This window comes from Tamandua tetradactyla, chromosome 5 (assembly GCF_023851605.1).
Source record: "Tamandua tetradactyla isolate mTamTet1 chromosome 5, mTamTet1.pri, whole genome shotgun sequence".
In the NCBI taxonomy this organism is placed as follows: domain Eukaryota; kingdom Metazoa; phylum Chordata; class Mammalia; order Pilosa; family Myrmecophagidae; genus Tamandua; species Tamandua tetradactyla.
This window is the reverse complement of record NC_135331.1, coordinates 110978660-111050748: the sequence shown is the minus strand read 5'-3', so window position 1 is coordinate 111050748 and position 72089 is coordinate 110978660. Positions and strand designations below refer to the sequence as shown.

The window sequence follows — 72089 nt, the reverse complement described above, 5'->3', positions numbered from 1 at the left end:
GTAAATTTTCACTTGACGGATTCTATAATGTTCCTCAGTTGACATAGGGACATCTTCTTGGAAATAGGCATCAAATTTTAGCACCTATAACACATAAGGGAGGAAGAAATAGTATCGTATTAGTTCTTCATCAGAAAAAACATTAAGTACCCTCCTGTAAAGAGAAATACATAAGGAGATTCAAATATAATCATTCCTATCCTCTAAATCAGTGGAAGCATGGGTCCATGGGCCAAATCTACTTTGCCACCTGTTTTTTACAGAACTTGCGAACTAAGAATGGTTTAACATTTTTAAGTGGTTAGAAAAATTAAAAGAATAGTATCTCATGACGCAAAAATATATGAAATTCGAATTTCAGTACCCACAAATAAAGTTTTATTGAACACAATGATACTTATTTGTTAATGGCTACTTTTATATTACAACAGCAGAGTTGAGTAGTTGCAACAAAGCCTAAAATATTTGTTCGCTGGTGTTTTACTGAAAAAACTTTGCTTTCTTCTGCTCAAAATACTCAAACTGTATGTAGATCATTTACTGTATGTTCCTCCATTAACTCTATGACTTAAAGATCTTAAATCTACTAGTTTCACCTTCATGTCAAAAATCCCACCTAGAACTTCCAGCAAGAGTAATAAATTTGGACAAGACCATAATTTTTGGTTTCCAAATGAAAACCAAGGTTCAAGTCCATTTCTTTAGAAGTGGAATCCCTGGTAAATGCCTATTAATGACACATTCATTCTTATAAACTTTATATGAAAGACTTTCAAATCATCAAATCATTATAGAATGTTTAGAGGGCATGTAAGTACTCTTGTGCTGAAGAACATAGATGATAGATAGAGCAAACTGTCATCATGGGGAGCATCAACGCAGAGTCAAATTGGCTCATCCATTACACATTTTTAAAAATATTAAACAATATTATAAAAAGCACATGTTGACATGATTTGGAATTTTTAATTTTTAAATTTCTGTTATGGTGTTTATATGTTTAATATTTCCTTTCAGAAAGGGAAAGTGTCAGAATGCTGTTTTATGAAGGCAAGTGTTTACCCAAATCTCTACTAGAATAAGTGGAACAAACCAAGAAAGGCCCTTAAATTAAGACACAAATACAACTCAGTGGAAAGATGAAATAATTCTATATAATTCTATAATATAGCATATTATAATAATTATTATCATAATTATATAATTCTACTTATGAGAGTTGTTGCTAAAAAAGGCATGGTGTTTAATGTGGAAGAACAAGTTAAAGAACAGAAGAGAACTGGAAATTATATAGGAGAAATGAATATAATGGAGTGAAGGCCTTAAAACACAATAAAATGACAAAATGGATGAATGCAGTGGAATGTTTAGATAAGAAAATAACATGACAAAAGCAAAGAACAGAAAGACAATTCTTAATGTTTTAGATCAGCCACAAAGAATTGAAAGTAGGGACAGGATCATAGTAACTCATATAAGAAATTTCCTGGATTTGAGCCATAGATTTATAGACACACAATATATTAGAGCCAGAAGCCATCAGCTAATTCAAAACCCTCATTTTACAAATGAGGAAACTGAAGCAAAAGATGGTAAAATGGCATGCAGGTCGTTAGGGTCACAGATGGGACTGCAAGTCTGTCTATGGACTCACAGCCCAGTGTTCTCTCCACAAGCCTCATTTCTTAGGTAACAGGATTTTAATAGTAATTCAGAAAAGGGTCCTGTGTGGACTGAAGTTTTCAGAAAAAGTTTTAACTGAGAGAATACAGAAGATGTATTAGACTTGAAGAGTGGAAAGAATTTAGATAAGCAGATGGGAGCAGAGGGAGTTCTAGGCAATGATTACAAGGAAACAGAGGAAAGAAATCTAGCAGCCATATGCAGGGTCTGGTAGAAGAGGGAGTGCTAGGCATGACCATCAGAATGAAAGCCTCTACAATAACCCAGATCCTGCGTACTAAATTACCAGCAAAGAAAAACAAAAGAAGGCTAACTGTATTGATAGCAAGGAAGCAGGAGAATGGAAAACAGATGAGGCACTGCGAACAGTGCTGGAGTACAGTGGTGACTCATAGAAATGGAAACACAAGAGGGAGGAGATAATTTTAGTGGGGCAGTTGATGGGCTTGATTTTAGACTTGCTGAAATTAAGTGATAGGTCAAATTGATATTCCAGGGGGCAAATGTGAAATTCAGGGCTGGGTTTTGAGAAAGAAGTCAATATTGGAGAAGTGGTTTTGTGAACCACCTGCATAGGAGATGACTATTTCTTAAATAATTCATAGAGGAAACAAGAGGCAAGGATTTGAGGATGGTCTACATGTAGAAAAAGGTAGCCATCAAATATAACATTAGGAAGTACAGTAAAGAATGTGCCATGATTAGTCTTATGTTTTTAGAAGGGTTACTTTGGCTGCTGTGTCAAGAACAATTGCTAAGGTAGTGTCAAGGATGGAAGCAGGGAAACTAGTGCTTCCATCACTGCCTTTGTTCAGTAAAAGAAAGATGGAATTACTCTCAACTTGATTATGAGAAGACTGCAATAGAGATTTGGGGAGTCGGGGTGAGGCAGAATTAGGAGTTCAGTTTGGCACACATTTAACTTGAGACATTTTTCGACATTCAAGAGGAAATGTCAAATAGGCCAGTTGTATATATTAGTCTGGAATTCAAGGGAGAGCTAATAATATAGAAGACATTTCACGAGTCTACATAATGTTATCAAAGAAGTTGGTATAGATCAAGGAGAGAATTAAGGACTAGGTCTGAGGCACGCTGATTAAATTTTTGTAACAACATTTTTCATAAGAGGAGGAGATGAAAATGCCTATGGCAACAGAAACCTGGGGGTCAAGAGGCTCAAATAACCAGATATTTCTGCATTCTTTTTTTTAAAAATCCAAATGACAATGAGTTATTAATAGGAAACCTAGGCAGGAATGTTTTTACGATGTTTGGGTGTAAAGGGAAGGAAACAAAGGAGGGCAGTGAGAAACAGTGGTGAGAACAAGAGTTGGTCTGTTCTGGTCATTTACAGTAGTTCATGGGTTAGAAGACTAACCCATGTCATGGGGAAAGACATTAAGGATGCAAGAAAAATCAGTTATAATGAAAAGAGGATATTAGAGGGGAGGAGCATGCACTGAAGGGCATCAAAATATGTGTCTACCTAGAAAAGGAGGACAGCTGCTTCCTGTCATGGGTGGGGAGGAGGGGAATGGGTAAAGACAGAGAAATTTTTGTGAATTTAATTAAATTTTTTAATTATGAAAATATTTTCCATGGTTCCATTTGCATCCTACATTTTCTCATAGATGTATGCTCAACAGAAGATGTACAAATGTACATTAAAATACATGAATGAAATTGTTTAGAAACAGCATTAAAGCAGCATTATTTCTAATAGCTCGAAACTGGAAACTGCCTTAATCCATCATTAGGTGAATAGATAAATTGTGGTATATTCACCAAAGAATACTATTCAGCAACAGCTCTCAAAGTATGACCCACAGAACAAACTCTTTCAAGGGATCTGGAAGTTCAAAACTATTTTTATAATACTACTAAGAAGTTATTTGCTTTTTCCACTCTGATCTTCTCATGGGTTTACAGTGTTTTCCAGTGTAGTCACTTATAGAGACATTGTTCTCACATAATGGAATGTGTGGCTTGTGAAATCCTGGATTTTAAATATTTCCTAGTTTTAATTTCTAATACAGAAAGTATTGGTAGATACAATCTACATAAACAAAAGTTCTTTGGGGCCTTCAATAAATTTTAAGTGTTACAGAGTCCTGAGACTAAAGTGTTTGAGAACTACTCCTATATAGCAATAAAAATGAACTAACTGCAATACCTCTCACAACAGCATGAATGGATCTCACAACATAATGTGGAGTAAAGAAAGCTTTGTATACTGAAAGCATGTATACTATATAAGTCCATTTGTGTGAAGACCAAAACCAGGAAAAATTAATTTGTGCCACTAGACATCAGGACAGTGGTTATTCTTGGGGAAAGGGGATACTTGTCATGTTCTTTCACTTTGTGAAAACTCACCTAGCTGCACATATATGATCTGTGCACTCTTCTACAAGGTTGTTATATTGCAATAAAAACTTTAAAAAAAAACCTTCTAGACTTTTGATCAGTACAGATTAATTCTAACCTCTTATAGTTGTGTATCTACAGTACTGAATTGTAGTTATATGATTATTTTGTAAAATCTAAAACTTCCTTTGAAGCAAAGAAAGATTAAGTATAGCTCAGTTTTACATTCATTTTAATTGCATTTGGATTTTGTAGGAAAAGAAGTAACTGATTATGTATATAAACTGTATTGATACTTATTTAGGAAACTCATTATTCAATTAACTAGGGCACTAAATTTTCAAGTTCTTTGAATAAATGGGAACTGATCATCTGACATAAACTTCAAGTGGTAAAAATTTTACCTATTAAATCACCCCTTAAAGGTATTTTTTTTCTGTCTATACACTTATTTCTGATCATTTAACATGTATCATTTTGCCCAAGTACTTGGGTTTCCTCTGGCATGCAATCTACAGATAGCTAAAACTATGTATTTTCAACATGTAATTCATGTTACAGAGAGCCAAATCAATATACAAAGAACTCAGGTAAGGAATAATATAACCAAAAAAGTACTTATTTATTTGATTGTCAATTCAAAAGACACTTATCTATATACTGATGAAGAACAGGAGTGAATTCTATACTCCTACAAAGATATTACTGGTAAATAAGTTAATATAGGAAAGCTCATTAGCAGTTAAGATAGCATTAGCTTTCTCAGGTAGACTTTGACATATTAAGTAGAGAGGAAGGAAAAATATATTTAGACACTGTGTTTAAAAATGCATTTTCATGGAAATTTAGTGTTGGATGGGATCTTAGTTATTGTGTATTTTTAACCTTCTGATTTTATAGATGAGGAGACTATTATGACTGTTCAAGGTCACAAAACTCATTAGTTGAAGAACCAGAATTAGAACCCAGGTCTCCTAACTCCTAAGCAATGTTCAGAATGTCACAATAAACATGGAAATACTTGCATTTACTTCAAGATTGAGAAGGGGAAATGCCGAATAAATGTCTTAATGGCACACAATTATTAAAAGCCACATTTTTATTATTTTTAATTTTACTATTCTACATCTCTGCGTGTTTTGGATGTTTAGTATGTCAGTTTTCAGAAGTGACAGAAAACAATTTTATTTGTTAAATATATTTGTTTCATATTTTTCAACTAATATTTAATGAGCACTGATTATAGAATAAAACAGGCAAGTTCTTGCCTTCATTAAGTATACAATCATTTGAAGAGGATAAACATTAAACAAATCAATACAAATTTTTATATAGTACTATGAAGAAACCAAAGAAAGGGAAGTGATAGAGGAAAATGGGGAGGGACATTCTCAGTAGAGCTGTCAGGAAAGACCTCTGGGAGGTATCATTTAAGCCACATTGAAGGATGAGATAGAGACAACCATTTAAGGGTGGAAGAAAAGCTCTTCGAAGCAGGGCAAACAGCATGCGCAAAGCTCCCAAGGTGGAGGAAAGAAGTGTTGCAATTCCAATGAAATAAGTAAAATAAATCCGGTATAATTGAAGCATAGTAGGTGAAGAGGCACCCAAGATGAAGTTAGACAAACAGCAAGCAGGGCCAGCTCCAGGAGGGCTATGAGGATCCTGTTGAGTTGAATGTTGGTCTTAATACAATAGGTAAGTCAAGGAAGCATTTTAGGTCAGGATATAACATAATCCAAAATTTGCTTTTAAAAGATAAGTACGACTGTTCTGTGGGAAATAATTGGTTTAATAGTATTAGTGGAGACAGAAATAAGTTGACAAGTCAGGGATACATTTTACAGATAGAATTGACAGCACTTGTTAATAGATTAATAAGGGTTGTGAGGGGAGAGAAGAATCAAAGATGACTTGCAAGTTGGGAGTGAGAGCAGCTAGGTGAATAGTAGTAATATTCGTTGTGCTGAATAACACTAGAAGATAAAAAGGTTTGAGGAGGATGGTCTTAACTCTGATTTTTAATTATTTCAATCCCAGTGCTATGTTGTATTTTTAAGATGGGGGCTTAGAGGTGAGGTTTGAGCTAATGATAATATAGAGAAAGAAAAGACACAGACTCAGGAACAAACCTAGAGGAACTCCAAATTCTGGAGTCTAAAAGGAGGAGGAGAAACCTACAAAGAAAATGGAGAAGAGTGGCCAGAAATGTACGTAGAACGAAAAATCAAGAGTATGGTATAATATAAGCCAATAAAGTGTCAATTACAAAAATTGTGCTGAGAGAGACAGAGTAAGCATCCATTGGATTCATTAACAAATAAGTTACTGGTGAAAAGACCTGATAAAATGACAATGATAAAAGTCAGAGGGCAGTAACTTGAGAGATAAGAAATTTAAGGTGCTAGAAGGTATGAATTGTCCTGGACAGTAAAAAAAAAAAAAGCATATTAAAGAAATGTATGATTGTCAGACAATATTGAGAACCCCATTTGCGTTTTGAGACCTGGAATTAAATATAGAAATACCAGAATACTAAATGAAATGTTTCCAGTCCAATCTCAAAAAATAAGACATTTATTAACTCACTTATGAAACAAAGGTTTATTAAACACTGCTCCATCCAAGGCACTGTATATAAGGCCTGATGAAAGATTCAAAGATGTATGAGCATGATCTCAGACTTCAAGGAACTTACATTTTAGATACAAAATAAACATATAATAAAATGTGGTGGCTGACAAGAGATTAGTTAAAAGAAGGTGTGAGTTTTCAGAAGAAGGATCAGCTGAAGGGATCATGGAGATTCCCTTCTCCATGCACCATACAGGCATGAAAAAGGCAACATCTGAGCTGGGCTTTGATGGACAGTTAGAATACGAATGTTCAAAATAAATGGGGGTGGGGGTTTAGGGGACAGGGGAGGGGGCAGGGGAGGCGGGTGGGGACAATGGCCATACATTCCAGGAAGAGAAAGGGCAGTAAGCAGATGAACAGAGGAAGGTAAGTGTGGGACAAATTCTGAAAAATGATTAAGTAATCCCTTCCAGCTGGAATACGAGGTAATGTGAGCAAAATTGGTGGATTTTAAGTCTAGAAACATGAACACTGTGTAATAAGGACTAGGGACAAATAAAGCCTTTATGAGAACGCCAGCCTAAAGAGTCTAAACTGTTTTCAAAAGCCAGGTAGAGCCGCTGAAGGTATTTTCCCAGAGAAATGACATAATCAGAGCTATGCTTTGGGGAACAAGCCAGGTAGGAGCATGAAGACCAGGTATGAGACTGATACAGCAGTTCAAGTGAATCATATTACTTGTCTGAACTATGATAGTGGTAGAGGAAATGGAAGTGAGTGATATTTGACTCGACAACTCATTGACTGTGAAAAATGAAAGGGAGAAGAGGCCACAGATAGCTCAGGTGTCCGGGACGGGTTACCAAATAAACCCCTAGGAAGAGCAGATCTATGGAAAATGGTGATGGGCCCAGGTAGAGACATACACTACTAGATGTGAACAGCTCATCCAGATGAAGCTGTTTCATGGACAGTAGGATATAAGTCTGGAGTTTTAATAAGGTCAGAGTTGGAAACAAATATTTGACAGTTGTTTACACTGAGGTGATAGTTGAAGCCATAAATGTGGATGATATCTCCAAAGAAGGTGATATAAAGAATGAGAACAGAACCTTGAAAATGCTTAGGTTAAGAGTGAAAGGAGATAGCATATTGGCGGGATGCCAAGATGGTGGCTTAGCAAGGTGTGGGATTTAGTTTATCCTCCAGAACAGCTACTAAATAACCAGGAACAGTACAGAATAGCTCCTGGGGCCACGTCATTGACCAGACACACAGCGTACCACAGATTGGACCAGCTGGACCGGCTGTGAGCCCACCCAGAACTGTGAGTTTCCCAAGCCGTGGCAGCTGGCGTCCCTCCCCCACACACTGCTTCCCAGAGGGGAAAGGAAAGAAACTTTACCAGCAGCAGGGGCTGAGCGCAACTAAGCTTCAAGTGTGGAATTAATTCACAAATTCTGACTACTAAAAATAGGCCCCCAGCTCAGGTGAAACAGGTCAAAGTGGAGGTTGCTGATTTTTGCCCTGGCGCCAAGGGGGCAGGGCTGAGAAACAGAGGTTTTTGTGGCTGTGCTTCTACAAAGGCTTGACTGCCTGTGGATTCAGTGGCAGGGCTGCTCAGGTTGTAACTGCCCCAGGCATAGGCAGAAACAAGCTAGGTTGAGAGCTTGTCTGGAGCCTGAGCCTTCCCCAGGGGAGGAGTGTGGCCCAGCTCAGGCGGATTCCCTCCCTCAAGGAATTCAGACCCCAGGGCTTGATAATTTGAAGTCATTAAAACCAGCCTACAATCTCTCCTCTGTCTCCACCAGGCTCCCAGCAGGGAGAGTTTGCCAAAGTTAAAGGTACCACATCATTTTATGCTGGTGGGACTTGCAGGCAGACAAGCACCACATACTGGACAGGATGAAAAAAAAGAGTCCAGAGACTTCACAAGTCTTTCAACCTTCTGGGTCTGACCCTCAGGGAAAACTGATGCAGGTGACTCTTTCCTCCTGACAAGAGGCCAGTTTGGTCTAGGAAGATCCAGCTGGGATCTATAATACCTAAGTAGACCCTCCTAAGGGTGGGGGGAAACATGCAACATACAGGCAGGGCAAGAAACAAGAAAACAAGAACTGGAAAATTCTCCTCTGTTAAACAAAACCTAAGCTGGTGGTTCAGAAAAAGCTGAACTGAATGTCAAAAAACAGACAACAAATTCATCCAGCAAGAAAATCCTAGGTAAAAGAAGTGAAAACAATCTCCAGAATAAACTAATTAAGGTAATTAAATGTGTAGACACCAGTAAAAAATAACAAATCACCCCAGGAAAATTGAAGATATGGCCCAGTCAAAGAAACAAACCAACAATTCAAATGAGATACAGGAGTTGAAACAATTAATTCAGAATTTTCAAACAGACATGGAAAACCTCATTAAAAATCAAATCAGTGAATTCAGGGAAGATATAAAGAAGGCAAGGAATGAACAAAAAGAAGAAATCGAAAGTCTGAAAAAACAAATCACAGAACTTATGGGAATGAAAGGTACAGTAGAAGAGCTGAAAAAAAATGGAAACCTACAATGTTAGATTTTGAGAGGCAGAAGATAGGATTAGTAAACTAGAGGACGGAACATCTGAAATCTGACAAGCAAAAGAAAATATAGGCAAAAAATGGAAAAATATGAGCAGGGACTCAGGGAATAAAATGACAATATGAACCACAAGAATATACATATTGTGGGTGTCCCAGAAGGAGAAGAGAAGGAAAAAGGAGTAGAAAAACTAATGGAGGAAATTATCACTGAAAATTTCCCAACTCTTATGAAAGACTTAAAATTACAGATCCAAGAAGTGCAGCTTACCCCAAGGAGAACAGATCCAAATAGATGTATGCCATGACAGTTACTAATCAGAATGTCAAAGGTCAAAGAGAAAGAGAGAATCCTGAAAGCAGCAGGAGAAAAGCAATCTATCACATACAAGGGAAGCGCAATAAGACTATGCACAGATTTCTCAGCAGAAACCATGGAGGCGAGAAGACAGTGGGATGATATATTTAAATTACTAAAAGAGAAAAACTGCCAACCAAGAATTCTATATCCAGCAAAATTGTCCTTCAAAAATGAGGAGGAAATTAAAACATTTTCAGACAAAAAATCACTGAGAGAATTTGTGACCAAGAGACCGGCTCTGCAATAAATACTAAAGGGAGCACTAGAGGCAGATACACAAAGACAGGAGAGAGAGGTGTGGAGAAGAGTGTAGAAATGAAGACTATCAGCAAAAGTAAAAAGAAGAAAAATTAGATATGACATATAAAGTCCAAAAGGCAAAATGGTAGAAGAAAGTACTACCCATACACTAATAACACTAAATGTTAATGATTAAACTTCCCAATCAAAAGACAGAGACTGGCAGAATGGATTAAAACACAGGACCCATCTATATGCTGCCTACAGGAAACACATCTCAGACCCAAGGATAAACATAGGTCGAAAGTGAAAGGTTGGGAAAAGATATTTCATGCAAATAACAATCAGAAAAGAGCAGAAGCGGCTACACTAATATCCAACAAATTAGACTTCAAATGTAAAACAGTTAAAAGAGACAAAGAAGGACACTATATACTAATAAAAAGAACAATTCAACAATTTATGACTAACAATCAGAAGTATTTAAGCACTGAGCCAGAATGCTCGAAAATACATGAGGCAAACACTGAAAACACTGAAAGAAGAAATAGATATATCTACCATAATACTTGAAGACTTCAATTCCCTGCTCTCATCAATGGACAGAATGTCTAGACAGAGGATCAATAAAGAAACAGAGAATTTGAATAATACAATAAATGAGCTAGACTTAATAGACATTTATAGACCATTACACCCCGCAACAGCAGGATACACCTTTTCCTCAAGTGCTCATGGATCATTCTCAAGGTTAGACCATATGCTGGGTCACAAAGCAAGTCTCAATAAATTTAAGAAGATTGAAATTATACAAAACACTTTCTCAGATCATAAAGGAATGAAGCTGGAAATAATAATAGGCAGAGTGCCAGAAAATTCACAAATATGTGGCGGCTCAACAACACACTCTTAAACAACCAGTGGGTCAAGAAAGAAATTACAAAAGTAAGCAGTAAGTATCTTGAGGCAAATTAAAAGGAAAACACGGCATATCAAAACTTGTGGGATGCAGCAAAGGCAGTGCTAAGAAGGGAAATTTATTGCCCTAAATGCCTATATCAAAAAAAGAAGAAAGGGCAAAAATCAAGGAATTAACTGTCCACTTGGAAGAATTAGAGAAAGAACAGCAAACTAACCCCAAAGCAAGCAAAAAGAAGTAAATAATGAAGATTAGAGCAGACACAAATGAAATTGAGAACATGAAAACTATTGAACCAGAAGCTGGTTCTATGAGAAAATCAATAAGCTTGATGTACCCTTAGCAAGACTGACAAAAAGAAGAAGAGAGAGGATGCAGATAAATAAGATCAGAAATGAAGAGGAGACATAACCACTAACACCACAGAAATAAAGGAAATACTGACAGGATACTATGACCAACTTTATACTAATAAATACAACAATGTGGATGAAATGGACAACTTTCTAGAAAGGCATGAACAACCAACTTTGACTCGAGAAGAAACAGACAACCTCAACAAACCAATCTAAGTAAAGAAATTGAAACAGTCATTAAGAAGCTCCCCAAAAAGAAAAGTCCAGGACTAGATGGCTTCACATGTGAATTCTACCAAACATTCAAGAAAGAATTAGTACTAATCTTGCTCAAACACTTCAAAAAAACTGAAGAGGAGGGAAAGCTACCTAACTCATTCTACAAAGCCTATATCACCCTCATACCAAAGCCAGACAATCTCTCTAATGAATATTGATGCAAAAACCCTCAACAAAATTCTAGCAAATCGAATCCAGCAACACATTAAAAGAATTATACATCATGACAAAGTAGGATTCATCCCAGGTATGCAAGAATGGTTCAGCATAAGAAAATCAATTAATGTAATACACCATATCAACAAATAAAAGCATAAAAAACACATGATCATCTCGATTGATGCAGAAAAGGCATTTGACAAAATTAAACATCCTTTCCTGTTGAAAACACTTCAAAGGATAGGAACAGAAGGAAACTTCCTTAAAATGATAAAGGGAATATATGAAAAGCCCACAGTTAATATCATCCTCAATGGGGAAACACTAAAAACTTTCCCCCTAAGATCAGGAACAAGACAAGGATGTCCACTATTCACCACTGTTATTTAACATTGTGTTGGAAGTTCTAGCCAGAGCAATTAGACAAGAAAAAGAAATACAGGGCATCAAAATTGGAAAGGAAGAAATAAAACTCTCAGTGTTTGCAGATGACATGATACCATATGTAGAAAACCCCCAAAAATCCACAGCAAAACTACCAGAGCTAAAAATGAGTACAGTAAAGTGACAAGATCAACACTCAAAAATCTGTAGTGTTTCTATACACTAGTAATGAACAATCTGAGGGGGAAATCAAGAAAAGAATTCCACTTATAATTGCAACCAAACGAATAAAATATTTAGGAATAAATTTAACTAAAGAGACAAAAGATTTATACAAATAAAACAAGAAACTGTTAAAAGAAATCACAGAAGACCTAAATAGATGGAAGGGCATACCGTGCTCATGGACTGGAAGACTAAATATAGTTACGATGTCAATTCTACCTAAATTAATTCACAGATTCAATGTAATACCAATTAAATTTCCAAAAACTTACTTTGCAGAATTAGAAAAACCAATAACTAAATTTATCTGGAAGGGCAAGTTGCCCTGAATAGCTAAAAGTATCCTTTAGCTATTAGAAAAAAAAAGTGAAGTTGGAGGTCTCACGCTACCTGACTTTAAGGCTTATTATGAAGCTACAGTGGTCAAAACAACATGGTACTGGCATAAAGATAGATATACTGACCAATGGAATAGAATAGAATGGAGTGTTCAGATATAGACCCTCTCATCTATGGACAATTGATCTTTGTCCTGGAACAGAACAGTCTCTTCAATAAATGGTGCCTAGAGAACTGGATATCTACATGCAAAAGAATGAAAGAGGACCCATATCTCACACCCTATACAAAAATTTACTCAAAATGGATCAAAGACCTAAGCATTAGATCTAAGACCATAAAACTGTTAGAAGAAAATGTAGGGAAATATCTTATAAATCTTATATTAGGAGGTGGTTTCCTAGACCTTACACCCAAACCAAGAGCATTGAAAAAAGAAAGAAAGAAATGGGAACTCCTCAAAATGAAACACTTTCGTGCAACAAAGAACTTCATCAAGAAAGTAAAAAGACAGCCTACACAATGGGAGACAATACTTGGAAATGATATATCAGATAAAAGTCTAGTATCCAGAATTTATAAAGAGATTGTTCAACTCAACAACAAAAAGACAGCCAATCCAATTACAAAATGGGCAAAAGACTTGAAGAGACAATTCTCAGAAGAGGAAATACAAATGGCCAAAAGGCACATGAAGAGATGCTCAACTTCCCTGGCTATTAGAGAAATGTAAATCAAAATCACAATGAGATATCATCTCACACCCACCAGAATGGCCATTATCGATAAAACAGAAAATGACAAGTGCTGGAGAGGATGTAGAGAAAGAGGCACACTTATCCACTGTTGGTGGGAATGTCAAATGGTACAACCACTGTGGAGGGCTGTTTGACGGTTCCTCAAAAAGCTAAATATAGAATTGCCATAGGACCTGGCAATACCATTGCCAGGTATCTACACAGAGGACATGAGGACAAGGACACAAACATACATTTGCACATCAATGTTTATAGCAGCATTATTTACAATTGTGAAGAGAAGGAAACAGCCAAAATGTTCATCAGCAGATGAGTGGCTCAGCAAGCTGTGGTATATACATACGATGGAATATTATGCAGCTGTAAGACAGAATAAAGTTATGAAGTATGTAACAACATGGATGGATCTTAAGGACATTATGCTGAGTGAGATTAGCCAGAAACAAAAGGACAAATACTGTATGGTCTCACTGATATGAACTGACATTAGTGAATAAACTTGGAGAATTTCATTGGTAACAGAGACCATCAGGAGATAGAAATAGTGTAAGGTATTGGGTAATTGGAGCTGAAGGGATACAGATTGTGCAACAGGACTGAATGTAAAACTCAGAAATGGACAGCACAATACTACCTAACTGTAACACAATTATGTTAAAACACTGAATGAAGCTGAATGTGAGAAAGTTAGAGAGAGGAGGGCTGGGGGCACAAATGAAATCAGAAAGAAAGATAGACGATAAAGACTGAGATGGTATAATCTAGGAATGCCTAGAGTGTATAAGGTACAAATTTAAAAACGTTTTTGCATGAGGAAGACAAAAGGAATGTCATTACTGCAGGGTGCTAAAAATAGATGGTAATTAATATTTTAAAATTTTAACTTATGTGTGAGACCAAAGCAAAAAATGTTTATTTGGCACAAAATTTATATTTTGACTAGTGCATTTCCTGATATAACTTATGTAGACAGTTTAATTGAACACCATAAATACATGGAACCTTGAGTAAGACATGAGATTTTGTTGGTTTGTCCAGAGTGATGCCCCGATAAATCCCAGAGTGATTTGAACAGTGAATTAAAAAGTATTCGCAAAGTCCCCTTCGGAGAATAGTGAGAAAGGGGGAAAATTCAACTTCCCCAAGTGGAGAATTCTTGATATTCTCACAAGCAGTGCAGATAACCAAAGCTATGGCTGAGCCACCAGTCTTGGGGTTTGTTCATATGAAACTTCACCCCACAAAGAATAGGTCAAGCCTACTTAAAATTAGCCCTAAGAGTAACCCCCCCAGGAGAACTTCTTTTGTTGCTCAGATGTGCTCAGAGATGTTGAGAACTACAAAGAATAGGTCAAGCCTACTTAAAATTAGCCCTAAGAGTAACCCCCCCAGGAGAACTTCTTTTGTTGCTCAGAGATGTTGGCCTCTCTCTCCAGCCAACACAACAAGCAAACTCACCACCCTTCCCCTGTCTACATGGGACATGACTCCCAGGAATGTGGGCCTTCCTGGTAACGTGGGACAGAAATCCTAGAATGAGCTGAGACTCAGCATCAAGGGATTGAGAAAAACCCTAGAATGAGCTGAGACTCAGCATCAAGGGATTGAAAGAACCTTCTCGAACAAAAGGGGAGAGTGGACTGAGACAAAATAAAGTGTCAATGGCTGAGAGAGTCCAAACAGAGTCAAGAGGTTATCCTGGAGGTTATTCTTACGCATTAAAGAGATATCACCTTGTTATTCAAGATGTAATGGAGAGACTGGAGGGAACTGCCTGAAAATGTAGAGCTGTGTTCCAGTAGCCATGTTTCTTGAAGATGATTGTATAACGACACAGCTAGCTTTCACAATGTGACTATGTGACTGTGAAAACCTTGTGTCTGATGCTTCTTTTATCTACCTTATCAACAGATGAGTAAAACATTGGAATAAAAATAAATAATAGGGGGAACAAATGTTAAAATAAATTTAGATTGAAATGCTAGTGATCAATGAAAGGGAGGGGTAAGGGGTATGGTATGTATGCATTTTTTTCTGTTTTCTTTTTCTTTTTCTGAATAGATGCAAATGTTTCAAGAAATGATCATGATGAATATGCAACTACGTGATGATATTGTGAATTATTGATTATATATGCAGAATGGAATGATCAAATGTTAAGAATGTTTGCCTTTGTTTGGTGTTTTTTGGCATTTTTAAAAAAATTAAAAATTAATTAAAAAAAAAAGAGTGAAAGGAAGAAGGGAGGCTGATTAGTAGCAATCAGATAGAGAGAAGGAGGAAAACCAGATGAACGTAGAGTCATGGGAACAAAAGAACAGGGTTTCAAGAAGGAAGGGAAGGTCAACGGTGTCAGAAGTTATAAATGGGTCAAAGAGAATGCTGGCCAAGAATACCTCTGGAAGTTTGGAATTAAAAAACAAAGACAACACTGGTTACATAGGAAAAATGTTTTGGGGGCTTGGGGAGGGGCAGAAGTCAGATTGTAAGTGATCTGATAGTCAAGTGAGGAATAAAGTAGTGTCATTTAAAGGAGTCACAAGGTAGAGAGATTTTTTAGGACAGGGCAACATAACCCTAGGAGGAGATGTTATTACCAGAACATTTGAAATAGAAGGAATATAGGGGTTAAAGATGAAAAAAAAGAATAACATTAGGAACACAGAAGGTGTGATAGCCTGCAAAACAGAATGTAGAATATCGTAGATGATGACAAAAATAGTTGTGTGGGAGCAAGGAGAAACAAATAGGATGCTCACATTAGATTGTCCTGTTCTTTATCACCTAAGTAAGAAATGAGGTCATATCCTGAGGATGAGGAACAATACAAAGAATATCCAAAAAATGGCAAAAATAGTTGGCTATTAAATGAACCTTGGGATATAAAAACTGTAATTTCCTTATTGTAAAACAAAACAAAAACCTTAGTTTCAAAACCATGCATCTAAATATGCTCTTCCTCATTATCTATGTTATAGATCATTTATCTAGAAATTGTGATGATCCAAATAAAATAAATAGGAAAATAAAAATCTGAATAATATTCTACCAGCCCCCATCCTTCAAAAGATAAACTACGAATAATACTAAATAAGTATAAAATAAGTAATGACAATAAGTATAAGATAACACAGTAAAAATAACATAGAAAAACAAAAAATTATTATTTCCTACCCAGGCACAATTTTTTCCCTGAATTTCATTACTATTTTCTTGTGACTCATATTACTTTATCATGTTCTACCTTATAATACAGCTATTCATAATTCTTCCAACAAAATTTGAATGGGCCAGGATTTATATCTTGATGAAGTGTTAAAAGCCTATCCCATTAAGGAAAAATATGAAAGGATCATATGGTAGCCCATGACAAACTCTGGGATCTGTCCTGTAACTAACTGTTGAAGAGTGCTTTGAAAACCACTGCTTTTTTATTTCTTAGCTTTGTATAGATGTTATACTATACAATAAAAAAAGTTAAAAATAAAAAAAAAAAGTGGGAGAAAGTTCAAAGGTGATGGTGGATTTACACAGAGAAGGCAGGGTTTAACAAATGAGTATGAGTACTGGATTATTATATTGATATTTCTTTTAGCCTCCAGTACCTTTAACAGCTAGAAATAAAAGCCTAAAATTATAGAATTGTAACCCATACCAAACTCTGAAATCTGTTCCATAACCAATTGTTGCAGTGTATTTTGAAATTTTTTGCTTTTACGTATATATGTTATTTAAAGAGAAGGAGGAGTATAATAGAGAAGAGAGAATTTAGCACATGAGTATGACTGCTGAATCATTATATTGATATTTCTGTTGGTCTCCAGTGTCTTGGTGCAGCTAGAATAAAAAATGAAAAACCATGGAAATGTAACCCATACCAAACTTTAAAATCTGTTCCATGACTACTTGTTGAAATGTACTTGGAAATTTATTTCTTTTTCTGTATATATGTTATATTTTACAATTTAAAAAAATGTTTAAAAAAGTAAAAATAAAAAAGAAAGCCGATCCCATTGCTTTCCTGTCGTTTCACCCCTCCCCTATCCGTACTGAATTTGCAAGGCCTGTCACAGCTGTGAAGAAACTAGAAACAAGAAAACATAGAGAAAACCCCAGTTATACTGTTTATTCTGTCTAGAGTATGTTTAGGGTCAGCCTGTGAATGGATACGTGAACGTGTTCCAATCAAGTGAGTCAACTTGAGACAAGGAAGAGAAGATGATATGGATTCTGGCTGATTACATTTAAAGAAAAAACTAAGTGATTATTAGTAAATGGCTATTTCCTCCATTAGATTACTTTGTATTTCCCAGCTTCTAGCTTCCAATGGGCACTCAATAAAGGGTGACTGAATGAATGAAAATGTTATAGACAGTTAAAAGAAATAATAAAATAAAATTAAGATGAAGATGAAAGAAGAAGCAGGCTAGAAGTAAATTAACAAAGCTAACTTGCAAAACTGATCAATAGCTATCAGACCCCATTATACATAAAAATCTTCTGAAAATTAGAATGGAAGAGGGTTGGGCAACATTTAAATTTGTTAAAATTTCCATCAGTGATTCGGCAGTATGGCCATGGTTAGAACTACTTAGTGAAAAGAGGAGGCTTACTAACAAGGAAAAGCAGGATGATGCGGGAATAGCAACCAAAGGAAATAAGGCAACCTGCATTGTAAAAGCATAAGGGCAAGTGAGAAACAAACAAACAAAAAGCTATACTCTTTGGTTATATTATAACAAATCTGCAGTGTTGCCTAAAATCCAAAATCTTACAGGGACAGCTTGTAGAAAATTAACAACAGACAGAGTCTTTGTGTTCATGATGACATCTTACATTTTATAGAGATTAAGGATTTGTCATAATTACAGAATATAGTACTTCAAAACAGAGGAAAACACAGAACAGGTAAAGATAGAGTGCACAAATTCAAGAATTCAAAACTTCTCTTTAATTATATTTGGAAAATATTCCAGTGAAGTCTACAGGGAAATTCCTATATTTACTTTCTATAATCGGTTTCCTTACTAAAAAAAGCCTCTTTCAATCCCCAGGTCAGCTGTCTGTGACTAAGGGTTGAAGCATGTGAACAATTTTCTCCTCAGAGCACTCTGGGAAACCTGTGGTTTACTGTTAACTTTTCTGCAAGCAGTCGGTTCCCAGAAACCTGCATTCAAGAGGTAGCCTAAAATCCCAGATAATACCTTCTTGTCAAAAGCCACATGCGCAGGAATAAATTCAGCAGGTGGGGCCTGCTTAAGTTGGCCATAAGTTAGCATTGGTGCCTTATTGGCCAACTCATCCAGGTCAGCCTGGGACAGCTGGTTGACCTGGAGCCGCTCCCCGCCTATCCCAACTGTTGGCCTTCGAACAACTGCATAGCCGTTCCTGTAGCCCAGCGTCTGGCTTCTGTGGAAGGTTGTTTTCTGAAGAAGAAAATCATACCATTAATGAAACCATATATATTTGTTGGATAAAAGGGCTAAGTTTAAAAATGTATCATAACTTTAATCTCTTGCTTAAAAAATCACAAAACTTAAAATAAAAAGTTTACCTATAAAGAAAAAAGTCCTTAAAAAAAGTTTATCTACCTTGAAGACATATTTAGTAAAATAAGCTAGACATAAAAAGACAGATATTGTATGATCTTGCTTATATGAAATATCTAGAATATGCAAACTCATAGAGACAGATAATAGATTACAGGTTACCAGGAAGCAAGATGAAGGGAGTGGGGAGAGAGGGAAGGGGAATGTTAAATGCTTAATGAGATGCAGAGCTTCTGTTTGAGGTGATGAAAAATTGGGATAATAGATGTTGGTGATGGTAGCACAATATTGTGAGTGCAATTAATACTATGGAGTTGTACACCTGAAAGTGGTTAAAATAGGAAATTTTAAGTTGCATTTATGTTACTACAATAAAGAGTTTTAAAAAAAGTTTATCTACAGTGAAACACTCTTGTAATTTAAGCTAAAAAAAGCTGGTAAGGAACAAGGAGATAAGCAATGACCTGACCTTAAAACAAAACTTAAAGCCCTGCTTGGTAATCTCCAATTTAACTACTACTCATCTTTCATGAAAGACAAAAATATTATCTCATCAATACTCAATTTTCCATTAGTCTTCCCATATTTTTCATCTTATTGGTGGTTATGAACCATGGAACCTAGAAGATCTCGTTCTGTAGATTTTATTTTTAACTGAAATGAAAAGACCTTCTTGTCATAGTGACACCAGTGCAGTCATACAACTCTTTGGAAATTATATATTTTATAGTCTTGGATTCAATAATTCTATCCCTGAAGAGCTATCTTAAGGACATAACCCTAAATTACAGGGAAAAATTATATAAGCTACCCATTCCAATGTTAATTTCAATGGTAAAACATTAGAAAACAGTCTAAAAGACATTACATCATATATATGTGACATCACATATATTACATTATATGAAGATTTGAGTAAATGATACTCAATGGTCTATTCTACAGCTATTAAAATATTCATTTTAAAGACCATGCAGCAACCTGGGAGAAATGTTTAAGATTTAATAAACCCCCAAAACAGCATATAAAATTATATGTGCACTAAAATGACAAGTATATAAACATGTACATAAAGAGAGACAAGATTTGGAGAATATTAATCTGTCTATATTATACACTTATGAATTTTTAATTTTTATAGTAATGATTGGAAAAAATAAAAGATTAAATATAAAAAGGAGTGGAAATGAATACTAGAGGTTGTATTACTTTGATGGGATTTTTTCCTTTTTCTGTTCTTTGTAATATGTTACCCTATTTTCCAGAGTTATATGAACATACCAGTCTCGCTAGAACAAATTGCTTAGAATGAATAACAATTTTACTAACCCTCTCACTGCTAAATTATCTTTTTTCCCCCTTTGGCTTTCTTTATTTTACTGTCCATCCCTGTAATTCAGCCTTTTATGCAACCCACATTCACCAACACCAAATCTTTTGACTCCCCTTGTATGAGTCAGGAGATTGCCTACAATCTTTTCTAAATTTACATAAAGCTGAATAGTCCACTGAAACAAAAAATCTACGATACTATGTTTTAATGCAAAAATAATTGTGAAGAAGGAGAGAGTCAAAATCCAAATCCCTTGACTAAATCTTCTGTGGAAATGACTTAAATTCAATCTCTCCAAGAAAAGAAATCGACTAAACATTTTATCTTAACTTTATGAACATGAAGAGGAATATACAGCTTAAATTATATAATTATCATTGGTTCATCTAGGATAATCAGCCTTCTGAATCTCAATATTGACTGCAGATCATATATTTCAGTATCCCTGTTAGAATTATACTAAATTATTTTGTAAAGACCTAAACTATGTCAAGAAAAGAAACAAATGCAAGCTTCCCGGCCCCAGTTTTGTCTAGAGAACTTAACCGAAAACACTTAAAGGTTGGAAATCTGGACAGGAATCTTTTACAAAAATATTAGGGGGAGAAGAATAGTGCTAAAGGAACAGAAAACAGCAAGTAACCAATTGTGCTTAGGCGAAATGCAACAGAGTATCTCCCACAAAGAAGGGAAAGATAATTTGGGAGGATGATGGGCAAGTGTTCAATGCCTGACTTTCGGAGAAACAGTAATTGAGAAAGAAGATAAAACAAGGATGGGGACAGGGTGGAACAGGCCGTGGAAAAGGCTAACGTGCAGGACAGAAAAGGAACGGGGTTGGGTAGAAACATAACTAGAAAGGCGGAAACTGAGGAAAAGGACTTGGCGGGAGGAAAAAAATAAAATGAGTGGAAAAAACACACAAGACAGTAAACGAAGCAGGAAGTGGGAAACAGTACTGGGTCTAGGATTCAGAAGAGGAAGAAGACAGGACGGGAATGATGGGCTTGGGGAGAGTGGGCAGAATGAGGCTGTGGGAAAGAGGATGAGGGTAGAAAAAAAAGAATAGGGGTGGGTACTTGGGGGGCGGGGTCAGGCCTAGCGAGATTCCGGGACTAGAGGATTAAGAAAAGAGATGCGGAGAGATGAGGTATGGTGTAGGAGAATGAGCCAGAGAGAGGGCCTTGCAATACTGGGAATAAGGTAAGGAAAACAGTGATCTAGAGAGAGAAGAGGCAGGAACTGGGGGAGCAGAGCAGCTACTATGGGGGGATGAGAACAGAAATAACGGAGATCAGATGGACTGCCAGGACGGAGTACAAAAACTGAAGAGAGGGATGTAGCGGAGGGAAAAAGGACAGGAGAAAGGATGAGGCTGAATGGTGGAGGACGACAGAACTGCGGCGGCACAGTGAGAACTACAGGGCAGAAGGCGGGTTTGAACAGAGAGGACAGACTCGGCTTGAGGAGAATGGAGGAGCACCAAGTGGTGAGACCAAGGGAGACCGGAAGTGGGGGCAGGCAGAGGATGGGCAGATAAATCCTCACCGTGGAGTCCTTAAAGGACGTGCCCGGGAGAAAGGGCAGGCCATGCACCGGGTTGGACACCATCGCAGCGGCTTTCGCCGGCGCGCACTAGGCGCAGTTCGGTCCTCCCGGGTTGCGGGAGGCTCCATGGTAACGACAAGCTACCCGAACGCCCGCAGGCAGAGGGCGGAGCTTGAGGCGCAGGCGTGACAATTTGCGCGTGCGCCGCCCGCAGGCTCCGCGTTCTCGCGGTAAGGAGGCCCTCGCGGAGCTGCGCGGTCGGAGGGCTGGGGGTGCTGGTCTCGCCGGATCCCTGAGGACCAGACTTGGAAGCTAAACTGTTTGGCCAGATGGCGGAGGTGGTGGCAGCGAGGCGGTAGTTCTTGCAGTGAACTCCAGGGGTCGGAGCTAGCAGACTTGAGCTGCGTTACAGAGGAACAAAAAGGCTCCTGTCCCATTTTCAGTGAAATGTAAATCGTTTGGTAGAAGTGTTACCTACCCAGACCCTATCCTCCTGGAGGAAGGGCCGTGGATTAGTCATTGTTGTTTTTCTGTAGTTCAGAGCTGTTCAATAAACTAATGCAAAAAACTCCTTCGTAAACTTGTCACTGTCCAAAGATCTTTTCCCCCCTTACACGCTCATTATTCTACTGTCAGTTGTGCATTTCAGCAGCCTCCAGGTTCTTGCAGGCTGGACCTTACACATTCCCCCAAAGACATGTGGCGCCCCTATGGGCGCTCGATATTTGCAGACTTTAGAGCTGGAGGGTGGTTCATTTCAATTCGCCTGTTCACTGGTTTGTACCTGCAGCTGCAAATGAGACGAACTGAACCTCAAGGGGAAACACAGCTTCATACAAAAGGACTGAGTCGAGAGAAAAAAGCAAATTAGGTAAGGTAAAATATCAGCATCATAGGCGTCCTTGTCTTTACTGCTTTTTATAAAACATGCTTAAATTATTTTTCTTTAAAAGAAATGTTATCCTATTCCTAACCATTTTTGGGGTGGGGTTGGGTATCTGTGGTTCTGGTGGACCTGCTATCCACTAGGCCTGAGGAGCTTAAAAATAAAAACAAAAACAAAGCAAAACACAAAGGCCCAGAGATTGAATTTATTAGGTTTGAAGTGGTATCCATGCAGCTGATTTTGATAACAGGTGCTTCTGAAAATGAACCTATTTATGAACACGATAGACATTTCTCAGTGTCTTGGGTAGTTTTACTAAAGTTTTGTTGTTGCTTATCAGAGCAAATCCCCCTGTTGGGTTTCACTAATTAGTGTGAAACTCAGGGGTCCAGGACATGAATCCACTAAGTGGCACATGAAACTATTGATGGCTGTCTACCACCACACCCTGCCTAAAGAGTTTCTTTTATATTAACTCTTCCTCTCCCCTTACAACTTCTGCTTCCTGTTCTTGTCCTTTTATACCTTTTATTCCCTCCATCTTCTGTTGGTGCATCCAACGATATTTTCCTACCTTAATACATGCATTTAATATATTTTTCAAAAAGGAACTTGGATTACTAAAGTTTTGAAAATCTTACAAGTATCTGTCCATTACGTTATGTCTTAGCCATTGGGAGAATATTTCAAGATAAGTTCAATCTTTCAAATAAAGGGTCCTTCTCCTACTTTCTTCTACCTCACTGAGACTCAGACCCTGACCTGAGCACCCAGAATCACTGGTTACTATAATTCTCACAGATTCTTCATGATAAATTAACTCTTTGATAGGTCTGATCCTTCCCTCCCTTCTTTCCTGATAAAAGTAAATCCCATGGCATTACAACACATTTTGAATAAACCTTTTGACTAACTGCATGGTTACCTTGGGTCTGTATTCCCTGGGTTGGGTAGGGAGGGAGGGAGCTCCTGGAACGGGTGAGTCATGCTTAAGCCTATTGTCCACTGTGGCATCTGTTTCTATTTAAGAAGTACCCTCTGCTCAAATGCTGTTTCCCCCAGAAGAGCTAGTTAAATGGTTAACAGAGTGTGTTTTATCTACTTTCAAACCCCGAAATACATGGCAAAGAAAACTTCTCTTGGTCTAAGGCCCTGTAAAAATGCCATCACTTCCGGGAAGGGGAAGCCAGGCAGTGCTGCAAAACCTCTGAGGCAGGCCTATGAAAAAGGAAAAGAAAAGGAGGGCTTCAGAGAACTGCTCAGCCCCTGAGAAGATTTGGTATGACTAATAGCTTATATCCCCTTTCTCCCAAACATGACTACTTCACTTGTATTGCATTTCTGTCTGTACCCACTAATTCTCACTTTGTGGAATATGTAGGAGAGGGCAGGAACATGGCCATCCCTAGGAGCTAAAGTAGAAAGAGCTATAACTCGAATGCTGTATAGTAAGCCTGGATTCTGAGGACCACAGAGACGTTGCATGATTTTAGCAGGTGTTTCAAAACTGGGGGAATGGAGAAAATGGAAAAGTCAGGCTGCCAGCATAACAAGCCTCAAAGAGGGACTTGTGTTGGATTAAGTCTCCCGGGGAACTCCTAATGGGGGATGTAAGACTGGCAGAGACCGGGAGCAGTCACCGAAAATAAACCTATTCTCTTTTAGCATTTTGCCTGGGGCTGACTTTTCTCTGGGATTTGGTTTTAATCCTGCAGCATTCTTCTTCAGTATCTCAATTCACAAGACAAATACTAAACCCTTGTGTGTATGTGTGTACGTGTTGGGAGGAGGGGAGGAGGTGGGCGTGGATACATTTCTGCAGAGATATTGCTGTTCTGTTTCCCTCTTTTGGACAAAAATGGTACATCATGGTTTCTGAAAAACAAACCTGATTACACACCTGCAGCTTTGAAAGTACTGGAGAGTAGGGTGAGTGTGTGAATCTGAGGATATAAACATCCCACGGGAGTGCCCCTCAGGGTGCTGTCTCACATTCTCTTCCATCACTCTGTAATCTCTGATCAAAAAAGAGGACCTAATTGATCATTTTTTTATCCCCAAAGTATGGGGATAGGATGAGAAGAGAGAAACATCCACAGTGATTTCTAAGCAGATTCTAGAGCAAATTTAGGACCCATGTGAGATCTTCATTTGGCACAAAATCACCTGGTTTGAATTCAGACAATTTTGCTAAGTGGGCTTAGGGGGTTGACAAAAGCCTGTCGTTCTGCCATCTTTTTCTTCCTTTAGTCAAACTCACTGGCTGGCTTTAGCTAATTCAGTTGAATTCTTTTCTCTCCAAAAAGGCCTATCAAATGCTACATTATATTATATCATGTCCTCACAGGGTGAGCTCCACAGAGACAGAGTCTTTGGTTTGTTGTTTTTGGTTTTTCATTGCCTTTTTCCTAGCTCCAGGCACAGTGCCTGGCACCTCATAGGTAATAAATACTTGTAAAATGACTGACCAGATAAATGAATGATGACTTAGAGATTACAGGTAAAGTATTTTTCATACTGTCAGTGGATCACCAAAAGTAGGTCTTAAAATTAATTTTAATGGATTGTGACCACAACCAGAATTTTTTTTAAAACACATGGAATACAGTAGAAAGTATCAGGACACATCCCATGTTGTATGGGTAAGAATAGCTAAATGAAAAAAATTCAAGATGTATATACCCTACACAGATTTTCACATTGTGGGTATTTTTGTGGGTCATAGTCAAAAAACTTGGAAAGCAATTACAATAAACCAGCCTAGTCATTTTACTGATGAGAAATTTCCAGACCAAATGAGATTATGGAACCATTAGTTAATGAGTCATTCCCAGTTGAATGTTTCTTACATTCTGCCTCAATCCTTTCTCAGCTGGAAAAGATACTCCTTATCCAGCTTGTGAGGGATTATTGATCTTGGCATCCTGCTTGTGAGACATCTCTGGCTTTGTAAAGCTCCCCAACAGTATGGAAAAAGGGAAGTGTAAACATGACGTGGCAGTAGCACTGATTACAGTTTTACATTTCAAATGTGGGTAGGACATGCAACTTCCTAATCCAGGTAAAGGGCAACTTTGAAACAAGGGGGAAATACCTTTGATACCTTCTCTTCCATCTCACATCTCAACCCATTCTTCCTTCTTCCCTTTTGCAGATACAGTATAAAACAGTAAATTAAATACAAGGTTGGGGATCCTGAGAACTATATTCTTGTCCTGTGTTAGGATTAGTTGTGTGAGCTTGGACATCTACTAGAGTGTCCATCTTTTTTTTTTTTTTCCCCACTAAAATGAGAAGGAAACCTGGACCAGAATTAATGAGCATCAGTCATTTTGGGGTCATGGGATCATTCTGAAAACCAAGTGAAAGCTATGAATGTTGGCTCTCCAAAATGGACATAATCACCTGGACAGATTTCACTCATAATTTCATGGAGTTAATGAGTGAGCCCAGTGTGTCCAGGAAAGATTTCATTGAGCTCTCTCCACTCTGCAATCTTAAGAAATGAGAAGTCGTAACATCCCAGAGGCAGAACAATACAGTGGTTAAGAGAAGAGACTTTGATGCTTAGGGTTTGCTTCAAAATAATATGAGAAGGGACAAGTAAGTGGGGGTGTAAGTGAAAATAAATTGTGCATGGGTTGATAATTGTTGAAGTGATTACATAGGAGTTCATTATATGATTCTACCTTTGTATGTGTTTGAAATTTTCTATTATAAAAAAAGTTAAAAAAAAAAAAAGTTACAGACTCTGGAGCCAGGCTGCCTAGGTACAAATCCTGATTCCATCGTCTATCAGCTGTGTAACCCTGGGGAAATCTCTTAACCCTTCTTCAGCTATAAACTAGGTATAATAATAATAATAATTCCCACCTCATAGGGTTGTTGTGAATATGGATTAATATATGTAAATATTTACAACAGAGCCTGGCATATAATAAGCGTCCAGTGACTGTTATTGTCATTGTCAGGAGGAGCATTCTGAGTGGAAAGTTGGAGAGAAACTGGGAAAATTATGGATGTTAAATTAAAGATGGGGCATGGTAGAAAGAAGGGAGTGGAGAGGGGAAAGAGGGGAAAGTGTGTTGGGCATTTTAAAACCTTTGCAACATTTAGAAGGGTTTGTTTGGGATGTGTGACTTGTCTCTCTTTCCTTTCCACCGCCAAACACCACACACACAGGCACGCACACACACCAGTTCCTTTTGGAAAGTGGGATGGGTTTTTCATGTTCTATCTTTTGCCCACTTTTGCTGAGCTGTGAAACTAAGAGCTAGCTGGTTAGAGCAAATCATATCAATTGCACAGAAAGGTAAGAACTGACACTGGCCCTGGGATGGGAATCAAGAAGTAAAAAAAAGAACCAGTGAACCAGTGAGGTTTCTTCCATAGGCTGAGATCATGGGAGCATGGTGGGGAAGGACCGTGCTGTCCGCCTGTCTGGATGGATGTAGGTCCCAGTGGAAGGCTCTCCCCATGCCTGTGATGGTCTGTGACAGTCTCTGACAATAAAGAAGGTTGAAAAGGGAATGTGAAGGGAAGCAAGACATTTCTTACCAAAAACACATGCAGAATTCCCTACTATTTCCCTGGGAAAATAAAACATGTTATAATCTGTTATGGAGGAGAGAAATCGATCTCAAGGGCAGTGAGGAATCTGGCCAGAGACATCTCAGGACCCACAGACAGGCTGGACAAATTTGTATGGAATCCACAGCATTCAGGCTTGGCATAACACCAGGGAATTAACAATAGTAACGACAAGATCACTACCAACTCATATTGAACACATACAGTGTGCCAGTCATTATGCTGTTATTTTTTAAACATTGGTCACATATTCCAAGATAATTTGTTCTTCTTTGGAAAAAATCAAAATAATGGAGAGGCTTTGAATGTTGCCATAGTTGTCTTTAAAGCAAAGAAATTATTTTAGCATGGAATAGTGTTCAATTTCAGTTTAATGAGGAATAAGATATAGTTAATGAGTCCTGAGGTTGAGGAAAGATTTACTAGACTCATTTTGTGCCCATCAAAGATATGTGTGAAAAATAATTTATGGATTACCAGTGGTTCTTGAAGCTGGTTTGAGTTCTTAAAGGTCTTCCAGGTGATTACAAGTAGCCCCTGAGACAAACTTTTGCAATGTGACTACGTGCATTTTGGATTCTTGTACAAAATACAATTAAGAATTTTATCATTGGTTCCACTTCGACAGTAACACCGTAGGGACTTTAGCTTGGCCAGAGTGTCTAGAAATGATAGAACCACATATTTAAGTTTATTTCCTTTATCAGGGGAGAAAAAGTACATATACTATATTTATCTCTCAAGTCTACACATCTGTTTTTAACATGGCACAATTGGCCATGAGAAAGTTAGAACAAAGAACCTTCTAAATTCACTTTATTTTGGTGGTTAAGGGTATGGACTCTGGATTCTACCAACTTGAGTTTTTGTGAGATTACATTATTTAGTAATCATGATATCTTGAGAAAATTACCTTATTTTCTCTAATATCAACTTCATAGGGTTGTTATGAGGATTAATGAAATTATTTAAGAAAACAGCTCAACTCAGTGTTTAGCAATTAGTAAGCACTATATAATGTACAATTTTTTTTGTCAATAATATGATTTCCACTTTATAGACTCTGCTCTGAATGCTTCATCCCATTTCCACCCAGAGAATGACCCATAGAATACAAACTAGTGTCAGTAGAACAAGGAAAACTTCAAAGCCTGTCTAGGAAGTGGAGATGAATGTTCCAGTCACTTTTAAAACATTCTGGGAAGGATTGTGCATGCATGAACGTGTGCCCACAAGAAAGCAGTCTGTTGGGCTGAGCCCATAAATAGAATGATTGAATGATAACCTGGTTTTGTGTGGACTAGAAGAAATTGAATTTGCTCAGTTTTCTAAAGGCAAAGTAAAGTGCAATTAGTAATTAATCCATATAACCAACCACTCTGAATTTTGTTGCACAGAATTCTTTCCCAACATGCCCCTTCTTGAAGTTATAGTGAAAGCCAAAGTCCCTTCAAGGCCCTACACAATCTGTCCTTATCCACCATTCTTCTGCCCCTCTCTGTTCCTGCTATTGTCCTCTTGCCTCAGGATCTTTGTGCTTCTGCTCTCTGCCTGGGGGAACAAGTTTAGCTGGTTCCCTCACCTTTCCCTTGGTGGTCTTACACAACTACCCTATTTAAAATTGCACCCCTCTGCTTACTTTCTGTTTCTCTTAGGTACATTTCTCCTTGGTACCATCACCTTCTAATATACTAGATATTTCTTTGATTTGTTGTTTGCCTACCCATTCCAGAATGTAAGCTCCATAAGGGCAAGGATTTGAGTTGTGTTCATTGCTGTATTCCTGGTGTCTAGAATTTGACCTGGCTATAGCACGTAGCCAGTGTTTGTGAAACAACTGTCGATGAACCCACAAACCCACAAACCCACCAGTTTAACAAGCTGGGCCTTTCCTCCAGGGAAGGTCTCTCTAGCTCAGTACCCTCTGAGGCTTGATTCTGTGAAATACCTAGGAGAGGTATTTCACAGAATTCTTTCAACATAAGAGATAAGGTATCACTGGCTTTGTTTCATGATTCAATATCTCAACCACAGTGTCATCAAATTACCAACATATTATAACATCAGAAGGGAGTGTAATTTAACTGTCTTTGTATTCCCATAGACTGATCCAATGACTTTGTTGATTTTCAACCTTATAGAATGAAAGTATTTAGTTGCTTTAAATATCTAGTTCCCAATTTCGTTTTTTCAGGAAGCTTTATATGCCTCTAATTTATCTTTTATCATTGACAACATTTTTATGTTAACCTTTGTTTTCCCTAAAGGGTTTTTATTTTAGTAATGGACCCCAAAATTACTTTTATTTTTTCTACTCTTACGTATTTTCTTTAATAAGCACATATTACTTTAACATGAAAAATAACCACTAAGACATTTTTTGGCTTTCTACTAACGCTGCATAAGACTGAGAGAAACTTTTTTCAAATCCCATGCTTAAATTCATATCAGTTGTCAAAATCTCTGGGAAAGACAACTGTCTGAGGAACTAACAATCTCATTTGAAACGAGATAGAGGGTTTGGAGTTTGGCAAGATTATCAATGCTAGAAGAGTTTTTCATCCAAGGATTCCAAAGTATTTCCAAAAAGTCACTTGACTGGAGAGGGAGATTGGATCTTATAGCTTAAGCCACAAACAGCCTGTGGGCAGTGGGACCTTTGGGGCTTTCTGAAAAGCCTGTGTGATGCAAAGAATACTTTATGTGGTGTCCATAGACATGGTTTGGAGTGAAGTCACTTTACTCAAAAAAGAAATGGTACATATGCCAGAGAACCGGGTTCGATTCCTGGAACCAGCCCATGCCAAAAGAAAAAGAAAAAGAAAAAAGAAATGGTACAATGCTGGTTATTCAGGAGGCATTTAGGATCAAAAGCTAAAATGAAATATGCTAAGGCCACACAATGAGTAAAGTGCTTCATAAACTGTAAAGGGCTCTGCAAATATTTGGCATTGATGTTTCTTATTAGCTGGGCCCTGTATTTATCTGAAGGAAAAGTAAGTTTGAGTTTAAACAAGTAGTTGTGTGACTTTAGACAATTCATTCAATCTCTGTAGTATGTTTTCTAGTTTAATGGAGATATTTCTGGCCTTACTTATCTCATATAATTATTAAGAAATTCAGATGGATGTGGACATATTTTGGAAAGCATAACGCATGAATAAAACATGAGGAGACAGGGAATGGGAAATTAGGGTTTAAAATGTACAGGGTTCCTATCTGGAATGATGGAAATGTTTTTGTAATGGATAGTGGTGATAGTAGTACAATATTGTGAACATAACTAACAGTGATGAAATATGTATCTGCTTGTCATTAAAAGGGGAGATGTTAAGTTGTTATATAGTGACAGAATAAATTTTTAAAAAAAATCCATGGAACTTACTACACAGTGAATCCTAAGTTAAACGACAGATTATAGTTAATAGTACAATTATAAAAATGCACTTCTATCAACTCTAACAAAAGCTTCACACCAATGCAAGGTGTTACTAACAGGGTGATATATGGAAATCCTGTATTTTGTACATGATTGTTGTGTAAACCTACAAATTCTCTAATAAAGAAAAAAAACTAAGGTGTCATTTTGAAGCCTTCAATTTGGTCAAGACCTGATGGAGTCTAAAATAGACTGCATTCCTCTTCTAATGAGAATGACATTAGATTAAAAAAAAAAAAAGCCCTTTCCTTAGATAGAAATGCTCCTAAAGTAAATATTTCAATGACTTCACTTCTTAATGCAATGATTTTCCTCCCATATTAAGTAATTTCCGTATAAATTCCATAGGGATGTAGGGGTTATTTTTAAAAACGGAGGTAGCCAGGATGCAGATGCTGTTTTCAAAACTTACCAAGCCAGGCACCATACTCAGGTCAGAACCCTCCATGATCCCTTCCCTGGAGGATGGTACTTAATGTTTCCAGGATGTCTATACTGATTATGGAAATTTAGGGTTTCTCTTTGTGTCTGGATCCCCAGGACTGAACTAAGACAACTGGAGGGCAGTGAGAAGGTGGTTGGAGAAGGAGCAGGACTAACAAGAAAGTCCGGGTGGCTTTGAGGTGACTGCCATGTTGGTGGAGTAGATGTTTCCAGCCTCTGGAGTGGAAAGACAGAAAGAAATCTTTTTTTTATGTTTTGTTTGTTTGTTTGAGAAGGTTCTGGCCCAAAGCAGGCACCAGCCTCCCGTGGGTTTCACAGGCTATCTTGCTCTCAGGCTGTCATTGGCACCAAGACCTGGAGGGGGGACTCTTGTGGCCCAAGGTAGGAGGATGCCAGTTGATACTTATTGGGCTGCAAACTCTGCACGCAGGCTCCATGTTTGTTTTTCCTCACTTTGGTTATCATCAGAGCTGACAAGGAACCTGCCACTAGCAGGTGCTCAATAAACACTTGCTGACTCAATGGCTGAAGAGTGGTTAAACTATTAACAATGATAGAACTATTTGCAAACTGCCTGTGGCCCCAACTGGTGCTAAACAGGGTCTGGGCAAGGACACCCATAGTTCTACCAACGAAGCCTCTAACCAGAGAAATGCTGTTTTCTTACTGTTATTGTGATAATACTATAGCCTAGAGCTGAAGTACCCTAGAGAGTCACCTTTTCACAGCTATTTAAATCTAACAGTTAAGGCTACAAAATCAATTGGTTGACAGAGCCACATTTCACAACAGATGTTATCATTATACTATGCCATAATTTTGAGAGTCTATAAAATGCTTATCAATTTAAAATTGTAAATTACTAGTGGCTGTAAGACTAGGAGTATTTATTCGACTAAATAGAAATCCTCAAAGACATTAACTTCATAGCTTTTTTGGCGGGAGGGGGCAATTTTTCATCTACTCACAAGAATTTGGTGTGCATGCATACGTGTGTGTGTTGAATTTGGGGGTATAGGACAGGAGATGATGTGGAGACTAGTTTTAAAGCTTTCATGCCTTCCTAACTCTGAGCAGATAGAAAATGTCCTGACCTCCTTCTGGCACTATTGACTTTGATTAAACCTTTCTTTGGGAGAGGCCTTATTAAGGTAGCTGTTTTTTAAGCTATTGACACTATAACAATCCATATCCAAAATCCGTTTAATGGTCATTAACGTAAGTAGATTTATATAAACAGAAAACAGTTCCATTTTTTTACATTGCCAAGCAATCAAGCAAAACACTAGGACCAGCACATTGGGAGGCTGAGAACTTCGAGACAGTGGTGGTGCCTTCTCTCAGACATGAGCGCCACTTGGAGGATGTGGTTGAAACTACAGCACAGCACAGCAACCAAAGAGCCTCCTGTTTTCAAGCATCAATGAAAGTACAGTCTGTAAACAGGCGGTCAACAGAGGCAGAAACAAACTATCTTCATTCTGTGGCCTAACCATCTACTATTCAAGCTTCCTGTAGCAGACTCCTGAGAATATTGTTACTGAGTGAGGTACTTTCAGAAGAACTGGGAAATGGAACCCTGGCGTCTGAAGGGGATTAACATTAGCTTGTTCATAAATACAGGCCAGGAAACACTAGGCAAAGGGAAAACAGGCAAATTTGTCCCCAACTTGCTGTGTCCTGCTCTGCCCTCTCCCTAACCTAGGTAGGGCTTCATACAAACCCAACCAAAATATTAATCACAAGGAGATGTACATAACTGATAGTTTAGTTTTTTTCCAGAGCATTTATATTTTATAGGTTGAAAGCCTTAGAGAGAGAGAGAGAAAGAGAACCAGCAGGATTTCCAGTAGATGTCATCTATTAGAGGAACTATGGTAGACTAAGATAACTTTCACCTTTATCAAATAATTATTCCTTTAAATAAATTAGGTCTATTCCTAACTGATACACTTGTTTTCATGAAAATGTTTAAAGGGGATATTTAGGCCCTGAAGAGTCTAAAATATCTGCATTTCCTGTGTTTATATATTTCTATTGATACTTGTTATTTCGAGAGCATATCATAGTCCATGACCTTAATGCTTCGCAAACATCTGTGAAGAACTGTTATTTTTAAATTCCAATGGCTTTGACCATACTTGTGTAAATTAAGAATAAAAACGTTATGCAATACCTAAAAGTTTAGTCTCACTTTCAGAGATTATCACGTCACTGAACATTAGCAGTGTGTAGACTATGGACTATATCTGAGCATCACTGCTCTACTTCCTGGTCTCTTTAAAAAAAAAAAACACTTGGATTTAACGTAAACATCTCCAACCATCATTACTACAACAGTTATATTCAAGAGCTTGTCTCATTCCTACCTATCCCTTACCTTCTTCCCTTACGCCCTCCCTCCAACTTTCAAAAGAATAGGCTTTGAAACACTAACAATTTCTAGTCTTCATTTTGAATAGGCCCTCCATTTGCAACACATCTGCACAATACTGCCATTCTCTTGTCCAGTTCAGCCCAGTTCAGTTTTGCTACCTTTATTTGCCACTAATTTGGCCTAGACACCACCAGTTTGTATAAGACACTTAGGTAGAACAGAGGCATTTGAGGTCTAACAGAAGAAATCACCTAAGAAAACAATGTTGCTAACAACATACATGCTTTCTTGAGATAAAAGATTGCAGGCATATGTTTTTTGCTGCTTCCCATTTTGCCCAGACACAGGCTGAAGGAGGCTTTTGACTGGCGATTCTGGTTTTGTGGCGTTTCCTTCATTCACCACTTGTGAAGAAATGAACTATTTTTTTTCTTATCCAGACCCAAAACAAAAAATTCCACATAGCCATATATTAAGTAAAATGTCCATACATTTCCATTTATAAGGCACAAACCCACAAATCTCAGAGGAAAGAAGAAAACAAAGATTCCAAGACAACAAAGCAACATAGTAACAGAAGAGGTGATCAAACTGGAATTAAACCACTTCCCTTTTTAGCAAATAGGGACCTCATACTGACAGGAAATGTATGCTTCCGAGGAAGGCTTCCATAGCCCTTCCCTCTCTGCAGTCTCCTTCACTGAGTTGGTACCAAAATTCAGTTCTCAGGAGAGAGGGCCGCAAGGACAGAACCACATTTCAATTGCAAATATCTTCTACTTCATAAAAGCTGCTGGGCAGCAACGTTCCCACTTAGAGAAGCCTTCAGGGAATGTCACACAATGAGTACATATGCTCACCTGTCTCGGGCTTTTTTAGGAGTTCTGCTCTAAGCTGAGGCAGAACTGCCTGCCCGAGGACCCTAAACTGGGATAGTTATGTGGGTCCTTCATCGGGCAGCATCTGTTGAGGAGTCTGGATCTTAGGCTCCTCCTGAACCCTAAAAGGATCCTTAGAACCAATTCACACAACCTAGGGCTTTTTGAACATGCTGGTCACAATTTGGAGATTCGCTAGGGCAACCTCCAGATCTCCTAGCCTATATGTGAGTCAGCTCTAATAGCTCTCAAGTAACCCAGTAGTCAAGAGGTGGAAAAGAGAAGGATCCTGTGACACCAAAGAGTTTCCATACTTCTTGGCCAGGACTCCTAGTGGCTCTACACATATACTGTCTAGTAATGTTTACATTAGCATTATATGCAAACAAGTTTCCTAAATGTCCATGGGGATCCAAGCATTTCCTGGAAGTATGAAGTATGACTACCTTAGTACCACTAGCTCTTTGTTTTTTTTTTTTTTTTTTGCATGGGCAGGCACTGGGAATCAAACCCAGGTCTCCGGCATGGCAGGTGAGCTCTGCCTGCTGAGCCACCATGACCCACCTGCCGTAGTCCTTTATATCACCATGCAAGGTAGAGATGGGAGTGAACAGCACTTTAGAGAGAACAACCAGGCAGATGGTCATCCAGAGAAAAGGGTCAGTGTCACAGCGGACAAGAGAGAAGGGGCCAGAAATCGGACAAACTGAGTAATTCACTCTAAGGGTTTCACTGAAGCATCTTGAAGATTCTGACTTCTCTACCCTAGACAATCCAAAATCCAAATGAAATGGGGTTCTGGGGCCAATTTATTCAATTACCAAAGACCAGAAGGGTAGGACAGCCATACTGATAGGCTGTGGGCCAGCCACCTACTTTCCAGTCTTAATTTTATTATCCCTTCAGTTCTAGAGCTTGCCTCTTGAGTCTGTAGTCAAGATTCTGCTATATTTTCAGGTATGAAGATAGTCCTCCTCATTCAGTTTCCTGTGACTCTTAGCTGAGGTCCTCTCCCTCCCATCTGCTGTGTAAGGCATGAGCCAGAGGGAAAAGGAACAGTCCTGTTATGGACCACAACAACAACAACAACAGAACTCAGGAATCCTTTGGCTCTCCAATGCTGCAATCGTAGCATATCCTTGGAAATATGTGTTAACTGAAACACTAACCCTTAAAAACAAAAATGTCACCTCCTACTGTTGTACTGTTTTCCCAGATCACAATCGGTCATATCTCCACACATGACCCCACCTGCCAGCCTCAGGAATCTTTCTTGGTCAGTTTGGCCTTGATTTTCTGCCTCAGGAGGGCTGCAGTGGCAGCGCTGCAGGCCACCAAGAAGAAGAAGGAGAGGCAGGCCATGTGGACAGACAGAGGGCTGTGGCGCTGCAGGAAGATGTCCCGCCGCCCCTGGTAGTCCAGGAGGATGGCCTCCAGCTGGGAGAGCGTGCAGACAGACAGAAAGGCATGGAAAATCTGATGCCCATGGCCCACAATGTCACAGGAACCCGGGAAGTACTTCTCGGGCACGGGGCAGGAGAAGAAGTAGGCGCTGACCAAGAAAAAAATGATCTGAAGGGTGTGGTACCATGCCGCCTGTTCCTGGCAGCCAGCCAGGTGGCAGAGGGCCACGCGGTGTGCCACGGGGCTGATGTCCAGGACGAACGCCAGCCCTGCTGGCACTACCTGACAGATCTTCCTCATGACTGGATAAGGCCTCCGGTAACGATATTTGGCGTAGCAACAGCCAGCGCAGGACAACCAACCGCAGAAAGCAGCTGCCGGCAAGAAGAAAAGCCAGAACCGCTCATACCAGGCCTGATCAGAGCTGTAGAAGAAGTGGGCCAAGGCACTGCCGTACTGGTAAACGCTCACGCCGACATAGTCCACAAAGTAGAAGCTGTAGTGGGACAGCTCCGACTTGGACTGCAGCAGGTGGGCCAGGAGGCTGCACGTGAGGTAAGTGATTGAGGACAGGATAAAGAGGAGCAGGGGCAGGGAATGGGTGGAGGCCCATGGCAAGGCCTCAGCCTCAGCAAAGGCCCAGAACCGCAAGAGGACGGCCAGAGCCGCCAGTAAGTGGGTCCAGACATTTACCACCTCGTTGTGTTTCTGAAAGAGGCTGAAGAAGTAGTAGCGCCACTCGTGGCCTGTGGGGCGGTAGCCAGTGTGGATGTAAGGCTCCCGGAAGAGCTGGGGCACGTCTGTCTCGGGGACGGTGCAAGGCATCTTGGGAAGCCCGTCTTCCAGGATCTTGGGCAGGCGGCGCAGCTGCTGCCCGCTTACGGACAGAGTGCTGAGGCGCTCCAAGATGGCGGTCGTCATGGCTGCCGATGGCCGGGCGAGGGTTCTGCGCAGCTCGGTCAGGACAGGCGGGGATGCAACCTTAAGAAAACAAAGGAAAGTCAGCACAGATGCAGTGAGAGAGGGTCTGAGCTAAGAAAGGGAAGGAACTGAGGGTTAAACAGGATATGGCTTTCCACAGGGAAAGCAGGGAACTGCTGACAGCTTCTCTGAGCCTCATTTTCTTCATCTGTGTGGAGTGATGGAGTTGGACCCTTCACTAGTCCAACCTCTGATTCTGTCTCTGCTATCACTACAGTGTGGGGCCTGTAAAATAGAAATTTAGCCATGTTGGTGTTTTGTCTTTTTTTGGGACTCAAACCCAAGTCTCTGGCATGGCAGGCGAGCACTCTGCCACTGAGCCACCATGGCCTGCCCTATCCGTATTGTTTTTAGTGATATCTAGAAGACAAGTAAGGCTCCATTTATATGCTTTGGGGTTTCGTAGATGTTACTAAAATGTAATATTAGCCTGACTCTAGTAGTAGTAAATATTATATAATGAAACATAAAAATTATAAATTACACACTAATTTCACTGTTAACTCAAAAATCTGAGATAAGCAATCGACTGAACCTCAAAATAAAGACAAAGCAAATGACTTAACTAGGTTGGTAAAGACCAATGAGGTTGGTGAAAACCTATGTATAGTCTGGGAAATATTTTAACAGTCACTAAAAATTAACCTAAATGACCTAAATTTACCAAAAATATATACTTAGAAAGATTATTGTTGATATATTTTTAAAATTATACTATGGAAAGTAAGTACTTTTAGACTTGCCTTTCCTTGGTAACTAAATCTATGCTCAATGAATTTAAGGCCTGAAAAATTCTTAACTCTTACTTGGAATTTCTAGATGAACTATCAGCTAGATGAGGTCACTGATTATTTCTTAAGATATTTCATAAAATGGCAGTATTTTTGAATTGTAAAATGGGAATGTTAGCCACTTTGTTATTTTAATAAATTCTAGGATATACCTAAGGCTAAACTTAAAAAGCATTTGGAGTTCCTAGATGCTATCAAATATAATCAGTTCTAGGAACATTAAATTTTATAGGTACTAAATAAATGCATATAAATGTTATAAATATTGCTGTTACTAACAGCTAATCCTGAACTATCTGCTAAATTCACTGGTAACTTGAAAATCTAATGTAAGCAATCAACTGAACCTCATACTGAACTGAAGACAAGCAAATGATTCACCAATTAGGTTAATGATGGACAACTAGGTTTGTAAAAGTGATGGTTAGCGACAATTCTTGCAATGGTCTAACAGCTACACAAAATTTAAAAATAGTCTAAGTTTTACTGTATTAATTACAAAAGTTGGTCATCTTTATTAAGCTCTGGAAAGTAAGTCACTCTGGACTTGCTTCTTCAAAGTAATTAAATCTGTACTCTATGAATCTCAGGCCTCAAAATATCCTTAACTTACACTTGGAAATTCTTGAAATATCAGCCAGATGAGCAGTGATGATTTCATAAAATATTTCATAAAATGGCTGCAAAATTTCATGTGAAGTTACTAGACAAAGAAATGGATATTGAACTTATTTGCAGTTACCTTCCATACTTTGTACTTCCCAAGCTCTTTTCTTTAGTAAAGTTCAAAACTTGATTTAGCTAAATGGCTCCCTTCATTCAGAGACCCTCAACTGGGAGAGATACTGCAAGTGCTACTACTACCTAGGGTACTACTGATTTTAGGGAGGAAAATTTAATCTTCCTATTCACACTCCTTAATATTGAAAGGGAAAAAATATCTAATTAAAAAAATGTAGGGCATGAGAATAAATAAAAAGTGAAAGACATTCAAGGAAAGCTGAAGCCAAGCCCTGCCACTTACAAGGTGACCTTGGGCAAGTATTATAACTCTTTAAGCCTCAGTTTCTTCACCTGTAAAGTGGAGGTAATAATTGGACATATCATATGGGTGGCTGGGATGGTGAAATGAGAGAATCTAAACAATAAAATGTTTAGCACTCTGCCCAGCTATCATAGGCGCTCAGTAAATGTTAAGTATTACTGTAATTTTATTTCCATGAGAGGGTCTCCATGACAGGTACAAAGAGAGATAAGACTGGGTCACTGCTGTAAGTAGGTCAGTCTCCTGGGGGACAGACAAGTAGAGGTATATGACAAAAAAGCATGAGAAGTACAAACAAGCACTGGCTCACAGCCTCTGCAAACACACCCCAAAGAGAAGAGACCTGGTGTCAAGACTTTTCCAAGTGACCCCGGAAATGAGGCTTTGAATCAAAATTCCCAAGAGAAGATGAGGAGGAAGAGGTTTCCAGACAGAGAACAAGGTCAAAGAGCTTATGCCAAGATCTGGGGCCTGAGAAGCCTGGAGACCCTGAAGGTCCCTGATTCTGCAACCTGAGCCCCATATCTACGAGCCCTGTGACCCTGGCCAGCCTCTCCTAGCCTCCAGCCTGAGCTCCGGCATCTGTGAAGTAGAACTAATGATAAAGAGAAGCTGCCTCCCAAGGTTGATGGCAGGAACATATGATGTGATGTTTGTAAAGTGTTTGACAAAGCACATGGTTCCAAGGCATGCCATTATTGCTACCATGGCTGGAAGGAGATGCAGGCGTGGTTAAGGAGAGGGGAGCCTTTCGTACCTTCTCCTACTGCAGCTCTGGTTACCCATATGGTGTTTAGCTAGCGACCAGACAGTGGCCTCCTACCAGGAGTGAACGGGTCATGAATTAAGTGCTCGATGTGGGAATTAAAGACACTTATTAAAGAGTTAGCCAGAAAAAGAAACACAGAAAGCGGGAGAATGTGTGAGAAAAAGAGAATGGTCATCAGAATACCTTAATTCATTAAAAACAAACAAAAAGGGAAAATAAGAAAAAGCAAAACAGTCCTTCTGCTATTACCCAGCAGAGGGCACCCAGCACCAGGCAGTTAAGCTCTGGATAGAAATTCCAACTGATCTCGGGTGGCAGTTGATGACAGGGCATGGGAGGGGCAGAGAGTGGGGCCAGTGAGGCCAGAGCAGGTGGGGACATTCACTCCCTTCTGCCAGGAGGCACGGATGGGCTCAGTGGCCCCCAGGCTGGGTCTGGGAAAAGGGCTGACTTTTTAACCTGTTGCTGTTAGCTAAGAAGCATATAATCTGGGGGAGCTGGGCATAGTGATGCTCTGGGGAATTAAAGGGTACTATTTTCTGTAGATATGAACCTCTGATATCTTTTGTGAAGTAGAGAGGGAAATTAGGTAAAAAAAATATCCATCTGGTTTTCTGGTTGGGAGAAATTGAGGCTGAGTCGCTGGGATATAAGGCTTCAGGAGACGGAATACCTGAGGAGCTCCCCAAGAGGCCCAACCTGCCTTGCAGTCTAAGATGGTGGATACAACCATGCCAATCTGAGACAACTCTGCATCTGGGGTAAATGAGACATGATCACGCAATTCTTACTCATCTTTGTATCCTGTACAACCAGGTGTTAAGCACATAGCAGTTTCTTAGAAACAAATGACTGAACTGAATTTTTTTATTTTTTAAAAATATAACAACAAACACAAGCATTCTTAACATATGATCATTTCGTTCTACATATATAATCAGTAATTCACAATATCGTCAAAGTTGTATATTCCTCATCATGATCATTTCTTATGAGGACCTTCAGACTGGGGTGGCTGCATTTTTTTTTTTTTTACATGGGCAGGCACCAGGAATCGAACCCGGGTCCTCGGGCATGGCAGGCAAGCACTCTTACCTGCTGAGCCACTGTGGCCCACCCGGGTGGCTGCATTTTAAAGATTCCTGGAAAAAGGTGTCCCTTGCAGAAGAAATTATTACTCTGGCTTTAATTTTTCCTGTGCATTTTTCCTTTGAAGTTAAAGTTAATAGCCTTTTGGCCTTGTACCTCTCTGCTTCTCAGGTCTATTAACCTCTTCCTAATTTGTTTTCCATAAGTTAGAGTTAGTAAATAATTTCCTGGAAAAAAGTTATCACTATAAAACCATTAGAAGGGAGATTGAGGTACTAGGATTAGAGGGGCTTTCAGGATGAGAGCCCTGCAGACATGGGTTTCTGGAGACCACAATAAGGCTGCATCTCATTCTGCCCTTCTTCCCTTTATGTCCCCTTTATGTTTCTGCACAAGAGGATCCCTTTTACAAAAATCCTTCCTTCTCCCCACTCTCCTCCTAAACTTGGAACCCTCTAGCTCAGCCAACTCCAGCTCATCTTCAACACTCCTCCTTCCAGGGAACCTTTCCTACCCCCACGCTTGGTTAGGGTTCTCTCTAGCTCAACTGTACCTTGGGCTTGCCTCCTCCAGTATGCTTCTCTCCTGGGGACCCAATCATTGCTTTGCTCCACTGATTTTCCCATTAGCCATCAGTTCCTTTAAGGGTAGGGACTGTGGAGGTACAGAAATTCCCATGTCTAAAACAGTATCTGCACATAGAAAGCACCCAACAGAGGCACAGAGAGATAAAGTAACTTGTCTAGGACTACACAGTAAGTGGTAGAGCCAGGATGCAAACTCAGTTAGCCCTAGAGTGTGGAGTCTTAGCCACGATGCTATGTGACCTTCAAAAAATTCACACTAAATATAATATATTTTTATAATATGCAACTTAAAATATACTTCTGTAACATCACTCTGCTCGATTTACAAAAATAATCTGAAGTTGACCCTACAAAAATAATCACTACTTACAAAAAAGTTTCTCAGTTCTTTTCCACTGAGTTTATTTGTAAATCAGTCTTCAATACTTTTCAAGAGAAGGAAACATGCTTCGTACAACATCTGAGTGCAATCTATCATGCAATTTAAGTATGTATGCAATCCAGATAAACATGGTCATAAAGCTGATGGGCCTCTTTCGTCTTAAAGAGACATGTGGTTGATCATAGCTGGCCTTACAAAGTTGTTGCAGAGAGATGTGTCAGTCATAACCTAGAGACTGAGGTCATTTATCAGCCTGTTGGTGGAAAGCACATGGACACTGAGAACTGTCACTGATTTCTGCAACACATGTCGCAAGCTACCTAAAAAGCCTCTCCCTAATCAATAAAGTGGAGAATTAAGTAAAAGGCCTCATACTTGGGAAACCAACATGGTTTGGTACTGGGGACATTTTCTCTGTTTGGAACCCAAATAGAAGCACTCCAAAGACTGGTATTCTATGATCTATTACAAGGACTCTACGTGACCCTACCACAAACTTGGAAAAGCTAATTATCTGCAAAGAGCACTGTGCCAGGAATTAGAAGTCTTGACCTTCTGTTCCAGTTCAATCACCAACTATTTGACTTGAAGTAAATCACTCAACCTCTTTTATATTTGTATTTGTCTATAAAATAGTGTAAACTCTACAAGCTCGAATACTGAAAAATTCTATAATTCACCTGGGTTACATTTCGCTTTGTGCTGAAATCTGCAAGTAGATCCTGTGGCATTAGCTTGTGTCACTGTGAGTGGGAACAGCAGAGATGGCAGGAAGATAGCTGCTGGTTGTTGGACAGAGGACAAAAGAGGGCAAGTGCCATTACACAGGGCAGAAAAAATGCTTCCACGTCACTGCAACACCATAAATGGCTGAGAAGGAACAGCAGCCAAAATGCCGACTTGGTATTCATTTATAAGGGCTGGCACTGTGCTTCTAAGCAGCCTTTGGTCTAATCAGAGACAGAAGTGGGGCTGCAAACAGTCACAGATGCCTCCAGGAGCTCAGTCATTCTTCAAGGGAGAGCCCGCTGGGCCCACACTGATATTTTTATCCAAGACTGCCAAGTCTCATATTGCTCTTCATAAAGCCCTATTTTAAAGAGAGTCACCACCAGCAGAATATTATTGTTAGCAGAGACAATTTTAACATGAACCCAGATTCACTGACAGTCAATGCATATTTCCCCTAAATTTAACAAAGCCTAACAGACATAAAGAGCTATTTGCTTAAAAAAAAAGGGTGATTTTCTTTAATAAATTATGATAAATCTATGTCATAGAACACTATGCACCTATTACAAAGAATTAGATACATATATTTACATTTGTTGCTATAGAAAGATGCACATGATATATATATTTGCACCACTGTTTATTCACTATATTATCCCCTACACTTAAAAGAATTACTCACTAGCATAGTAGGTAGATGCTCAAAACTGATTTGTTGGACAGGTACGTGAATGAAACATGGTTACAAGGAGAAAGCATGTGTCTTATTTTTGTAAATATAAACATGCACAGTAAAAATATGGAAATACATATAATCAAAACGTTAACATGGATATTGCTAAATGGTGGGACTATGGAGAATTTTACTTTTCTTCTAGGGTAGGTACTATCATTACAGTACTTTTGCTTGTTTGTTTGTTTTTTACAATTTTACTGAAAGGTAATCACACATCATACAAACCATCCAAAGTATACAATCAACGGCTTGCAGTATCATAACATAGTTTTGCATACATTCCTAGGTTTAGTTTTAGAACATTTCCTTACTCCAGAAAAGAAATAAGATTAAAAAATAAAACCCAAATCCTCCCAATCTTTTATTTCCCCTACTGTTGGCCCATAGTATTGGTGTGGTATATTTGTTACTATTGATGAAAGAACATAAAAATATTACTGTTAACTTTACTCCATAGTTTGCAATAGGTGCATCTTTTCTCATACAACCCTTTATTACCTCTATTAGTAACTCCTTGTAATAATGTCATGTATTTGCTTTAGTTACAGGAAAGAACTGTTTTATATTTTTTGTATTTCTATAGTTAATCACAGTCATAGTCCACTGTGAGAGTCACTGTGTTATACACTCCCATTATTTAAGCTCTACCTTTCCTTCAGGTGGCATATATGATTGTAAACGTCCCCCTCCCACCAGTCACACACCATTCAGCCCTGTTAATTATTCTCACAATAACATGCTACCATCACCTCTGTCCATTTCCAAATGTTTAAGTTCAATCTAGTTAAACATTCTGCACATGTTAGTAACTGACCTACATTCTTTAGACTCATTCTATTGTCTATGTTATGTTTATGAGTTTACATATTAGTTGATATCAAATTATATTTGTCATTTTGTGTTTGACTTACTCACTTAGCATAACGCCTTCATGGTTAGTCCACGCTGTTGTATATTTCATGACTTCATTCATTCTTACTGCTGAGTAATATTCTCATATATATATACCACAGTTTGTTTATCCATTCATCTGTTGATTTGGACATTTGGGTTGTTTCCATCTTTTGGGAATTGTGAATAATGGTGCTATGAAAATCAGTGTGCAAGTGTCTGTTTGCACCCCTGCCTTCAGATCTTCTGGGTATATCTGGAGTAGTGGGATTCCCAGGTCATAAGGCAGGACTATGCTTAGCTTCCTGGTGAACCGTCAAACTGATATCCACAATGGCTGTACCACTTTACACTCCTGCCAGAAGTGAATAAGTATTCCTATTTCACCACATCCTCTCCAACACTTGTAGTTTCCTGTTTGTTTAATGGCAACCATTCTAGTAGGCGTGAGATGATATCTCATAGTCGTTTTGATTTGCATGTCCCTAATTGCTAGTGAATCTGAGCATCTTTTCAGGTGCTTTTTAGCCATCTGTTTCTCCTGTTTGGAGAAATGTCTAGTCATGTCTTTTGTCCATTTTTAAAATTTGGCTATTCATCTTTTTATTGTTCAATTATTGGATTTCTTTATATATTCTGGATATAAAACCATTATCAGATATGTGGTTTCCAAATATTTTCTTCCATTGAAATGGCTGCTTTTTCACCCTTTTGATAAAATTATTTAAGCACGGAAGTATTCAGTTTTTAGGAGTTCCCATTAGTTTTCTTTTGTTGCTCATGCTTGGGTGTAAGGTCTGGGAAACTACCTCCTACTACTAGATCTTGAAAATGTTTCCCTATATTTCTTCAAGGAGTTTATTTTACTGATTCTGCTGTTCAGGTCTTTGATCCACTTTGAATTAATTTTTGTATAGGGTATGAAATAGAGGTCTTTTTTCATTCTTTGGAATATGGATATGCAGTTCTCCCAACACCATTTATTGAAGAGACTGTTCTGTCCCATCTAAGTTGTCTAGTATGCTGGCAAAAAAAAAAAAAAACCCCACAGCCCAGGTCCTCCAAATTCAAACACCCTAGTTATTCTAGTACATGCCGAGCCAATGGTACGCATGGAAGTAAGCAGCTCCTGTATACACGGCCCAAGTGTGTCCCAAAGCCACAGTACCTTCATGTTGGTCCCACAGGAAGAAGATCTGACTTCAGTGTGGAGAAAGCCCCACAGTCCACAGGGCCCAACAGGGAGGTCTTTGCAAGATGGCAAGGAGCTCATTGTCACCTGGAGGAAGGCTGGCAGCGGGCTGTCCTCGGTGGTCTGGCTGTGCAGGTGACACAGCCCAGGTAGGAGGCCTCCTCAGATTCATGGCAGCCCCACAGCCCGTGTCCTGGCGCCCCTTGCTTCTTGCCCCCTTTCGACAGACGAACACAGTGCTGGCTGGATACATCAGGCCCGGGAGCATGCTGAGCATCTACAGTACTTTTCATCTGGTTTTGTTCTCTTTTTTTGTAAGCTGTAATTTTTCCACATGACTCTCCCGTTACTGCAGTACCATTTGTTGAATTTTGGGGGGTAGGCAGGGGTAGCAGGAAGTACACGGGTGGAATCAAACCAGGGTCTCCCACATGGCAGGTGAGAAGTCTTCCACTGAACTGCCCTTGCACCCCCTTACAGCGCTTTTTACCAATAAACATTTACTCCTTCTAAAACTGGGGGAAAAAAAATATTATTGCTATTCTACAAATATGAATATTTGACATAAATATGAAATAAGTTGTTAAACATGATTGTTAAAGTATCTATCACGACACGCCTTCCTCCAAACCACCCCAGAATTCTAAAGGAATCCATATATACTCACATTATTCTGTGGATTTTGAGCTTAACTAATTAGCATACCCTACTATTATTAAGTTATCATTAGGAATTATCTAACTATACTTGCCACAAATATAAGCTAATGTGAGCTAGGAGGAAAAATAAAAAGCATCTGTTAAATGCAGCAATCATATTCTCTTAGTTTGGGAAAGCCAGTATACACAGTATTTTCATAAGACTTTTCCCACAGCCCTGGCCATGTCATAGAGGTGAGGTTCATCTGAGGGCACAGATATGCCAAGTCACTTACCCTCCAAATGTCCTTTCATTGGCAGCTCCCTATAATATTCAGAGGAGGGGAAAGAAAAGACAACCTTAATTTGTCGCCACACCCCTGGGGAAGTTGAGCAGAGCACATTTCTTCCATGTGTCCTCTTCCTTTTCCCTACTGGAACCCTGTAGTTGGAACTCCTGATTTTTTATTTTTTTACTTTTATTTTTTTTTTAGTTATTACCTCCTTTATCTCCCACATCTCAGCTAACCTCCCCTCCGAGAAGGCACTATTTTCAAAATGCATCTTACAGATACGAAATGCACCTTTCACAAGTAATAGATTAGTCTGTTTTTTTTCTTTTTTTGGAGGAGAATTTGGAGGAGCTGGTAACAGTTTAGAAGAAGACATTTCAGAGCAGTCTAAGGAAGGAGGTCACTTTTCTTCAGAGACTTCTTGTTTGGGTGAGGGTAAAGCTCTGCTGTCTGAAATTCATGTTAATTAAAGCTTAGGGACAGGTATCTCCCAGGACTTTTCCATTCGAGTGTAACCATCAACTTCATTAGATGTGGTTAGACTTCAGTTATGTAGCTTCTCAGCTTAATCCAGCCTCCAGCCTGCATCAGAGATCCACAAACCTGCTGGGACACAGGCCAGCTCAGGTGAACCCTGAAGTGAGCTGCAGATTTTCACTTGCAGGAAATCAATCTTAGGAATGTACTTTCCATGGCAGAAAAATCTGATAACAAATTAAGCTAGGGTTTGGGCACCACGTAAAGAATTCAATATTTCCTTCTAATGAAATGTTAACCCTTATGCATCGAAAACAGTTAACTCTTATGGCAGTCCCAAGACCTTGCCTAATTTGCTACAAAGAATCAAGTAAGTCATTTCATTTTCAGTTTTTCCTTAGAAATCCTCAAGGCCCTAATTCAATTCCACACGGGCCGTGAAGTATATTCCAAGCCATTTTGATTGCTTTTCTCCCTGAACACCAATTCCACAAGTTTTAGGAAGCAGAATATCCGGACACCCACTGTGACTTCACCGTCCTATCCGTATAACTTTGCCTCCCCTGCTTACTTGGGTTGCAAGTTCCTTGAGACAGGAACAACGACTGATCCTTTATTTCTCCTATCAGCAAGCTATCAGAGTAAAGGCACCCCAGAATGTGTCAACAGATCACTGTCAAAGACAAAGTGAAATCAGACTTTCCTTTTTCAATTTCCACTTCTAAAGGTAAGAATCAATGAGATCTTAGATAATTCATTTTTCAAAAGGAAACAAAATTTCAGTTGTATTTTATTTGTGTGGGGTTCATCTACTTGGGAGGTATCCATAACAATATCTAAATTGCTAATTGGGTTCCCAGTCACCAGCTCACTTTTGATCTAAATTCTCCTAGCGCTGAGACTTTTGTACTCAAGAATGCCAAAAGCTGAGATGCAAGAGCTGGCGAGCCCAGGCAGAAAAAAATGATGCAAAATAACACTAGAGCAGGAGTTGAGACCTAGTTTTTTTGTTGTTTGTTTCTTTGTTTAAAGTCCTGTTGTATAGGAAAAGGCAGAACAGACTGTCCTAGTTCTCTAAACAGACCACACTTCAAATCTCCAATGTTATTGGACTCCTCCATGTGCAACAAAACCTGCTTCTCTTATTCAGGCTAAGAGTCAACCCTCCTAAGTGAAGTTTTGCAACAGCATCAAGCAGAAATAATTCCATCCTATTATATCCCCTTTAGCAGGATGCTGTAACTAACTATACATGTTTCTTCCCTTACATTAAATTGTGAAATTCATTGAGGTGCACATGGAAGTTACTCAAAGCATTTTTGAAAAACCTTTAGTTTGTGGTACTTGATGGTAGGAATAATTGAGACACAGAGAAATTAAGTGAATATTTAAAGACCTGTACCAAAGCATCACTAAGGTATGGATAGACTCTACTGCTTCTGATTCCTGTCCCAAGGGTCCTGCCAACTGTATCTCAGTAAAAGAAAGTCAATCAAACAGGAACAGGAAAGAGCTAGGTGAGAAGTGGGTGTCTGCCTCTAAGCTGATAACAGACTGGTAATCTTGGCTGGTTGTAAGGATCTAGGAGTGTCATGTCGGGCCTCCTCCCCCAGGACATTCCGAAAGCGTTCCCCTAAGGGTAGCCCTGAAAACCCCTTTCCATTTCCCAGTGTGGCCTTTCCTACAAGTTGAAGTAGGAGCTCTTCCTTAGAGAAGCTATGTTGAAAAGTTAACCTACTCAATTCATATCATTAACTGTCACACAACTACAGTTTTCATTTCCATTCCATTTCATTTCCGCTACATTACAATTACCTAATGGCCTCATCTACAAGCTCTACCAAGGTAGTGATTATTTTTCACAATTACTTTAGCTCCAAGGTCTCAGATTTGAAATCCTTCCTCCCTAATCACAACACTCTTGATTTCTATTTGGCTGTACCCTCCTGTTTGGGCTCCTCATAACCTCCAGTCCCTGACTCCTCTTACCTCCTACTTCAATAGCCTCACTTAGGCACCACTACCCATCCCAACTCAAACCCAACACGGTGCCAGCTGTTTCATTCCTGCCCTGGTCAGGCCTCCACATCTCTCTTTTCACTTAATATGTTTTGAGATATTTTTTCACATTAATTAGTACACACATTTCTGGTCAGTTAATTTTCTCTACTGAATAATTTCCTTTGGGTCATTATATCATCATTTATTTATTCACCCTGCTGTGGATGGACATCTAGGTTGTTTCCAACTATTACAGATAATAGTTGTACAGTGTACAGTCTTGTCCCTGCCATCTTTGCCCAGGCTATGCCTTTTATCTAGGATATTCTTCCTTTTGCTACTTCAAAAAACTTCACCTATCCCTCAAAGTGCCTCTCAGATGCTGACTTTCTCATGCCTTCTAGTTCACCCAAAGAGGTATCTTCCTCTGTCCATTCTCCTGCAGCATTCATTTTGTATCACGCAAATGATGCTGTTACATATAATCTTGTCCTATAGTTCTTTGGACAGTTTCTTATATTATTAGGTTGTAAGCTTCTTGTGGTCCAGGACCATGTCATGTGGCATTAAATCTCTCTCCTCCTCACCTGGAACCTAGCATGGTGGGTATTTGCCTAAGAGGAGATCCTCAATATATGTCTATTGAATCCACTGAGCTTTTCTTTTGCTACTAAAGTGCTGCTATTACCATTGACTCATATCTAATGACAAATAGCATACATCTATGACTGTTACATTCCCATGTATGACTATCTCAACATGGGGGTAAAAAGAAGACTCTCTTTATCATTAAAATCATACATTTGGAGAAATGGGCATACAGGAGGATACTCTGAACTCCATAACACCTTAAAGATCAAGGAAAATATTCTTCCTCCATTCTTTATTGTCAAAACACCCAAGATCCTACAGCACTTATGCCAATAATTTATAAGAAATTTATTCACAACTAAAGGAAATTAGACATTTGAGATAAGAATGTTATAAAAAGTTGCAGGAGAAAAAAAAAAGAAAGAAAAAGTTGCCGGAGACAATTTTCGAGAATGGTGCTGTGCTTTTCCAGTCAACCATACTTATTCCATCAGGGTGGAAAAGACTTAAAGGAAGTGTAAGCTCCCCCCACCCCCACCCCACACCTTCCACATAGTCCCTCATCATGGGCAATTATTCTACAACTTTAGATGGGGAAGAGATTCACAAACAGCATGTGTGTTTTGAATGGCTGCTACAGTAACTTCATAATCCTTGGCCAGGGGACAGGATGGTGGATGGGGTGTAGAGGAGACAGGGAAAGACGTCTTCCTGACTCCAAAGTAGAGATTCAAGCTCATTATACTTCTTTTTTATTAGACCTATAAAAATGAAGTTAAACAGTGAGATACCGAAAATCAATTCACGAGTCCAATGCTGCAAACCGTTTTTACTTTTTTCATGAGTACACAGTACTATCTTAAATGATAGCAAGTTGACACCTGTTTATCCCAGCCTTATAAATTACTAATAAAACATGACCAGGTCACCGGGTTTTTTAAACAGCTCACTATTCCATGCCATATGACTTATCAGATAGAAAATAATTGCAACAATTAGTCCTCAGCTGCCTACTCTTCCTAGCTAGAAGGTCAGCCTAAGCCTAAATTCCCTAATCTAATGAAAGAGTTTAAAACTTCTTTTGGAAAAGCATGTTTTTCTCTTGACTCCTCGGGCTAAACAACAACATGTAGACTTAATAGTAACTAAAAATTCAAAAGCTTTTTGCTTCTAGATTATAGAGCTTGATTTTAGAAAGGGCTAAATAGAGGAATAACCATTTATTTTTACTGTAACATAACCTCAAGTCTCAGATGACAGCTGATTATAATCTGTGCAAGTGCCACCTGAGTGCCTGCATTGTTTTTCCAGTGAAGTTGAAATCACCCAGGACCACAATTTCTACATCAGCTGCCCACCCATGTAAACCCTACAGGTATACACTACCGATCATTGCCTTGGCATTGCCATACATCACCTCTGGGCCCTGGAAGATTTCAGACACGGATTATTACAGCAGCCACGGAGGAAACAATTCCTTAGTGTTTACTCAAATCTCACCTTCTCAGAGGGGCTTACTGACCACTCTATTGAATTTAATACTGCATTTGTCCCTCCCCAGCACTCCAGAGCCCCTTTATTCTACTTTCTTTGTTTGCCATAGTACTTATCATCTTCTGACTTAATTTATTATGTTTATTCCCTGGCTTTCTCAGCCCCACAGCAGCCCACAGTATCAGCCCCATCAGCAGAGGAATCCTTGTATACTTTGTTCACTCATACATCCTCTCCACCCAACAAAACCTAGCACATAGCAAGTGCTCAGTAAATATTCATTGTAAGAATGAATGAATGAGTAAAAGAAATACTGAAAGTACACCTTATGTACTTGCCTTGTTTCTCTGTCAAAATCTTAATCTGTCCTTGAGCATAACTATATGTATCTATTTATATAATTATATATATAATTTACACATTACCTTTATTCAAGCAACACAGGGTCTTTAGAAAACAATTATCCCTTTAACTCATATTTGCTGAGTCACTACTATATACTATTACCATTCAGATGGGAAATCTGAAGCACATGGAACTTAGTTTTTTTAAGAGTTCACAAGAAATCCATAGGAAAACCAAGGAGAGAATCTGCAGCACAGAGAAAACTTAATTATTGTCTTAAGTGGGGTCTATCCATTTGTTATCTCTGTTTGGCTGTAACAAAGGTGCCTGTAAATGAATATGACAAAAAGATCCATCTTCCCCCACTAAACCTGCTTCGGTTCCAGTGCTCCTATTCCTATCTGTGTAAATGGCAGCACACTGGTATTCAAGCCAGAAACCAGGGAATAATCTTTAATTTTTCTCTCTTCACATTCTGCTCCTTTCTATCCAATCACTAATAATAATCATTATAATGACCCACATATATTGACCACTTAACATAAGCTAGGCACTAAGTTCTTTGCATATATTAACTCATTCATTCCTCATGTTACTGTGAAATGGGATCTACTATTTCTAGCTATTATACAGATAAGGGAAAAGGTTGTAGTCCCTGACTCAGAGAAATCCAGGAAATGGCAGAGCCAGAATTTGTGCCCAGGTAGTCCAGTTCCAGAGGCCATGCTCTGAATTTCTATGCTAATCAGAAAATACTTTCTGTTTTAACATCATTCATTGAAAATTGTTCTAAAATGCACTTTCCTAAATGTGTAAGTGAATATAAGTCTGATAATTCAGAATTGTCTGGGTCCTTCCTCTCCTTCTGGATATAAATGATCCTATGCGGCTTGGCTAATGGCGGTGCTGATGATCAACACTGGACTGTGTCTATGTTGGTCCTAAGACCCTTCTGGGAATTTTCTCTTAAACGAAATTTATAATAAGAACCTTATTTCCCTGAGTTTTGATAGCCTTTCTTCAAAGTGGAATACGTCAGTAAATGTTAGTTTAATTGAAGACTTTGATTAATCGGGCCTATATTTTAGTAGAGACAATATCATTAATATCAGCAAGGCACATCTATTATATACACCATAATAATATTGCCAACTTTTTCTTCTTCGAGGTTGTATTGATCTTAGAATCAAAATGAGCTGGAAGACAGAAGGCACAATTCTTACTCTCATCAAATTAAATGAATCGCATACTTAAAAATAAACCACAACCCTTCTGGGAACCAGTAGCACCATCTGTAAACTGAGAAGAAGAATAACGGCCAACAACTTCAGATTTCTGAATTAAAGTTAAAAAAAATGAATGGTTACAAGCAAAAGACAAGATGACTGCAGGTCCAGAAATATCAGAGAGTTTTAATCTTATTCAGTGGCTAATAGTCAACTTTATATAAGTTCACCATCAAGTTAACATTCAAATAAGACACATATTAAAGCCAAAAGGGTGCATTTTAATGTCCCCAGGGTGCCTTTAGAAAACAAAGGATACAGTTCCAGCCAGAAGCTGTTCCCGCAAGTTGCAGCTATTTGGGCAAGTTCCATAGATCATACTGCTAGGAAGAGACAAGCACTTAATGTTACCAGAAAATTCAAGGTCAGCACTTGCAGTTTCATTTCTATGCCTCAGCAGCTCCCTTCCACAAAGGATTATAGTATCTACTGAAAAGTTGCATTCATTCCTCAACTTGGCTATTTCAACCTCACCCACCACTCATCCTTCCAGAGAATTCAATTATTTCAGACATTCCCAAATAACAAAATGCAATGATTTTTTGGCCTCTTTTTATATGACAAGAAAGGGGAAGAAAAAAGAAGACCAGTATGCCAAAAAACAATGTCAGTTTAAGTATGATTTTTTAAATAGTATTACTAAATGCAAATACACACTAAATGGGGGTGGCAGAGGAGCTCTAAATCTTACATGAATTCACAGACTACCTTTGAAATACCTGGCCAATCCAATGCTCTGTCTGAGCTTTACGGGTTTCCCCCCCACACACTCCTCTTTCCCAGCCTTCAATAACCAGCTGAGATTTCCAAAATGGAAACATACCTCTGCCTGTCTTTGAGGGTAAATCAGAGCATTCCAATGAGCCTTGGTTTGACTTTTTCTTGCAAAAGAATGCATTGATGATTAAAACAACAAAAGAAAACCACACACACGCGTGCACACACTGATCTTAACCCAGATTGCAGTCTGCCCTCCTCTGTCAATCTTCCTGGAGACAGCCAGGTCTCAAGCAACCACCAGCTTCTGCCTGCTTGGCTTATATCAGGTGGTAATGATTTCTGGTGACTGCTGACTACCTAAGCCATTCCAGCCACCTAATATATTACCTTTAATTCGGTCCTGAGTATTTAAAACACCTTCTTGTCACCTGTTGCTTCATAGGTATATCCTGATATCTTCCAAACTTCTTCTCATATAGAGAAAATTGTTAGTAAGATGAGAGTTACTTATAACTAGGCACCAAGTTGCTTGCTTTGCATCTCATTAAATGAAACTGAATCTAAATTCAGCTTAATACAGCTGCTATACCACAATAGGAACTCCTTAAGGACAGCCTCCTAACTTCGGTTTCCTGTGTATTCCCTTTGAGCATTAAGCATTCCATTGTCCTATAAAAAGAATGACTTTACTTGTCTTTACTGACTTACCAACCAGTGTACAAACCCACTGAATGAATCATTAATGGTTCCTTCGAGCCATGACCTCGAAATCCTCTTTGAGCTATCAGCTTTTAAAACATCCTACTCCATGTTATCTGCTTTCCAGAAAGGGTTTAGCAACTATGGGTAGTGACGCTTCTCTTCATTCTAATCTGGTGCATAGTGAAAGAGGAGAACAACTCCCTAGCAGTTAGGTACCTGGTTGGTGCTTGCAGAAAGGCTCTCAGAAAGTTAGTGCAGGAAGGACTTAGAGACAACTTATTTCAGGGACAGCAAATAGACTTCACCCTTTGTGCCAACCCCTACTGCTTGCAAATGGCTCCCTGGTGTAAAATACTGAGTGGTAGGCCAGGCTTAGGCAGAGCTAGGAGGGAGAGATGCTGTGATCGATGTGTAAGATCTCTCACAAGGGAGCCAGGTATTTACCATCCCTGGCTGACTATTATAGAGTGAAGTGACTTGCAGCCCAGTGTTTTTCCCACTAGACTTTTTAAAAGGTAGGAGTTGTTTCGATAATGAGAAAGTATTCCAAAATATTTGCAGCAGTAAATGTACAAAGAAATAATGTTCCCTTAAAAAGGATATTGAGTTCCTCGCCAGTGTGTACTGTGAGGGCCAAAGGCATAATTTCTAGGAACTTCCTCAGCTCACCCCAACAAGTATCATCTTTTAGCACTCCACAGATGTGAAGGGTAACAAGGAGCTCCAACAGTTATACAGCTTTTGTGGCGGGACTGGGCCAATGAGGGGGAGGGTAATAGAGATGGTTCCTTTCATGGCCGAGTTATATAATCTCTCCTGTCCTCTGAGAGGCCAGGTCAGATCTCTGGAGAGGCAGAGTCAGCCTCCCAGCATCTACTCTTTGTTGTCAGCCAACTGGCTCCCAGGTGAGGAGAATGTTCTGGCAGTAAAAGCAGTACCCAGCAGGCAAGAGACCTTAAGAAAAGGCAAGGGAGAGGAGGCTGGCATGTGATTCTGGAGACAAATAAACACAATTAGCTGTGCTAGAAACAAACTGAAAAGACTCAGTGGGAAGACTCTGATTCCTTCAGCCAAGAAAGAAAACCAAAGGGAAATTCATTTCAAAAGAAACCTTTAATTCCCTTGGCAGCCATATCCCAATGACAATCATATTTGCTGCCTTTCAAGTGCCCAATTTTTCCAACATTTCAGACACTCTCACGATAATGGTTTGACTGCTTTATAAGTTTTGCTGCCCAAATAGAATCAATTAGTATTTCAGGTTGGTCCTTTTATTTCTGGAGATGACAACTCTAGGGCTTTCACAGCCATTCCATCCCTGTGTACTTAAGTAGAATCAGTTTGCAGTAATGGACAGTGTGGTTGAATTCATGGAAATCAACAATTACATTTCTGGGGGTTTGCTATTCCATTCGCAGCACCCAATTCTGCAGTGTAAGATGAGCTACAGAAGAGGGATTTAGGGGGAACCATATAAAGTGGTGGTTAATGGGGTAGGCTCAGGAGTTAGGCAAACTTGGGTTTGAATCCTGACTCTGCCCCTTACAGGTTGGGTGACCCTGGGCCAGTAATTTAACTTGCTTGTTTTCACTGTCTTCATCTTAAAAACAGAGATAAAATGATACCTAATAGAGTTGTTGTGATGTTTAAAGAAGATAATAAAAAAGAATCCTTATCTTGTAGAAACACATTCGGAAATACTTACAAATAATGACATGGTATCTGGGATATGCTTCGAAACAATCTACAGGTGAGATATGTATGAAGGAAGATTGGCCAGGAGTTGGTCATTGTTGAAGCTGGGTGATGGGGAGGGATTCAGGCAGATTTATTATATGCTGTTCCATCAGCCTTTGTCTGTTTGAAATTTTCTATAATAGGAAGTTTAAAAGAGAGAGACAGAGACAAGAGACAGCGAGAGGATAATACATGTAACATCCTAGCACACAACATGTACTCCATAAATGTAATCTGTATCTGGCCAGAGAGGGCCTGGAGGCATTGATCACAGGTCACTCAAAGACACAGGCAATTCCCAGGCCAGCACAGGTAGCTGAGAACTTCACTGCCACTTCAGGTTGTCAGTGCCCAACCTTTCACCACCAAACCCCTTTTAAATTGAATGTTGGCTCTCTAGGCTTTGAAAGCTCACTAAATGAACCACATTCACTATATATTCATTACTCCATATATTTAATCACAAGCCAGAGTTTCAAGTCAGCTTTTAGATCAGCTAAGCCAATAGACTCCAAACTGAATTTATATCACTCCAGGCAAAATCAAAGCACTTCCAAGTTTTTATGGCCCATGCAGCTGTCTGACACACAAATATGTCTTTTGCAGGCATATGAAATAATGGAAGAATGCTCGGTGATGCCCCTCCCTAAAGCTTATGTCTTTAGGGAAGCACTTATATAAATTCAGAAATAGCCCTGGAAACTCCCAGCTTCTGGAATTCCTTAAGGGCGCTGAGCTGACAGAAAACTCCACTCAGGACCAATTGCAAGCTAGATATGTGCTCCAAGGTAGCCCATAATTAAGCCAGCATCCCTGAATTTTTCTATCCTAGGTCCTCTCCCGAAAAAGGAAATCTGCCTTCCAGTTCTAACACTTAGTACCTGCAATAGCCTTGGATAGCCACTCCATTTCTTCTGTCATTTATAAACTGGGATGGTATCTCCCTCCTAAGTGGCTGCAGAGGTTAGAGGTAATGTAAGTAAAGTGCGGTGCACAATGCCTGGCACATGTAAATTGCTCAATACATAGAAGCTACCATCTATCTCTGTGTGTCTTTTTGTATCCTTGGATGTATTATTACTACCTCCTTTGGTATGCAGTTAGTATTTACACCCAGTGTTTCTCCAGATTCTGAGACATATTACAGTTTAGTAAAGAATTATAAATAGCTTAGTATTTTCTTTTTCTTTTATATGACAAAATTTAGATGCAGCTGTACTGAATCCTCTCCTTCAGAGCCAATGCAAAGATAACTATGTCACTGTCATTTGTACCTACATGTCCTATCCTATGTGACTCAAATATCTCCTTAAGTAAATGTCTTGTACAATATCTTTTAAACTAAAGAAAAAAAGTATAAAAAGTAAAAGGAAGTAAAAATGTGGTTCAATGCAAGTCTAACAAGCCCATCCTTTTATTACTATTATGTAATGCTTGCTGAATAGTCACTGTATTTATCGCTGAGGGGGTCAATGAATGAGATGAGTATAAAATTATCAAGCTGGAACTTCATTAACACAGCTTTTTAGTGGTGATCCAGGCTTCCTCAGGGAAGCTAAGGACTAACCTAAAAATCTTTAACTTATCCTTATCCTTAACCATACCCCAAATCATTATTCTCTTTCCTCTTATCCTGATTTATTTTCCTTTACAGCAGTTACCATTTCCTAAAATTATATATTGATTTTCTGACTTACTTGTTTATTGTCTGTCTTCCCCCTAAGAGAATATGGAAGGCAGGGGCCTTGTTCATCTCTGTATCTCTAGCACCTAAAGCTGTGTCCAGCACATGGTAGGCCTTTAAAAAATATTTTTAAATGAATGAGTTAATTTCCTTTTCCTTTTTCCAAGCACCCAACTGCAAAAGGGATTCTAGATCTGAAGTCCTGCCCAGTGTATTCCTTGTGTAGCCAACCACTAAGCCCCAGTGCAGAAGGCAGGCTCCTCAGTATCCTACCCAGATACACTATTCTGATGTATGCCTCTGTGCTTTTGCATAAGATGCTTCTCCCATCAGAAATGCCCCCCGTATATCTAACAGTCTATGCCAGATTGAAGCTATTATGTACCCCAGAAAAGCCGTGTCCTTTAATACTCATTCAATATTGCGGGGTGGGATCTTTCTGATTGTTTCCATGGAGATTATGACCCATCCAGTTGTGGGTGGGACCATTTGATTAGGTAGTTTCCATGGCGATGTGTCTCCACCCATTCAAGGTAGGGTTGCTTACTGGAGCCCTTAAAGAGGGAACCATTTTCGAAAAAGCTATAGAGCCACCAGAACCAATAGAGCCAACAGAACTAACAGAGCCCACGCAGCCAGAGTCTTTTGGAGCAGAAGGAAAACGTCCCCAGGGAAGCATTATGAAATAAGGAGAGTAAGCTAGCAAAGAGAGAGAAACCCTAAATTCATTGGCCCTTTCTTTGGAGTTAAGGTATCTTTCTCTAGCTGCCTTAATTTGGACATTTTCATGGCCTTAGAACTGTAAACTTGCAACTTAATAAAATCCCTCTTTAAAAAGCTATTCCACTTCTGGTACATAGCATTTCCAGCAGTTTTTACAAACTAAAACACCATCACTCCTCTTTCAATATCTCATTCAGGTTTTCTGTTATTATACTTGACTATAAGAGCTCACATGGACTTCTCCTTTTCTAAATGGAGTGGCACTCCCATTATTATCAGTGCTTTGTAGCTCAGCACATATTTATAGATACTCTAAAGTCTTCTTTGCTTTATGTGAAAAAATTTGATGCTCCAAATATATTATAGACTCCTTCAACTCAAAAACCATACTTTAGGCTTCTCTGGTATCCCTCAAAGTATTTAGCTCAGTTCTAAGGACGTATTAAGTGGTCAAAAAGTCCTTAGAGTTGAACTGACAGATTTCCTATTCTAGAACTCACCTCTGCCTCTCTGATGGAATCCTAGCCCAGCAGAATTCCATTTATTCCCCCCAAAACATCTATTTCCTTCTTCCCCTTCTTCCTTCCAAAGCTGCAAATATCTAAGATAATAACATCCCAGATGAGGCAAAAAATTGACCGGGGCCCTGTTAATGAATTGACAGCAAATCTCACAAGATGGTGCTATTTCCTGGGATATAAACCATAAAAAACAAGTCATCATTCAAGATTTTTTTTTTAAAGAGAGAGAAGAAATCAAACCAAACCAAACAAAACCCCCAAACAATCCCAGAAATTAACCTGAACCTCTTCAATGAGCCTGAATTTGATTAATCAGTTTCTACCTTCCTGAAATGCCACCCAGTTTCAATGACTTTCTTAAGTCACAGTCTAGCACTGCAGCCTTCCAAAGCTGACATTAGCCCATGCATGAAACTGACTGATTCCACTTTCAGTCTCTAAAAATACAAAAGAATAATATTAATGCCTTTATCTTACTTAAGTGCAGGAAGAGAAAAGCTACGATGGACCCTTGGAATGAACTCTTTGTATGAGGTTAACTATACCACAGAGAATATAATAATTATCATTTATGATACTGAAGCCAGACTCATGTTTTGGTAGCAGGGTCTGCTAAATCATAAGAGGCAAATCAGAAGTTCTGGATTGGAGTCCCTGTTTTTGTCATTTTCTTATTGTGTCTTTGAGCAAATTTCTTATCCTCTAGTTCCAAGTTTCCTCCATCTGTAAAAACAAAACAAAACAACAACAGTATCTGCCCTCTATGCTTCATAGGATGTTGCAAAAGTCATATTTGACAAGGCATATAAAAGCACTTTGAACGTTACCAAGCAGATGGATGCACAGAAATACTGTATGAGGTAGATTTATCAATATTAATTAATTAGATACCTCTAAAACTCTAAAATGATGTTTTTCAAACATTTTTCTACTACACTCCCTTAGAAGAAAGACATTTTATACTGCAACTTAACATACATTCATCGGTAGGACAAGTTTGACAAAATACTTGTGTTACTGTGATATTTTAAATTTTGATTCTCTTCTTCTTTTTTTTAATGAAGGTCACCAATTTCATAACCCAACAAGGCAATGGCCCTCGAGCATGGGGCACCCAGAATATACCTAAGAAGACTGGGCCCCACCTACAGAGATTCTGAAACAGTGGTGTGGGATGGGGCCAGGGCATCGAATTTGCAGACAGCCCAAGCAATTCTATCATGTAGCTGAGATTGACAACCACAGCACCAATGGGTTCCGGCTCAAACACCTCCTTATTCACATGCCTGTCTGCTAAATACTCTTAGCACCCAGAATTTGCCCCAATCCTCATCCCACTCCACTAAGATCTGCTTGTGACTGTGAGTTGATTACTCACACATGTGACTTCAGTCTGCATGCAGAAACACAGAGACGTGAAGATCGAAGTGGAGCCTGGGCTTCATGGGGAGCTTCCTTTCTCTTCCCAGATGGCCAGCTAAGCCCGTGCAGAGCAGAAACTGGAGTTGATTTGGAGTATTTTGTTAAAAGTGAAGGGACCTGGGAGTTACTGCATAATGAGTGTAGGGTTTCTGCTTGGGGTGATGGGAAAGGTTGGCATTTGATGGTGGTAAAGTTGCTGCACATTGTGTTTGTGATTATTCCCACTGCACCACTGGGAGTGATTTGAGATGGGAAAGTTTACATTGTATATAAATATTTCCACAATTAAAAAAAAAGAGCAACTAAATAAACAATGACCCGTAAATGCAGTACATCATTCAAGATAGGATTTAATAATGAAGGGGAAAGGCTCAAAAGGACATTATTGGGACATCTGAAAAAATTGGAATATAGACTATAAGCTTTATATCAATATTAAATTTCTTGAACTTGATCATTGTCCCTAAGGTGATTACATAAATGAATATCCTTGTTAGGAAATGTACATGGAAGTATTATGTGTTCAAGGAGCATGATGCATACACTTGACACTCAAGTGTTTAGAAAATGAATTGCTAGACAAACAGAATCAGATAGACAGATGGAATGATATGGCAAATGCGGCAAAATGTTAAAATTGGTAACCTGGGTATCTGGGAGGTGGGGATAGGGGTATGTTGGAATTCTCTGTATGGGTTTTGTATAATTTTTGCGTCTGTTTAAGCTTGACATTATTTCACAATAAAAAGTTAAAAAAAAAAAGAGAGAGCTCTACAAGAATTATTTGCCTGAGTTGGAGGAGCTAAGGAAAAACAAAGAGAAACTTCAAAGAGACCTGCCAGCCCTTACCCAGAAGAGCAATCTTTAAACATGCTTAGATAGGGACAGAGCAGAGAGTTCTGAAGCCCGGGAGATAAGCTGTCTGACAGTGGGGGCTTCTGGGCCTGGCTATCTTCTCCATCCAAGTATGACCCAGATGGAACAGAAAGCTCCTGCATCCTCTGCCCACCTCTCCTCTACACAACAGAAATATGGAGGATGTCCAGTTTTCTCGGTTGGAGATCTGCAGGCTGCACTCACGTCCTCACAGAACCTATCGTTGGGCAGAAGAATGGGATCATGTTGTCTACGTAATGGGTTAAAAAAACAAACCAAAGCTGTGTCTGTTTAAAAGCACAGTCCCTGGGTTTTGACCCAGATCTCCAAACCAGTCATACTACTAAGAGTTACCATTTATTGGGTACCTTCTGTATGCTAAGCTCTTTATATACATCAACTCTACAATATCTCTTTCGATGTGTATTTTATAAATATTCAATTCAGTGAAGTAACTTCCCCAAGGTCATGCAGTTAATAACAGGTGATGCCGGGATACTAAAGCAGGTTTTTCCTCACACCAGATCCCACGCTCTAATCCAGGGTTTCTCAGCACCCCATTGATCATTTGGCTAACTGTGGAGTATGCTGTCCCCTGTAGGATGTTTGACAGCATCCCTGGCCTCTCCCCCACTAGATGCCAGTAACACCCTATCCCCAAGTTGTGACAACCAAAAATGTCTCCAGACATGACGAAACCAGCCCCTGGAGGTAAAATTCTCCCATTCCTATCACCATGAAGAATCACTTACATAGTCTAAAATGCTATGCCACATTATCTCCTGGTACTTTACAAGTACAGAAACCACTATTCAGAAGGAATAGAAAAAGAACCAGATACCAAGGAGGTAATAATCAGAACCCTCCAGGGAAGAATGTATAACAGAAATACCACCCTACCTGAATCACATTTCACTTCACCGTGTACTTTTATAGCCATCATCCTCTTTCATGGAGTCTGAGTTAAGCTTAGCAGGATCTAATCCTGAAAGAGTAACGTATCTCAAAGATAAGAATACTGAAAGACCTATCTATTTATGCTTCCAAGAAATTGAGGGAAAAGAACCAGAGTGAGATTCATACTAATCCTTAGACCCATAAGCCATTAAGAGAAAATTTTGCTAATAGACATTGACTTGCCTAAAACACAGAAGATTCTCAATAAACAACAAACATTTAGTAAACCATTATCTATTTCATAGCTATCCAGGACCATTTGACTAAGATAAATTTTTCCACAATTCCCTAATTTATGTATATATTTTTCATAAAATTCTTAGATTTGAAAAAAAAAATTATGTTGATATTTACAGAAAAGCTGAGAACTTAGTGCAAGGCTGTTCCTCCCTATTGTTTAAAAGACAAAAGAGAGCAAAACTCAAACTTAACTGAAACAAATGTGTATCAGAATCATCCCTTTCAAAACATGCCAAGATAACTGTAGCTATTTTGTTAGAACAATATTTTCACTGGATCAGGAAGAAAATTTAGGAGAGGACTTTAAGCTTTTTGTTGCTTCAGATTTTCACTACATCGTAACAGGAATGTTCATTTTAAAAACATTTGGATGAAAAATAAAGTAACCAACTATAATTGCTTTTAAAGTCACCCTTTAGAAACTCTTAAGTGACTAAAAACAAAATGTTGTCAATCACATATTCATCTGCAAAGGCCAGATGAAGGGAATATCATTCCTGGGAAAATGATCAATATGTACATGGCTTCAAAGAAATTTCAATAAAAAACTATCAATAAATAATACAAGTAGCAAAAATAGCATTTATTGAAGACTCAGCATTGGGCACTGAACTCAGTGTTCTACATGCATAAATCTCATTTAATCTTCAGCACAGCACCATGAGGTACATACTCATTAGTATTTCCATTTTAAGGTAAGGAAACTGAGGCTAAAAGAGATTTAATACAGTTGCTCAAGTTCACAGCTAGATGAAGATTCAAGTGTCTGATGCTTTATGCTATAAACTAAAAAGATCTGGGAAATCAGGGAAACAATGGAAGAAAGGCATCTGTTAAATTCATTACTTACACTGTATAGCACGGAATTCCAAAGTTGAAAGGAACTTTTAGAAGTCATCTTTCCTGTGCTTCTATGTAAATCTTTCACATCAAAAATCAAGTACCAGGTATTAACTATACATCAGGTAAGCAGCTTTCTGCGTATTTCTTTAAAGAGAAAACTAGGCTTGTTTTTGTGTTGTGTTTAGTAAAAATTATCAGTGATGGAAATGGCCTGGTAAAGAGTATCTGGAGGGGAAAAGGAAGGCTGATTTTCTCCCGCCCAGTAGGACATAAGGTATAACAATCAAGTGATCGGACTGATTTTTTTTTCACACACCTAATAGAACATGCACACCCAAGTGAAGGTTGTACTTCAAAATCATTGTTTTCTAATCCTCAGCACAAACACAACACCTATATTGGATAACTATTTTAGATCTGCCAGTCCTGCAAGAGGACTTTCATTACTTTAATGGGCATATTTCATAGTTCTATATCATTCAGAAGCTAGAGCTGGTGCTAGGCCAGTTTGGTCCTTTCCCAATGGAGGAAGATGTGCCACCACCAAGGAGATTCAGCAAATGTGCCACAAACTTTAAAGGCAACTCCAAAGTAGGAACTCTAAAATTATTCTCAGCAGTGACAGCATCATTAGAATTAGTACATGGCTTGCCAAGATGAGTCTTCTGAAAGGAAAAAATACTCATCTAATTGTATAAATACAGGCTTTTTTATTTTTTGGCATGGGCAGGTACCGGGAATCAAACCCAGGTCTCTGGCATGGCAGGTGAGAGCTCTGCCTGCTGAGCGAGCATGGCCCACCCCATATTTATTTTAACAGTGGAAAAAGACTGAAACAATCAACTAGCATTATGTCCCAGTGAATGAATATTCTGCCACGATAATAATAATGCAAGTTTTGGTGCAAGGTTCTGACCACCAGATAAAGTATACACACCCCCTTAATGATAAGAAGCTTGTGCTAGAATAATACTTGTAAAATCAACAAATTGCTTTCCCAATAACATCCATAATTATTCAAGAGATTCCCTTTTCATGAAGAGAAAAACTGGCCCACCAAAGCTAGTTACCAAAATAGTACTTTGTCCTACCATGGCCAACCTCTCAGAAAGAGAGAGAGAGACAGAGACAGAGAGAGAGACAGAGAGAACAGAGTAGGAATAAGCAGTGCACAGATGGATCTAAAAATTACCCCCATACACTTTTATTATATGAGTTATGCCTAAGACACACATACCTGTATATTAGAAACCTTACTCCCTAACCACTACAGCCTAGGCTCTTCTCATCGATCTCTAGGCAAAATCACATCTAACCCGGCTCAAAAATACGGGATGCAACTTCGGCCAAGAGAAAAAGCCCGCGGGTCTCCCGTTGTGCGTGGGTGCCTGGAGTCATCACAGTAGCTCAGGAAGGTGCTGCGGCCCCGCAGCCTCCAGATCCACAAGATGTGCCCTTTCCCAGACCCTCTCCCCCTCGCCCCCCAGCGCAAACGCCCAACACTCCCAGTTCGCAGAATGTCAAGTGCCCCCCTCCCCTCGTCTTGTGTTGCCCAATCTCGAGTGGGTACTCTCTCGAGGTACCCACGACCCCATTCCAACCAGGGGGCTCCGTTCGCACGATCGAGCCTTTCCCTGAGTCACTCCCCACCCAGCCCCCTTCGACCCCCCGCCGCGGCGTTTCCAATCGCTGCAAACCCTCACCCCCAGCCTCAGATCCAACCGCCCCCCACCCCCACCCTGCTCTCAGCACAACTCCCCTCCCGGCGCCCACCCACTCGGAAAAGCCCTTTCCATCTTTACCCAGAGGAGCCGCACGCCTCGCCCCACCCCAACCCTGCCGACTGATTCCCTTTCCGGGGCTCCCCTCACTCGGGCTCCCCCTCCCGCCCTGTCCGCCCGGAGCTTCCTCTCCTCCGCACAGCCCTCCCGGGTTCCGTTCCCCATAGCCCTGCGGAGAGCGCCTCAAGAATGTGAACACAGCACCTTTCGTCCGTCCTGGCTCAGTCCCCGAGGCGCCCCAACATCGTGGTCCTCACCTACCGCGCCCCCCCCACCCCCCACCCCGCACCATACACACCCAGATTCAGGTTTCCGGGCTCCTCCATATCGCGGTCCTGACCCTTTCCGCCCACCCGGCTCGGTCTCCGAGACTACCCACCATCACGGTTGTGGACCTTTGACCTCTGGGCTTGAGTTTTGGGGCTCCCCAAGATCTCTGTCCCGGCCCCCTTCCCCGCGCCCCACCCGGTCCGCACCTCCCTCCGCTGCACTCACCGAGAGGGGCGGCGACCGAGCCAGTGCGCGCAGCCGAGCACAGCCGAGCGCAGCCCAGCCGGGCCCAGGCCCGCCCAGCCCGCACTGCGCCCGCGCCGGGGGCTGCGAGCTTCCCGCGGGCGGCTCTGACCGCTGGCCGCCCGGCACAGGGTAGAGGCCCGAGGAGCGGCCGGGAGGCGGGGACCACTGGGGGCCGGCAAGGCCCGGCTCCGCCCCTTCCCCGCCCCGGGGCGGGATGCTCAGCCTAGCTCACACACCACCGCGGTCCGCGCGGCCGCTGCTGAGGAAGTTAGCAGATACCTCTTCCCCTCCCACCCAGGGCTCCGACCCTCACCAACCCTTTTCTGCTGCAAAAGACCCGAGGAATTGAGAAAGGGACGCGATCACCGCTCTCCTATTCTTTCTAAGAACCTGTCCACGGGGGCAATTTTCCAAGTCCTGGGGTGGGAGGTGGTGGACTTTATCTGAGATCTCGAAACCGCTTCAAATCTTGGTGTTCCTTTGCCTGCCCATCCTTGCTCACTACTCTCAGCTGCACATCCAGGGTCATTCTGCCCAGGAAACCATGTTCTCACACACCAACCAAGGCCCTTGTAGGCACACACACTTCTGTGCCCTGAGATACACCCACGGCCTGCCCATGACCTATGCACATATGAACACACCTCTTATACTCACATGCCAATGAACCCACTTCTACCCCTATATCCTTAATCCACAGTACTTTAACTGGTCCTATTAACAATGACCCACACTAACAAGCATAGCCGGGAAAGAGAAAATTCCATTCTGAGACTTTGTTTTATTTCACCAGGAGAAAATATACTTAAAATATGGGCTCATCAATTAATAAAGCAATAAATTGACTTTGCTATTAAAAGTGGCTTTCATGTACAAGGTACAATTTTTAAAATGTTTTTGCATGAGGAAGAACAAAGGAATGTCATTATTGCAGGGTACTGAAAATAGGTGGTAATATTTTTAAATGTCACCTTCTGTGTGAGACTAAAGCAAAAAATGTTTATTTGTTACAAAATTTATATTTTGACTAGTGCATTTCCTAATATAACTTATATGGATAGTTTGATTGAACGCCATAAGTACTTGGAATCTCAGGTAGGACACGAGATTTTGCTGGTTTGTCCAGAGTGATGCCCCGATGAATCCCAGAGTGATTCGATCAGTGAGTGGAAAAGTATCTGCAAAGCCCCCTTTGGGAAGTGGTGAGAACGGGGAGAAATTCAACTTCCCCAAGTTGAATTCTTGATATTCTTAGAAGCAGTGTGGACAACCAAAGCTATAGGCTGAGCCCCCAGTCTTGGGGTTTGTTCATATGAAACTTAACCCCGCAAAGGATAGATCAAGTCTACTTAAAATTTAGGCCTAAGAGTCACCCCCAAGAGAGCCTCTTTTGTTGCTCAGATATGGCCTCTCTCTCCAGCCAACACAACGAGCATTCTCACCACCCTACCCCTCTCTACCTGGGACATGACTCCCAGGGGTGTGGACCTTCCTGGCAACGTGGGACAGACATCTTGGAATGAGCAGAGACTTAGCATCAAGGGATTGGAAAAAACCCTAGAATGAGCTGAGATTTAGCATCAAGGGATTGAGAAAACTTTCTCAACCAAAAGGGGGAAGAGGGAAATGAGACAAAGTGTCAATGTCTGAGAGATTCCAAACAGAGTCAAGAGGTTATCTGGAGGTTATTCTTATGTATCAAGTAGATATCATCTTGTTATTCAAGATGTAATGGAGAGGCTGGAGGGAACTGCCTGAAAATGTAGAGCTGTGTTCCAGTAGCCATGTTTCTTGAGGATGATACAGCTGTCACAATGTGACTGTGATTGTGAAAACCTTGTGTCCGATGCTCCTTTTATCTACCTTGTCAACAAAGGAGTAGAATATATGGAATAAAAATAAATAATAGGGGGAACAAATGCTAAAATAAATTTAGTTTGAAATGCTAGTGATCAATGAAAGCGAGGGGTAAGGGGTATGGTAGGTATAATCTTTTTTTTTTTCTTTCCTGTGTTCGTTTTATCTCTTTTTCTATTGTCTTTTTATTTCTTTTTCTGAATTAAGGCAAATGTTCTAAGAAATGACGAATATGCAACTAAGTGATGATATTGTGAATTACTGATTATGTATGTTGTTTTATTTTGTTTCTTTATTTTTTAATTAATAAATAAATTTTTTTAAAAAGTGGCTTTCAATAACTGGAGAAAAGAGAAACTGATTAGATCCTGGGAAGGTGTCCTTCACCAATATTACAGTAAAAGGCTAATTTAATTTGTTTAATTACTTTTCTATGACAATCAGGCCTAATTCCTGATCTATAAATTCCATGCACTTTTTCATAGCACCAGGCTGCTTCAGTAACATGTCTAATAAGTCCTCATACTAGTATAGAGTTTTCATTTTTCAAAACATTTTGAAATCCATTCTTTCATCTGCCCTGACAATGTTAAATTGTACCTTCAAGTCTTGTAATTCCATAAAATGTAACAAGGAAATTAAGATTTAACAAATAATTATGATGACTGAACCATTATATAGTCAGCATTTTCTTACGTTTTAGTATATTGTAGAATAATCAGAAATACCTGAAATTGCTGAACTGTAACACAGCTGCCCTGATCTTTGATATTGATTATACAGCTTTATAATGTTTATTTAGTGGTTGTAAAAACCTCCTGATTGGCCCCACTTGTACCCCCTTACCTGTTTGACAATGTTAAATTCTTATGATCACAAAAGACAGCCCCTACCCTAATGTTTATTAATGAAGGAACTTGAGTCAGCCCAGAACTAACCCTCCCCAAATCCTATTATCTTACTAGATGGAGCCAGTCTAACTGAAATTGGTCTGCCTGACATGTATAGTAGCTTAAATTTTAACCCATAACATATGCATCCTGAGGTCATTATAATACTAAAAATCATGCCCATTAGCATATTAAGGTCAACCATTTTCTTACATACATTCTGTGACTAACCACGTAATCAATCTGCCCATGCTTAATAATTAAATCATGTCTTTGTCATCTAGAACCATTATACTCATTATTCTAAAACCTGCCCATCTTTTGATGCTATATATATATATTTCTGAGTTACTACAGTTCAGGGAAATGGATTTTAGACTGATAGGTCATTTTTTTTCCTTGCTTCATGTAGCCATAAACTCTTTCTCTTTTGAAACCTGGTGTCATAGATTGGCTGTTATGCACATCAGGCAGATAGCCCATGCCTTTGGTATCAAAAACAAAACATGCGAACAAACTTGCGGTGTAGTGAGGAACGTAATTTAGTTTATCCTCTAGAGCAGCTAGTAAATAGCTAGGAACTCCATGGAACAACTTTTTGGGGGACCTCAGTGACTGGACACACATCCTACACCAGTCCAGAATGGTGAAATGGCCAAGGTGCCACTAGAAATGTAAGTTTCCCAAGCTGTGGAAACAGATGAACCCCTCCCCCAGGGGCATAGCAAGCAGGTTCCCAGAGGGAATAAGGTGCCATGCTCCATCCGCTGGGACCAGCCATTTGACTGTGCCACAAATTGCCTGCCAGGCTCACCCTGAAGGGTGTATTCTGATTTACCTTAGTCCTATCCAGATCTGCTTCCTTCATATATCTAATCGAAGTCTGATTCCTTTTTCAACTTCTTAAACAGTTCCTGTACTGCTCACTTTCATAGTTTCAGAGCTCTAACTCTGAAATGTCACATAAATACCAAAAGTTTCTGGGAATGACGAGGTTATATACAAACAGCTCAGTATGTCAGAATTTAGAAATAACAGTTACAACTCCTGAATATACGTGACTGTGGTAAGAGCTTACAATCTAGGATAGGTTGCAACCTTTTGATTAGATAATCTCCATAGAGATGCAACACACCCAATTGTGGGCATGATCTTTTGATTAGAGATATGACTCCACCCATTTCAGGTGGGTCTTGATTAGTTTACTGGAGTCCTTTAAAAGAGGAAACATTTTGGAGAGAGCAGAGCCAACACAGAGAGACCTGATGTAGATGCAAACATCTGGAGAATAGAGACACAGACTTTTGGAGATGCTTGGAGCCCAGCAGACATTGCCATGAGATGTTAAGCAAGCCAGAACCTGGACACAGCCAAGGGAAGCCAAGAGATGAAAGAAGACCTGGAGAAGCAAAGTGAGTAACCTCCGCAGGAACAGAGGCTGAAAACAATGGAGCCAAGGAGCAAGGGACCAGCAGATTCCAGCTATGTGACTACCCAGCTGGCAGAGGTGTTTCTGACCCACCCAGCCTTCCTTGAATTAAGGTATCTGTACCTGAGTGCTTTAGTTTGGACATTTTTATATGCTTAGAACTGTAAACTTGTAACTTATTAAATTGCCCCCTTTAAAAAGCCATTCTAGTTCTGGTTTATTGCATTCTGGCAGCTTGTAAACTAATACAGATACAAATAGATTGAAAGTGAAAGGATAGAAAAAGGTACTCCATATAAACTATAACCAAAAGAAAGCAGGAGTAGCTATCCTCCTATAAGATAAAATAGCCTTTAAATGTAAAGCTGTCATAAGAGATAAGGAAAGACACTACATACTGATGAAAGGACAAGAAGAAATAACAATCATCAATGTTTATGCTTCCAATCAAGGAGCTCCAAAGTACATGAGGCAAATATTTGCAAAACTGAAGGGAGCAATAGATGTTTCAACAATAATAGTGGAAGATTTCAATACACCACTCCCCATATATAGATAGAACAACCAGACAGAGGATCAACAAGGAAACAGAGAATTTAAACAATGTGATAAATGAATTAGACCTGACAGACATATATAATCACTACACGCCAAAACACAATGATATACATTGTCCTCTAGTGTTCGTGGAACATTTTCCAGGATAGATCATATGCTGGAACACAAGACAGTCTTTATAAATTGAATAAGATTGAAATTATTCAAAGTATTTTCTCTGACCACAACAGAATGAAGCTGGAAATTAATAACCACCAAAGAACTAGAACTCTCAGAAATATATGGAGATTAAATAATACACTACTAAAAAATCAGTGGGTCAAAGAAGAAATTGCTAGAGAAATAGGTAAATATCTGGAGATGAATAAAATGAGAATATGACATATCAGAATTTATAGGAGGCAGCATAGGCAGGGTTGAGAGGGAATTGTATTGCCCTAAATGCCTATATTAATAAATTTTAAAAAAAGCAAAAAAGCAAAAATTGAGGCCTAAACTGCTCACCTGGAGGAACTAGAGAAAGAATAGCCAACTGTGTTAGTTAGATTCAGTTGTCAACTTGGCCAGGTGAGCATACCTAGTTCTGTTGCTGCGGGCACAATGCAATGGTACGTGAACCTCATCTGTTGCTAATTACATCTGCAGTCGGCTAGGAGGCGTGTCTGCTGCAATGAGTGATGTTTGACTTAATTGGCTAGCAGCTTGGCATTCCTCATCTCAGCACTCGCAGCTCAGCCCAGGCCTTTGGAGATGCAGAAAGAAGTCACCCCGGGGAAAGTTGTTGGAACCCAGGGATCTGGAGAGAAGACCAGCAGAGACCATCTTGTGCCTTCCACGTAAGAAAGAACCTCAGTGGAAAGTTAGCTGCCTTTCCTCTGAAGAACCAACAAAATAAATCCCCTTTTATTAAAAGCCAATCCGTCTCTGGTGTGTTGCATTCCGGCAGCTAGCAAACTAGAACACCAACTAACATCAAACCAAATAGAAGAAGAAAAATAACAAAGATTAAAGCAGAAATAAATGAATGGAGAACAACAATGACAACAAAAACAATAGAAAGAGTCAACAAAACCAAAAGTTGGTTCTTTGGAAAAAATCAATGAAATTGATGAACTCCTAGTTAGGCTGACTGAAGAGAGAGAAAGCATGCACGAGAGAGTGAGAGGCTACAAATAAACAAAATAAGAAATGGGGGGAGTCATTACCATGGATCTTAAATAAATTTTTAAAATCATAAGAAGATACTATGAACTATATGCCAAAAAACTAGACAACTTAGATGAAATGGACAAATTCCTAGAAACACACAAACTACCTACACTGACTCAAGAGGAAATAGAAGAGCTCGACAATTGCAAATAAAAAGAATCAATCATTCTTCAAAAATCTTCCCACAAAGAAAAACCCAGATCGCTTTACAGGGGAATTTCATTAAGCATTCCAAAAAGAACTAATATCAATCCTGCTCAAACTCATCCAAAAAACTGAGGAAAAGGGAATGCTACCTAACTCACTTTATGAAGTTAACATCACTCTAATACCAAAACTGGATACAGATACTACAAGAAAGGAAAACTACAGATCAATCTCCCTAATGATCATAGATGCAAAATTTTTAATGAAATACTAGCAAATCTAATCCAAATGTACATTAAAAGAATTATACTTCATGACCAAGTGGGATTTATACCAGGAATGCAAAGGTGGTTCAACATAAGAAAATCAATGCAATGTAGTAGAGCACATCAACAAATTACATGATCATATCAATTGATGCTGAAAGAGCATTCAACAAAATTCAACATCCTTTTCTGCTAAAAACACTTCAAAAGTAGGGATCGAAGGAAACTTCCTCAATATCACAAAGGGCATATATGAAAAACCCATAGGCAGCATCATACTCAATGGTGAGAGATTGAAAACATTCCCCTAAGATCAGGAGCAAGACAAGGATGCCCATTGTCACTGTTATTATATAACATTATACTAGAAGTCTTAGCTGGAGTGATTAGACAGGAGAAAGAAATAAAAGACATCCAAATAGGAAAGAAGAAGTAAAATTTTCATTATTTGAGATGACATGATCCTATACTTAGAAAACCTTGAGAAATCTATGGCAGAACTGCTTGAGCTAATAAACAAATCCAGCAAAGTTGCGAGATGTAAGATTAATATACAAAACTCAGTAATGTTTCTATACACAAGCAATGACCTATCTGAGGAGATTAAGGAAAAAATTCCATTTAAAATAGCCATCAGAAGAATCAGATATTGAGGAATAAGCCTAACCAAGGATTTTTAAGGACTTATACACAGAAAATTACTAAAAAAATGCTGGAAGAAAAAAAAAGCCTTAAATAGATGGAAAGACATTCCTCATTTATTCTAAATAGATGGAAAGCTATTCCTATATGGATAGGTAGGTTGAATGTCATTAAGATGTCAATTCCACCCAAACCAATTTACATATCCAATGCAACACCAATCAAAATCCCAACAACCTACTTTTTTTTTAATTAAAAAAAATTAACTAACACAACATTTAGAAATCATTCCATTCTACACATACAATCAGCAATTCTTAATATCATCACATAGATGCATATTCATAATTTCTTAGTACATTTGCATCGATTTAG

At 39.3% G+C, this 72089-nt stretch overlaps 2 protein-coding genes across 8 annotated transcripts in view; both read right to left on the bottom strand.

The window, feature by feature from the left end:
• The window catches only part of EFHC1 (EF-hand domain containing 1), a 78052-nt gene extending 56224 nt beyond the window's left edge, over window positions 1–21828 (bottom strand). For both annotated transcript variants that reach the window (XM_077162061.1, XM_077162060.1), the window contains exons 1-3: window positions 21657–21828; window positions 18431–18652; window positions 1–84 (exon numbers count right to left, since the gene is read on the bottom strand). The exon at window positions 1–84 is cut by the window's left edge and continues 204 nt beyond it. In XM_077162061.1, coding sequence (XP_077018176.1) covers window positions 1–84; window positions 18431–18652; window positions 21657–21719 — 369 coding nt within the window. In that variant the 5' untranslated portion in view covers window positions 21720–21828. The remainder of the gene's footprint in view (window positions 85–18430; window positions 18653–21656) is intronic.
• Window positions 21829–33847: 12019 nt separating this feature from the next.
• PAQR8 (progestin and adipoQ receptor family member 8) lies at window positions 33848–64798 on the bottom strand. Of its 6 annotated transcripts, XM_077162054.1 has the most exons (3): window positions 39444–39785; window positions 38060–38149; window positions 33848–36655 (listed from the first exon to the last, which is right to left on the bottom strand). In XM_077162054.1, exons 2-3 carry the CDS (start codon window positions 38138–38140, stop codon window positions 35531–35533), a joined length of 1206 nt encoding a protein of 401 aa, XP_077018169.1. In that variant the 5' UTR covers window positions 38141–38149; window positions 39444–39785; the 3' UTR covers window positions 33848–35530. The 6 variants fall into 6 exon arrangements, with proteins under 6 accessions (XP_077018169.1, XP_077018172.1, XP_077018173.1 ...); XM_077162057.1 differs by lacking the exons at window positions 38060–38149; window positions 39444–39785 and adding an exon at window positions 64696–64798; XM_077162058.1 differs by lacking the exons at window positions 38060–38149; window positions 39444–39785 and adding an exon at window positions 64499–64651.
• Window positions 64799–72089: the final 7291 nt, after the last annotated feature.

Coding starts and splice junctions, on each gene's coding strand:
- PAQR8 (XM_077162054.1), bottom strand. CDS start 38,140: ATGAAATTTTGCAGCCATTTTATGAAATATTTTATGAAATCATCACTG. Junction 36,656..38,059: donor TATTTCAAGAATTTCCAAGT/GTAAGTTAAGGA, acceptor TGTTTTCTTAAG/GTTGCATCCCCGCCTGTCCT.